At 43.2% G+C, this 71812-nt stretch overlaps 2 protein-coding genes across 6 annotated transcripts in view; both read left to right on the top strand.

Annotated features, from left to right (window-relative positions):
• Positions 1-23950, top strand: part of PDE10A (phosphodiesterase 10A) — a 508454-nt gene extending 484504 nt beyond the window's left edge. For all 4 annotated transcript variants that reach the window (XM_073219874.1, XM_073219872.1, XM_073219871.1 and 1 more), the window contains 4 exons: positions 13784-13895; positions 16826-16906; positions 19268-19356; positions 21652-23950. In XM_073219874.1, the coding sequence (XP_073075975.1) occupies positions 13784-13895; positions 16826-16906; positions 19268-19356; positions 21652-21769 (400 nt within the window). In that variant the 3' untranslated portion in view covers positions 21770-23950. The remainder of the gene's footprint in view (positions 1-13783; positions 13896-16825; positions 16907-19267; positions 19357-21651) is intronic.
• Positions 23951-39567: 15617 nt separating this feature from the next.
• C13H6orf118 (chromosome 13 C6orf118 homolog) lies at positions 39568-60288 on the top strand. Of its 2 annotated transcripts, XM_017680591.3 has the most exons (10): positions 39568-39656; positions 44872-45488; positions 46303-46425; positions 47240-47299; positions 49619-49743; positions 52205-52263; positions 55645-55826; positions 58063-58116; positions 58664-58725; positions 60061-60288. In XM_017680591.3, exons 1-10 carry the CDS (start codon positions 39632-39634, stop codon positions 60110-60112), a joined length of 1359 nt encoding a protein of 452 aa, XP_017536080.3. In that variant the 5' UTR covers positions 39568-39631; the 3' UTR covers positions 60113-60288. The 2 variants fall into 2 exon arrangements, with proteins under 2 accessions (XP_017536080.3, XP_017536081.3); XM_017680592.3 differs by lacking the exon at positions 58664-58725.
• Positions 60289-71812: the final 11524 nt, after the last annotated feature.

Here is a 71812-nt window from a genome sequence, read left to right as displayed (position 1 = left end):
TTCTTTCTTCCTTTGTTGCTTAATCAGACCTTTTAACTATTCCTGTTCTGTAATCTTCCTTTTGTAAAATTTATCATTTCTTTCTTGTATAGTTGCTGTTTCTCTCCTTTTAACTTTTCTTTATACTTTTCCTTTTCTTCTCAAATTGTACTACAAAAAATATATATGTATGTATTGTCATCTGAGTACCAGTTGAACTGTACCCTGCAAGTTTTTGATGAAATGCTCTTCTTTTCCTTAGTTTTTAGATTATCTGTCACTTCTGCTTCTACTTTCTTGTTGATGTAGAGGTTATTTAAAAAGAATTTCTCAATTTCTAAATACCTTGGGTATTTTTGTTTTTTGTTTTCTGAAGACGCTACTTTGGATTATTGTTAAGAGATTATGACTTTTGAATGGTCACATATTCTTTCTAATTTCACTATAAGATAAATGAGTGATTAAAACAAAAATATAGTTAGATGAGGTTTATATTATATAAAGTTTAAATATATGAAAGCAATAGCACAAAGAATTGAGTTACAATGAATATAGAATTACTGTTACAAGGTTCTTACATCTACAAACACTGAAGAGTAAGGTGTTAAGAGGACCAGTACAAATTTTACATTTGTTTTAAATATGAATATTATAGTTCATAGAGAAACTATAAAAAATACAGTAAGTATAGCTTTTTTAAAAAAGGAGAAAAAATTGAATAGTAAAAAGTAAATTTGACTAGCCCACAAGGAGACAGGGCAAGAGGAACAAGAACAGATAAAACAAATGGAAACAAATATGAGGAAGGGAGACTTGAACATAATAAAACTAACAGTTAAATGTAAATGGACTAAACTACTTTAATTGAAAGCTAGAAATGGTCAGACTTGATAAAATAGCAAGATCTACTTCTATGTGTGTATGAAATATACACTTTGAATAGAAAGACTCAGGTTGAAAGTAAAGTGATGGAAGAAATATATACCATGAAAACAGCATAAAAAAGCCGTGTGACTATATTAAAATCAAAATGGTTTTAAAGACATAATATTGTGAGATGTAAAGAGGGATAATTTACCATGATTAAAGGATCAATGCATAGGAAGACATAACACTTCAAAATGTGCATGTACCTAATAACAAAGCTTCAGAACACATGAAGAAAAAAAGATCTAAAAAGGAAAAGAGACAAATCTAAAACCATAGTGGGAGAATTTTACATTCTTCCTCAAGTAATGTATAGAACAGGTACATTAAAAGTTAGTAAGGTTGAGGAAAATAAAAGACACTATCAATGTAACCTAATTTACATTTACAGAATACTACAAAAACTGTAGATACATATTCTTCCCAGCTGCACATGGAACATTTATGAGATAGACTGTGTGCTGGTGCATTAAATAAATCTCAATAAATTACAAAAGGTTGAAATTATAAAGTATTTTTGACTGCAATGGAAATAAAAACAATAAACTATGTAGAAAATCCCCAAGTATTTAAACAGCACACTTATAAATAACTCATGAATCAAAGGAGAAATTACAAAGGGAAAGAGAGAATGTATCAAACTAAATGATAATGAAAAAAATGTATCAGAATTTGTAAGATGTAGATAAAAGAGTGCTAAGAGGAGGAAAATCTGTAACTTTAAATGCCTGTGTTAGTCTTTTAAGATAACACATTAAGCAGCTACAAAAAGAAGAGTAAATTAAAGCCCATCTTGAAGCAGGAAATCAAGAGAGTAGCAGTTTGGTGAGACAGAAAGCAGCAAACAGGAAACTAATGATGCCAAGAGTTGGTGCCTTGTAAAATTATTAAAATGTATAAACCTCTAGCAAGACTAAATAAGAAAAGGCTAATCACCAATATTAACAGTAAAGTAGAGGTTATCAGTACAGGTTACAGACATTAAAGGGGTAATGAGATTATTATCAATAATTTTATACAAATGTACTTGAAACTTACATGAAATGGACTAATTCCTTGAAAATTACAATGTAACGATACACAAACCAAAAAGAATCAGAGAATCTTGAGTATCCCACTAAAGAAATTTTATTCTTAAACCAAAAAGATTTACAGGACCTCGTGGTTCCACTTGTGAACTCTGTTAAACATTTGTGGAAGAAAAAATATCAATAACACAAATCTTTCTGAAAGTTGGAGTAGGAACCACTTACCACCATATCTTATGAAGCCTGCATAATCCTGACAGCAAAATCCGACACACACATTACAAAACCAGTAAATTAAAGATCAATGTTCCTCATGGACATGGATGCAAAATTCATAAAAAAGTATGCTATCAATTTTCTGCAAATACTTCTCTAAAAAATGGAGTCCTAATCAAAATCCCAGCAGGGTTTTTTTGTACACGTTGAGAAGCTGACCTCAGATTTATATAGAATACAGAATACTTAGGACAGTCAAAACAATTTTGACAAAACAGAAGCCATATTGAAGGATTACCAAGCTGATCTCAGGGCTTATTATGAAGTAACAATCAAAACAGTGTGTGTTGGTGTTAGGGTAGACAAATCGTGATAGGTCACAGAGGACTCACACTATGTAGCCTGCTGATTTTCAACCAAAATGTCAGGATAATTCAATGGGGAATGGATAGTCTGTTCAACAAATGGCTCTTCAATTATTGCTGTTTCAGTTGTATGAAAGACCAAATGCAAAAACCAAAATATTATTAAATTTCTAGAACAAAATATAGGAGAGAGTCTTCATGCCCTTGTATAGGCAAAGATTCCTTATATAAAAAGCACCAGTCTTCATAGATGTTGGTCAAAGGATACCAACTTCCAGTTTTAAAATGAACTAACTTCTGGGGATCTAGTGTACAGATTGGTAATTATAGCTGATAATACTGTACTGTGTACTTGAAAATTGCTAAGAGTAGATCTTCAGTGTTCTCTTCACAGGATAAAAGATAACTATGTGAGGTGATGGAATGCTAATTAACTTGACTGTGGTAATCATTTCACAGTGCACACGTATATCAAATTATCACATTGTACAACCTAAATATATACAACTTTGATTTGTCGATCATATCAAATAGTGAGAGAGGACATCTTTGCCTTGTACCTGATCTTAGTGGGAAAGCTTTAGTCTCTCACCATTAAGTATGATGTTAGCTAGGGGATTTTTATGAGGAAATTCTTCCCAGGCCTAGTTTACTGAAAACTTTTATTGTGAATGAGTGTTAGATTTTGTCAAGTGCTTTTTCTGCATCTATCCTACAGTAATGTGATTTTGTTCTTTAGCCAGTTGGAGCTAAATGATATGAATGGAGTACTCTGATTTTTGAATGTTGAACTAGCTTTGCATATCTGAGACAAAACACACTTGATCATGGTATATAATTCTTTTTATATAGGGTTAGATTAAATCTTTTAATAATTTTTGAGGATTTTTACATCTGTGCTCAGGAAAGCTGTTAAGTCTATAGCTTCCTTTTCTTGTAGCATCTTTGTCCAGATTGGGTATTAATTCTAGCTTCATGGAATGAGTTAGGAAGAGTTTCCTCTACTTCTGTTCTCTGAAAGGGATTATAACAGAGAATTGGTGTACTTTCTTCCTTAAATGTTTGGTAGGATTCACCAGCTGAACCCACTGGAACCTGGTGCTTCCTGTTTGAAAGTCATTAATTATTGATTCAATTTCCTAAATAGACATAAACCTATTTGGATTACCCATTTCTTGTGTGAGTTTTGGCAGATTGTATTCCTCCAGAAATTGGCCCATTTCCTCTAGGTTATCAAATTTGTGAGCATGAAGTTGTTCATTGTATTCCTTGATTGTCCTTTTAATGTCCATGGCTCTGTAGTGATGTCCCTTTTTTCATTTCTGATACTAGTAATTTGTATCCTTTTTTTTTCTTAATTAGACTGGCTAAAGGCATATTATATTGGTTTTATTCTTTCTAAAGAACCAGCTTTTGGTTTGGTTGATTTTCTCTATTATTTCCTGTTTTCATTTTCATTCATTTCTACTCTAATTCTTATTATTTCTTTTCTTCTGCCTACTTTGGATTTTATTTGCTTTTCTTTTTCTAGTTGCCTGAAGTGGAAGCTCAGATTTTTGTGTTTATGTCTTTCTTCTTACCTAGTATATACATTTAATCCTGTAAATGTCCCCTTAAACACTGCTTTCACTACATCCCACAAATTTTGTTGTGTTTTCATTTTCACTTAGTTATAAATATTTTTAAATTTCTTTTGATTCCTTATATGACTTATGTGTTATTTAGAAGTGCATTGATTAATATCCACAGTGATTAATGTGTTTGGGGATTTTCTAGCTGTTTTGCTGCTATTGCTATCCAGTTAATTCCATTGTTGTCTGAGAGCATACATTGTATGATTCATCTTCTTTTAATTTGTCAAGGTGTATTTTATAGCCCGGAACAGCCTGTTTTGGTGAATATTCCATGTGAGTTTGAAAAAATGTGTTTTCTACTATTGTTGGATGAACTATTCTATAGATGTCAGTTATATCCAGTTGTTTGATGAAGTCAGTGAATGTAAGTATGTCCTTACTGCCTTTCTTCCTGTTGGACTTGTCCATTTCTGATAGACGGGTGTTGAGGGCTCCAGCTGTAACTGTGGATTCATCTATTTCTCCTTGAAGTTTTATCAGTTTTTATCTAACATATTTTGATGCTCTGTTGTTAGGCACATAAAGTTGAGGACTGTTATATCTTTATAAGAGAGTTGATCCTTCATTATTATGAAATGTTCCTCTTCATTGTTCATAACTTTCCTTGCTGTGAAGTCCACTCTGTCTGATATTAATGTAGCTACTCCCATTGTCTTGTGAATAATGTTAGCATGGTATTTCTTTCCTTATCCATTTACTTTTAATCTGTATATGTCTATATTTAATGTGGGTTTCTTGTAGACAGCATGTAGTTGGGTCTTGTTTTTTTATTCACTCTGATGATCTTGGTCTTTTAATTGATATATTTATACTATTGACATTTAAGTGATTATTGATGCATTAGTACATGCCATACTTGACTGTTTTCTATTGTTTGCACTTGTTCTGTGTTCCTATTTTTGTCTTCTACTCTTTTTCTACCTTTTGTGTTTTTAATTGATGATTTTATATGATTCTGTTTTCTCTTCTTTCTTGGCACTAGCTATACTTTTTTTGTTTTAATGTTTTTTAGTAGTTGCCTTGGAATGAAGGAGTTTTTTCAGAACTTAAAAAGCAAATAAGAACATGAAATTTTGCTCCTCTTTAGCCATAAGGAAAAAAACAAGTTAAAACAGCAGTGATATACTACTATATATTTACTAGAATGGCCAAAACTAAAAAGACCTACAATACCAAATGTTTGCAAGAATGTGGAGTTACAGAAATGCTATTATATCCCTGGTAGGGGTATGGAATACAAAACTGCTTCAGAAAATACTTAAGAATTTTCTTATAAATCTAAACATATGCTTTCTGTGCAATTCCACTCTTACGTTACTCAAGAGAATTGAAAGCATATGTTCACACAAAGACTTGGACACAGTGTTCAAAGCATCATTGTTCATAATATGTCCAAAATAGAAGTGACGTGAATGTCCAACAGTAGGTGAATGGACAGTTTCTGACATTCATGCAGTGGAATGCTGTACTCTTCAGCGATACAAACAGTGGGAACTGCCCGTTCATGCAGTCACGTGGATGAATCACACAGACGTTATGTTGAGCAAAACTGTCTGTGACTTATGGAAACATTTTTATGAATAGGCCAAATGAATCAGTAGTGTTAATGACTGTGACAGAACTCAAACCGGCCATTGTTGGGACTGACGAGGGACATAGAACTGGAAAGGGCAGAGCAGTTTCTGGGTGATGAGGATGCTCTGGTCTTCATTGGCGTGATGGTTTTGGACTGTACACATTTTCATACTCACTGAACTACCTCCTTCAAATGTATTCATTTCATACCTAAATTAAAGCATGAGAAACAAAAGTATACCACCTAGAAATGTGATCATATGATAAAATGTGAAACATTTTTCAAGTGTTCTTAAACAAGTAGAGTGTGTCGATTACATCAGTATGTCTCTAAGTGAAATCAGTAACAAACCGAGTGGTCCTTAATTCACCAAGTGAGAACGAGTCTCAGTGAGGTGACAGGAGGTAAGCTCATAGAAGCAGTCCGTGGAATTCTGCACAGTAGTGAGTAAGCTCTTCATCCAAGTTAAAATTACGAGTGAGTGCAGTGTTCACACAGTTAATATGACTGGTAGCCTGGCATGGGTTTCTGTATGGAGCTTCTGTCACGATGTATGTAAGGAACTGCCTGATTCCAGCCATTCTTTGTTGTCCCGGGAGAGCTGAGGCGCAGAGGTCAGCCACAGGAAGCTTCCCCCTCAGCCTCAGAACGGCCCTCGTGGCTGTTGGAAGCCCTTCTTTTCTTCTCCGCTCTGTCCTGGAGCCCCTTATGACACCTGAGTTAACATGGATGTCCTTTTCCCTGTGACTAGGATGTATATTCTGCCACCTGTCCTTGTCATAGACGTGGGTTTGCCCCACACGCTCCACACATGGCATCACCTGTCTGGACGGCCATTTCTCCAGCAGGGGCTGCAGTTTGTGGACATATTTTATGACGATGGTAGAAATAGCTCACGTGGGCACAGATTGGACCGGTAGCATCCCCACATCATGCTATTTTGACACCTTCCTCTTTATATTCTTGTCTGAGCAATTCCTGTTCCAGAGAAACGTGAACATGGGCTGCCCCCGCCAAGCCCGCTGACCTTGAGTATTGATGTCATTCACTGGCAGGTGCCTCACGTTCTGGTCCATAGTCAGGGTGGCCAGGGCTTCTCTGCTCTCCATTTAAAAAGGATGCTTCTCCAATGCTGTTGTTTCTTTATTAGTTTATGTGAAGTCTGTAAGCTACAAATAGATTTTTAAATAAAATTTGTTCTGTTTCTATCATTTTACTGTTTACCTTTGCCTGTCAACGTGGTATCTTTCTTTGATGACAAATTCTTGTTCCCTTTGGAGACTTGGTTTCACCTGCTGTTTCTGGTGGGCATTTACTTCAGCCCAGTAATTTTTTCTCTAATGTAAACACCCCATTTGCTTTGGCTTGTTTTGTGCTTTTAAGAAGTTAACCTGTCTGACATTGTTGGAGTGTTTGTAGTTAAATAATTGACAATATTTCTTAGATGATAATTTTTGGAGACACTACTTACTCCATTAGATAGTTGATAAGTGACAGACAGCAGCCTCTCCCTTTATACTTAGATTTAATACTAAAATACCAAAAGATGATAGAATTTGTCTGAGGAAATCAATGGCATACTGGTCAACAATGAAGTTACCTAATATGTAGAGAAATGCACCCCTTATTTAAACTGAAAACCACTGTATCTAAACCACGAGGCAAGAGAGATGAAAGTAGTGCTTATAAAATCACTTTATTAGTTATATGTACATATCTATTTTAAGTCTAAAAATGTTTAAATAGATATCTTTTCTTCACTATCAATTAGTTGGTGAGAAATCAACACTTAAGGATAATATTTTTAGAAAAATTCTCAAACTATTGATATTCTCTTTATTTTGTGAATATTTTGTGTTAAAAGCAGGGTGACCACACACGCTCCTGGCCAGAATTATCTCAGTGAATACTTTTTGCCCAGATGTAATTAATTAACATTAGTGCCTCCTTTCACTGCCAAAGCTCTGTTGGCTTGGACGTAAATTTTATGGTTCCGTATCTCTGTGCTGTGTAATCAGAGAACAGGACATCATATGGTGGGAGTAATAACATTCTAGACTTTAGTCCACTTTGGGGCCCAGGGTTATAACAGAAAATACCTTGCACATAGGAGCTGTTCTGTAAGTATTTGTCAAGTAAACAAATAATCCAGAATGACAATAATAGCAGGTGTGGCTTTTACAATGGGATTTTATACTCAGTAAATCCTTGATTATTGGTATATTTTGTGTCCTGGAAATCAACAGTGTTTTGCATGCGCTGATGCAGCTGGAATCTGCCTCTGTGGTACCCAGTCTGTCTAGAAATGGACGTTATCATCTCAGATGTATCAACTGTTAAAGCCCAGGGTTCTTTTTTTTCACAAGTGTTCTCTAGGCAAGACAGGTAATTATTTTATATTGGAAGATCTTAGGCATCCTAGATGAAGGCTGATGGCCTCAGTACTTTAGGCGTTCATCAGTTAGGAAAGCATTTAGTCCATGAAAGATAAATCCTAACAACCGTGGCCTAAAACACAGGGTTTTCTTTTTTATCATATTGGAAAGTTGGAAGACAGGTCGTTTCTGGCTAAATAAAAGTTCAGCCGCCCAGTGGTGCTGTCAAGAAACCAGACTTCCTTTGTTTCTACCCCATCACCCTGAGCATGTTGCCCTTGAATTGGTCTCTTATTCTTGGGTCAGTGGACTTCACCCAGGGCATTCTCTCATCTTATAGTTCTCTCATTGTTCCACTCATTCTGGAGCTGAAAGTCATTTATATTGACCTAATCATTGCTGGAAGTCCCAGGATTCTGACTCTCCCTCCCTTTTGTCCTTACCAATGGTCCTTGCCACCTACCATTGACTTTTACTATTGGAACTTGCATGAACTTGACATTGTGGCCATAACCCTGCTTAATGATACAAGGTAATTTTATTTTTTTTTATTTTGCAACTGAAACAACCAGAGACCAATTATGTATGAAAGTCATGTTCATGTGTTTTTCACATGCAGATGAATAATTCACTTTTATATTGGACATACGTACAGTTTCATTTTTATCAAGATTACACATTTCATAATAAGTTCTTTAAACTTTATAAATAGTAGAACCTGACAAATGATCTAATTGCCCTAGAAATGAATCATCGGGGCAATTTGAATCTACCTTATAATGGTATAAAAGATGGACAGGAGGAAGCCCAGGGTGCCAGGGAAACAAATGGCAGTTTGAATGACTGAGTTCTTCACTGACGTTTTCCTTCAGGTCTCCTTCCTTAACCACAGTTCACCATGACTAAAATGATTCACCTTGGAAACCAGCTCTGTACTCAGACCAAGGGTTGGCAGTGACAGCTTGATTAAGTTTTCCACTGAAACTAGTGCTCATTGTCCCCTTTTGACTGAAACTAACCAGAACATCCACAGAAATCAGAACATGATTCCTGAATCACAGCATCTTTCTGAATGGAGAGGAACATGCATAGCCCTCTAAGGACCATTCAGCAAACAGCAAAAAGACCGAATGTGTTTTCAGCTCTGAAATCAAGTTAATATATCCTTTAAATATTAAAATGGCAAATATATGAGTTGTTAGGTTTTATAACTTTTATTTTTATGCACTTTTTGTTGGAACTGCCTTCCTCAAACATGTTTTAAAAATAATTGCAAAATTTTATCTCTGAAATTAGCATTAGGAAATACATAAATGAAAATGTTTATTCTCATCTTAATCCCAGATAATATTTATATCCTTCAAAGACATTCCTTTGCCACCCTTCTTCTGAAATCTTTCCTCGATTTAGATTTAAGGACACTTAAAGTGTAGGATGTCAAACGCTTGAACAATTCTTTAAACGATTCAGAGGCAGAACAGGAAGGTGTGTGCTCTTGCACAGCAACTGCTTCAGCACACGTCTCACCGATGTGTTTCGTCCTTGGACCATGTGCAGAGTTCTCCAGCATTTTCTTGACATGACAACATCGATCGGTCTTCACTTGTGTAGCACAAGGATTTTACTAGGCAAATGGGTTTTAGGTTAGAGTATATTTTAATAACAGTAAATCCCTCTGTGATACACATTTGTTCAAGACTGATTCTTCACCGACCCTTTTCTCTCTTCTTAATGATATTTTTAAAAGAAGCAACACAGTTAAGGTTCTATAAAATTAAGAATTGAGAAACTAATTTATTTCAATGAGATCACCACCGAGGCATGCTAATGCTTATATTAAAGAGTTATTATTTGTGTCACTGGAAACATTCTTCTTTTGGTTCTGCAGCATCTTTAGTCTCGTTTAATGTTTAATAAATCAGCTGCAATAGGTCATGTTATGCCAGAAGTACAGTAGTTGTTGTAGATGTGCATTAAGTGCTCAGTACGGTAATTTAAAATTCCTCCAAAATAAGCTTAAAAATAAGAAAAAAAATCATTAAAATGATCATTTGAATTATTTCAAACATTAGGTATGACCTGATTTTAAAATAAAACAAAGGAATTAAAAATGAGGGTAGCTGGCAGTTTCTAAACAAAATGTCCACGTATACATCCCCCACATGCTTGACTTTCCTGTAACCACAGACGCCACGTCAGTCACGGCCACAGCAGTCAGGGTGCCGACAGCCTCGGAACAGCAGGCTGGCCTTTGCCCGGAGCCTGTGCGCATGTGCCCTCAGACAGGCAGGACACCTTTGCTTTCTTCTCTCTCTTGTTTCTCTGTTTTCTTATGACAGTTTCCTTCTGGCCTATCCAGACACTTTACCCTGGGGCCCCAAATAGATTTTTTTCAACTGGTAGAAATTTTGACTAAAAGCCACTCTGCTATTTCTGTGCCATAATGGTACGTGAATAAAGAGGTGCAATTCAGTATTTAATGGTTCAAGTTTCAAATGTGTTTCTCAGTGTGAACAGCTTCTTAGGTCTCCCTCCAGGGTGAGATAGGGCTCTGTGTGCACGATAGCCTCTTTTTGGCCTCCAGATCCACTGACTGTGTCTTTGACCTTGGCCTCTCAGTGCCGAGACACGAGCTTGCTCTCTCTCCAGCTCCATGTGGATTCTGCCTCTGGGGGCACTCACAGATCGGGGTGGGAGGAGGAGAGCTGTGTGTCTGTCCCCTGACTTCATCCCCTTGTGCCCTGTCTAACGGGGTTCCTGGGGGAGGCTGCCCAACAAAGCCAGCCCAGGCTGTGCGCCCTTGCCTGTCAGCCCTGGCCACCTGCCCCATCGCCTGTCCAGGGCCTCGCTTCCCCTCGGTTTCCCTGGGTCTGCCTTCCCCACTCTGGTGAGGAGTCTCTTCAGTCGCTCCCCCAAGCCTCCTGGCCGTGTCACCTGCCTCATGGTAGGACCCTAGCTGATACACCTTGTATTAAAGTAGGTGAAGTTAGTGTGTTTTACGGGGCTCCATTTCTTCATTTTTCTCTCACTTTAAAGAGTTTGTAGGTATGTGAGAGGCTGGAATGAGGTGAACAGCAGGGTAGAGATTTCAGGGACTGAATCTTACATTCCTGGCTCCTTGTAGAAATTGAGCTGGCCATTCAGGCTCTTGAATTCTAGATATTCACACAAACAGGAATTGTAATACTACATGAGAATTCATTCTTTGCATTAATCTTCATGGTCTGCCTGAAAGCTTCTATAAGGGGTCCCTTCAGTTCTTCCTCCATCTGCTGCTGCTTTTCTTCCAAGAGGACATCGTACCCTGGGCAAGTTGCCCTTACAGAGCACGTGGAACAGGGTGGGAACGGCGGGCAGGCAGTGTGCAGAGCTGGGGCTGCCTCTGCCCATCTCTTACCCCGCCTGAAACCCTGCAAGGGGTGTCATGTCTCTTCCCTCTGTGATGTTTGGTGGCTCTGTGATCTTGTGATGTGGGAGAACTGTAAAATGGGGTGGCCCTGGGCAGCACACATGCACTCTGAAGAGAGGTGCTCACTTTGAGGTCATTCTGGGTACACACTAGTGATGTGGGGGAGCATGGTGGGTGGTGTCAGGGAGAATGGAGAGGGAAGGGGGAGGAGGCAGGGAGGGAGAGAGCTGCCTTGTCATAAAGCCCCTGTAGATGTTAGCAGTTTCACCCTGACATCTGTAACCTCCTACTTCCCCTGTCCCCACCACAGTCACCTGCCACCTGCTGCAGGTACTGCCGTGATGTTCTCCAGACAGCCTCTCCAGAACCTTCCTTGCCCCCACAATTCCACACTTCATCCTCCACGAGCAGGCCTGAGCATCTCTAAAAAGTATACCATGTCACTGCCCTGCTTACAGCTGCCAGTGGCTTACCGCCTGACCTGTGGTTCAGGCTCAGCTCGGCTCGGCTCCGGACGCAGCGCACGCTCTGGCCCACCTCGCCCCTGCATTTCAGCCAGGCCGGCTCCCTGCCCCTCCTCAGACGCACCGCACTGTTTATACATGTCTATGAACCATCTCAATCGTCATGCTTTTTCCTCTTGATCTACTTTTTGGACAAACAAGTAATATGCTCATTTCTTTAGAAGCCCAATTCCAGAAATAAATATTCTTCCTTTAAACTGCAAGGTGTTAGGAAAAGTACCTCATCAAGAACAGGGAATTTCTGGTCACTTTAAGGGTTCTTCACATAGCATCTGTTTTGGGTCACAGGGAAGGTACTAAGTCTCATCAATGGTTTTAAAGTTACCAAGTCTGCCCTGTTAGACATGATGTTCTTTAGACGTGAGTCTTTAGGAAAAGTAAGGTTGTTGAAAAGATCATTGAGGCACATGGGCTAAAGGAATTAGGCTGATGGAAAATAGAGGAAGGAGCCTTGTGAGGGATGAGCATCAAAGACTCGGACCACAGACAAAGTGGGGCGTCCCAGGGAGCACCAATGAACCAGATCCCCGGCCAAAGCGACGGGTAGGTGCTCCTCATGGGCTGCCTGCCCCGGTGGCAACGGGCTGTGGACCCAGGGCAGGGCTGCCACAGAGGGGGTGTCTATGGACCACAAGAGGTAAGGCAGCCTGTAGCAGCCTGTAGCAGCTGTGGACTCCTGCGGCTCACTGGGGTTTAGATCTGAGCTGGAAAAGATAACGTCTTCTCACCCATTACATGGCTTTGTATCTTTCTGGATGATTTGCCCCTTAAAGTTCTTAAATTCACTTCAGAAAAGTTAAAGTACATACATTAAAATTCCTTAAAAACCAGTGTTTAGTGCTGTCATCAAGTGTAGACTTCATGTAGGGTCATTACATGTTTGTAGATAAATCCATTAAAATCACAGGGGATATGTCTGAATTCTTTAAGCAATTTTTATTTTACTTTAAGAGGAAAGATTAAACCAAACCATATTTAGAAAACAAAGTCATACGTGGAACACACAGTTATAAGTGGAAAACCACACAAAGGAAAACTCATTTAAGCGTGGAGGGTGGGGTCTGCGAGGCAAGTGGAAGCTAGGCCTGTCGCTCTCCTGCGCCTGTCCCTCCCCTTCGCCTGTCTCTCCCCTTGGCCTGTCCTCCCCTGTGCCTGTTCTTCCCCTTGGCCCTTGCTTCCCTTGGCTGGTCTCTCCCCTTGGCCTGTCGTTCCCCTTTGCTGCTCAGTGAGGGAGGTGAGCACAGGACGCCTACCTCTGTTCAGCTTGTCTTCTGTCCTTCTACCTTGGAAGTCATTCTGTTTCTTTGTACTTCAGATTTTCCTTACACAAAATGAAAAGATTGGGGTAGAATTTTATTCTTTGATATTTCTTCCCACTCTAAAAATGTCCAAAATTCCATGTAAGTGAAAATTGGGTCCATGGTTGCAAACATATTCCACGGGACTGAGATGGCTACAGATCCATGCCCACATCATACTTGATTTCAGTGGTGACGCTGAGGCGAGAGGAGGGTATGGTGTCCTGTTCATGGGGCCACTGGGCAAGGGGGCTGGTCCTACAGTCAAAGCAACACTGCTCATTAATCCCACTAGTTTTCCTGTCTGCTAGTTTCATCTGCTCTTTAATGCTCTCTTTTCCATCACAAAGTAATGTCTACTGTAAGCTTCACTTCTGAAAATGCAGAAGTCTTTCTAGTCCTTATTATAAATGTACAAATACCTCATTGACCAGTTTCATATTGTGTTCCAGAGACCGTGTCATTGGTTTGATGATGACTGCCTGTGATCTTTGTTCTGTGACAAAACTGTGGCCAGTTACAAAATTGACGGCAAATGATATATATGCAGAATTCTGGGCTGAGGTATGTTCTTGGTTTTTATATGAACAAAGATAATATCAAGAGATGAGAAAAAAATTAGGGGACAAATTAAATATATTGATAATTTAGTAACAATATCTTAGTTGCTCATGTTGCTAGTTACTTCAGAAAACTTGTTGATCGCATAAAATGAAGAACTTAGCATTTATTTATTCAGCTATAAAGTGAAAGCAATCATTCTGTTACATCCTACTTGAGTTCTGATCTCAGCTGAAATAGTTCAGAAACTTTCCCTTAGTTAATAGCCAATCTTTTGTCATCCATTCAATAAATTTACTGGTCATTACTTCATAGTAATCATTGGAAGGAGTATTAAGAGGGGCCACAGTATCATGGGCCGTATATGCTAGAAATTTGAGGGAATAATCATTTTGTATGATAGACATATGAGCTTATGTAAATATACAAAATAGTCAAATCAAGTGCAAATGATAAGTTCTGTAGAACATATGGGGTGTTAATTCATGATATCCCTGACATGTGAAGCAACCATATAACTTAACTTTCATTATACCTTTTCTCAACTGAATTATCTAACTTATCAGAAATTAGTATTTTACTCCTCAATTTGCTATCTCAATTGTCCACGAGTAAGGAGAATGTAATTTTCTTATTTAAATGAATTCACAAATACCTAGGTCTCTGCATATTCAAAGATTACTTTATGAAAAAATATAAAACCTTTGTGTGCCACCTCATTTGAAGAAGTAAAAATAAATTTGGAGGACAAAGAGTTCAGTAGATTCAAACCATAAACACAAAAAATAAAAACCAGCAAATCATTCAGTTAAAGATTTAGTAGAAACGGTTTAAATCTTGAACTGTCTCATAATGGTAAAGCCAGAGAATGTTGCATGAGGAGCCCAGGCCTGAGCCGATCACACTCACGGGGTCACTTCCTCATGCACTGTGTGCACACCCTCTTGTGTGGGTTTTTTTCCTCGTGTTGTGGGTGTGTCAGAATCTAGTGCTTCAGCGTCGATTAGGAGGGCTGTTTAAATGCAAATGCCCAACTTTGTTATAACAGTCAACGTCCCTACACGTGTGTGTCTGAAAGTACATTCTCTAAATATCACCTTGATTACATTCTCTAAATACCACATGAAAAGACGAGACTGAAATTAGCTCTTTGTTTTGCAGTTTTATTTAACTGATGTATTTCCTACTTTAACAACTATATTTGTATTCTAAAATACAAACCAAAATGACAGAAATGTTAGGTAGTGTGTTTTTAGTCCACAAAGATGGGTAAGCTCCCAATATGCTCATAGATGCTGTCTTCAAGGACCACGTGGTCCATGGGAGGAAACAAGTATAGTCACCAAGTGTTGCCATTTGATCTCCAGGTATTCATAAAGTCCACTCTGCTCCCCATCTGCTCTCTCCCTCCTGCCCAGGCCGCCACCAGTTCATGCCTCAGTTTGTGCTGCTTTCTGCCTGAATTCTTGTCTTTACATTGAGAATCAGAGTGACAGTAATTAAGAGTGTGGTCTCTGTGCTCTCTGGTATCGTGTTGCTTGAGCTTAAAATCATGTGTTAGCATTTAGGGTGAAACCTCAGGCTGCTTTTCTGACATGTCTCTGAGCTTCCATTGCCACATTTGCAAGTTAGGAGTGACTTCAATCCTGATGACATTAGTTCCCTGCTTCCAGTCCTGTCTCTCCACTGTCGTGATACCAAAATAGTGAACTTGAACTACAGAGCCCGCTACCTCTCAGCGTCCGTGTCTCAGCCCCTCCGGACTCTCCATTGGGGCTTTCTCGTCGCCATCCAGGTCTTCGTCCCACACGGTGGCATCTGCCCCAGGCACACTCCTTCTCCTCTGCAACCCCGGCCTCTTCCAGCCTCCCTGCTGCACACCTGCCATAGGACCCAGCTGGTGCCCTTTTTAGCATTTATCGTTATTCATGAGTACATACTCAAAGCACTGTTAATTCAAACTTTTTTTTACGTACTGCACTTACGAAATCCTCAAGCAAGGGGCCTGGTGGTTAGTTCCATTCCGGACAAAAAGAAAAAGTTTGAGAACCACTGATTTACATATTTAAAGTGATGATACTAGAGCAAAAGGCATGCATGCTTCAAGGGCTTTATGTAGTTGGGCAAGTGCCTTTGTTCTTCACATACATCTAAATGAGGGTTCTAGCAATTTTTATCTAGACCCTCTCTTAGCAAATCTAGGATGTTTTTAGGCCTGTACTTCTGATTTCTGAAAACAAGCATAATCAAAATAATAGAATAATTAAGAAATGTGAGGGAAGAGAGAGTATCAGGGACCAAACAGGCAACGTTAAGGAAGAAGATTTTAACATTTTTTAACAAATGAATAAAAAGTAAGGTAACTTTGAAAAATCTGTGAAATTGGGATAATAATATCTAATGCATCTCATGAAGATGAAATGAAATAATAATTACTAGTTACTTAGGCAGAGCCTGTAACATGGTAAATCTTTAATAAACGTCTGTGACTATCCCCAGTATGGTGATGGAGGCCTTGCTAACGTGTGTTAGCCGACCGCTGCTCGTCCGTGGTCTACAGTATCCCCCCTCCCCAAGCCCAGCTGCACCCAGCCCAACACGTGAAAAATCACTTAAGAAAGAAACAAGCTTCGTCTGGTCGCTTCTGTCCCTGTTACTGCATCTCCTCCTGTTCTGACTTTTATTAACTCCTGCACCCTGAACCAGGATTGATGGTGGGGTTTCTGGTAATTCCATACAGGAGAACATCAGGATAAAAACCAAACTATGATATATTAAATTGTTCACTCTTTTGACATTTATTTGGGTCAATAGCCAGAAACATTATTGATTTGGGATAAAATTGGTGAATATAGGGAACAACTCATTAATACCAAATTGTTATAGCTGTTTAAAAGTTGGCAAGCCATGATTTTTTTCTCCTTGTACTTTAGGGGGATGAGATGAAGAAACTGGGGTTACAGCCCATCCCTATGATGGACAGAGACAAGCGGGATGAAGTCCCCCAGGGTCAGGTATGAGCCGTGTTGTCAAGTCAAATGATTCAAGGTGGTTATAGGGCTGTGAAGGAAGGAAAAGCACACGCCCTCTCGTAGAACCAGGAACTACTTGAGATCGTCTTCATTTAGATACAGTTTGGAGATGGGAAGACCAGGATTATTCAGAAACCCCAGTGGATTTAAGGAATTCACAGCTACCCTTGTCCTCACTTTTTTATAAGGATGTAATTGCAGAAAACCAGCTTTTCTGACTTGAAATAGAGGGGATAGGTGAATTTGAATTGTTAATATTTGTAACAAGCAGAAAATATTTTGTTATTGAATGTACAAAGATTTTTTTGAAGAGTAGCATAGATTTTGATTAAGTCCACTTTTTCTCACAATAATGCATAGTATTTTAGTACATTTTGACTTTTGTCTTACCATAAAATGACATTAATTACCCTCTTTCCAGGTCTTATTACACAATTTATGTTAATTCTTTGATGTCTCCGGTGCTATTGTGTCTTGTTAGTTTTATATGTGGTGTGATGTATTTCTCAGATTATGGCCTTTTAGAACAATGGTCTTTAAATGTCATAAGGAAGTTAGTTATGGACAAATAATTATAATGCAGAATTTAGTTTAGGAAACATTTCAGAAAATTCATAGGATGATGGTTTGGGATAAGTTCTCAAATTTTCCTACTTTAATTTATTAACTATTAATATGAAGGTGTAGGCAAGTCCCTGTTCTTGACGGGCATAGCAGCACAGGGATCTTCAAGTTTTTCTCACCATGGCGCCTTCCACGGACCCTGCCTGGTGTTCTGAAGGGGTTCCTGTCGCTCCTTGCTCCCTGAGTGTGCCCCTGGCATGGCTGGCATGCTCGTGGCCTGTGCATTTTTCAGTTTAGTTTCTTAACCCCATTTAGGCAATGTCACCATATATGCAGTCACGGTGACCAGTCTTTACTGTCTGGCGTCTGCTCTTCATGCTGAACTGCACAAGTCCCGTACCCCCTTGAGATGATACAAAGATTTTCCTATATTTATTTACTTTTTTTATTTCATCACTTCATATTTGACTTGCTAATTTATTTGGGGCTTGTTCTATAGTTTAAGATGGGGATCTAGTGATATTTTTTCCTTCTAGATAGATACACTGTCATCCCAACAGAATGCCCAAGACAGCTGCAGAGATCCTCAGAGAATGGGCTCTGCCCTAGTGTTATTTAATTAAAAGAATAGTTTTTTGCCAAAATTCCAGATCCATTTGCAGAATGAGAGCTATGAATAAAATATTTCTAAGCAGCATATCTTTTCATAACAATATTGCTTCTGAATTGTGATCACTATGAAATTTTTATTTGCCATAATGGAAAAATACTCTACTTTCCAATAATTAATCCTTTTTCTTGAGATCTTCTGCTCTATGATATCTGCTACATATTAAAATAAGGAAGTCTCTGCATGGGCTGTGAAGTTGCAGGTGGAAGTGCCTAGGCATTATTCTGATAGCAGCACCATGATGGTAGACTTTGCAGCAGAGAAAGCAGAAGGGAACCAAGTTGATTTGATTCTCCCACATCCTTTGTGCATTCTCCTTGAAGTTCAGTTTTTTAAAGAAATTGGTGAGCCGTGGTTTGGGGGACACCTCATCCACGGAGCCAACTTTGTCTCGCCCATGCTTTCACCCGCTCGGCAGTTGCTTACAGCTAGACGGTGCTCCCTGGCTAATCGCCTAGCAGGCCTCTGACAGCCGGCCTCCAGCTGGCCAGTCTGAGCTGGTGCCATTTACTTGCACAGTGGTCCAGAATTCCTAATAAAAAGTTCTTTCTTATATTTTTTAAAGTACCAAGATTAATAACTGTGAAATCTGATGTATTGAGAAAACTGTAACTTGAGGGAACTAAGATAAAGTTGGTAAGATTTCTGGGGCAAAAAGAGAAAATCTCAGGAGAGGAGGGTGGTCCCCAAAGCACAGGGAAACAGACCATCAGAACTTCCGCAGGGACCCTGAAGATCAAGCTGGAGAAGAGTCGCCCCGTAGGAGAAGAGCAGGTTCCGCTATGATGTGTCTACAGCAGGATGTCAAACTCAACCAGAGATAGGAACAGGACTTGAATTATAACTTGACTGACTTATAAGTAGAATCTTACTGAATATTATACTTGGATTTTAGATTAACTTTTTATGTTTTAAATTTTATGTGTTTTATTTCAAGAATGTATTTTAATTCATTTTTTAAAAGCACTCTACAGTAGTATCCAGTAAGCCCAAGTATCACAGAGCAAAACTAGAACATTGAATTTTACACCTATGCTTGAGAAATGGAGTTCTCCTTGCATGCTAACGTGCAGTTCTATTTCCTGTCCGCGGTTTTTGCGCTGAGGCAGCTCGGATTCTACAATGCCGTGGCCATCCCCTGCTACACCACCCTCACCCAGATCTTCCCGCCCACAGAGCCTCTCCTCAAAGCGTGCCGGTACGTACAGCGGGCAGCTGTGAAAAAAAGCTGTGTGTGGTGGTGTGAAAGAAAGGGCTGAGAGTCTGCATGGGGTGTCTCTCCATCGTGTGTTTATGTGTCTTATTCTCTGTTTACAATAAATATAATTTTATGGGCTGTGTGTTTGCCTAGGTAACAAGTATATGTCAAGAGTATTTATTCATAAATTGATTCGGTCACTAAAAAGGAATAAGAAGGCTCGTTTGTTTGTTTTTGTGATACACAGATCCCCGCCCAGGGCTGTTTTTGACAAGACAGGACCATAATGTCTGTTCAGGGCAGCTTGTTTGGAAGGGCGCTTGGGTTAAACCACATGATTTATTGTTTAAATGGAAGGGGAGAAGCTCAAGTGGGATCTTCTTTTCTCTTTAAGTTTTCTTTTCTTCCCAAAAGAAATGGAAGCCTCTTCTGGTTTCAAGCTTCTGGGGCCTTTCTAGCATCTTGTGTGAGGGCTGTGCTCAGCTAAGAACATTGGAATTTTTTTCAGATTTTCATTGTACTCTGAAAGGAAGTTCTTTCTGGGGAAAGCAAAGGGTGATGAGCAGAGCAGCCGTGTGTGTTGATTTCTGCAGGTGATTTGGTGTCAAGGCAATTCTTCTAAGTATGTAACCGGAACCACAGTTGAGGGGTAGAGTGGGTGCCCTGGTAGGGAGGGTGGATGCTTTATTAGTTTTAAGCATTATCAAAAGCCTTTAATGTATTCCCATCCTCTACTATTGAAACTTACTTTATGAACTAATTTTTAAAGAAAAACAAATGAACAAACAAAACCAACAAGAAAGAAGATAAAAATAAATGAGCTGGTTTTTCTTGTTTAATGATGGCTTCTCTTTCCTTTCTGCTCCCGTGGAGGTGAGCCTGATACCAACCATTTTGTTGAGCCCATCACGGCTGCAATCAGTTCCCTAAGATAACAGTTTATACAGAAAAAATAAATACATAATATTCATGTACATATTATAAATAACTTACATAAGGACTGAGCCATGTGGACAGTGTGGAGTGCGAGCTGGGACCCCTGGATGGAGTTGGCACCCCTCCAAAGAGAAATGGGACTGTGAACGGAAACCCAGCGTGTCACGAGGGCTCCTCGGAACAGCCAGGCACCCTTCCCTGTCCAGAGAGCCTCTGCGCCTCCTGCAGAGGGAGGCCTGCTGGGGCCGCGCCGGGACAGTTCAGCCGCCTGCTTCAGAGCACTTGCGTGATCTTGTAAAGGCCTTGTTGATCCTGCTGACACCGAGGAAGTTCATCCCGTGTCATTGGTATCCAAAGAAACACAGCGGCAGTGTTGGTGTATGTCTTTTTTCCAAAGCCAAAAAATCTCTTTAGGTTCCAGGAAGATGACACCTGAGGATGCAGTACATGAGTTACAAGTGTTATTTTTCAGGTTGTATTTTAGGGATTTTTTTTGCTCAAAGGAGCCGTAGGATGCAGGTGCTCTGCATGCATTTTGCTTGCCAGTGCCAGGGTTCCTTTCTGATTTTATCTTTCTACCTATGAATGCGAGATGCAAGGTGGGAAATGTTGGTGTCTGGTTAGCCATGTAGGGCAAGTTGGTGGACATGGGAGGCGTTATTCATGCCACTGAAGAAGGTGAGATGGTGGCAACTCTTATCCACAGATTTTGAGAGAGAAAGGCCAGAAGAGTTGGGCAGAAACAAGGCTGTCCGAGACCAGAGGTCACCAGAACGCAACACAGACCAGGACATTTTTCTGTAGAAAGGACATCTCAAAAGTTTGCACCACGTGTAACTTATGGTGACTTTTTATATAGGACACTGTTCAGCGTGAGGCGACTTCCCATTTTCAAACGGGATGTGATAAGGGTGTAAGGCCCCTGGGAGGTTCGCCGTTTCCACACCCCTGTGTGAAGCCCTGGGCTTAGGTCTGTGCCCATGTCCCCAGGCTCAGGGCCTGCATGTCCCTGCGTGTTCTTCGACAGCACACCCGACGGCTCGTTCCCCTTTTCAAGTCAGCCCTTCTCACCAGAAAAGAAGTGCTGTGTCCCGAGCCTAGCATCCCCTTTGCTTTTGCCTTCTGGAGCTGGTGGGGCCATGTGCCCTCTGGGCCTGGGCGGCTTGAGCCTCCTGAGGTCACCGGACCACAGGGCCGTGCCGGAGCTGCCCCGGGAGCCACCAGGCGCAGTGGGCATGGTGTTCCCAGAGTCAGCAGGGCCCGGAGCTGCGCAGCTCGCAGGCGCCCCGGGACAGTGTGCTCACTGCTGGGGGTCCCAGAGCCCCTCTCATGCTCTCCTGTCCCTGCGTCTCTCCCCAGGAATAACCTCAGCCAGTGGGAGAAGGTGATCCGCGGGGAGGAGAGCGCCCTGTGGATCTCAGCCCAGCCGGCGGCCCCGGGGGCCTCTGAGAAGCTGCCAGTGAAGATGGATGACTGACGCTGACGCAAGCTGCCCCCCGAAGATGCTCGTCTTGCTTTGACTGTTCGTCCTTTTATTTTTGTCGGGGGAGACCTACACCTGGTGCCTGGGATGCAGACCTCTTCAGGAAGGCAACGTCAAGTGAATGTGCTGAGCAGGGGCCTCCCTGCCAGCCTCATTGGTGGCTCAGTACACAGAGGACTACCCCAGGGCGAGAAGCCACCTGCCCAGCAACTCCATTCGACTTGCAAACTGGCCTTTTCTAACGGCTAACATTGCTGAGGCTTTAATTGGAATGGACACAAATTGTTCAGAAGGGGGTACTTTTCCATTGTCTTTCTAGTGAGGGTTTAAAATGGTACTACTATGATATTGTACTTTGACTTCAGCACCAATGTGGCTTTGATGTTACTGGTTATAAATAGGAACCCTTCCACATCCCTATTGTGAATGTCCATGTGTGACCTCTGTGGTTAGTATGAACTGTAGCAGACAGCCTCAGGAGAAACGCCGTCGGGGTCACAGAGTAACGAGCATGTTTCGGCAATCAGTGGCGGAAAACAGCTTCTTGTCTGAGAGCCTCATGAATAAGAAATTAGGTGGACTGATGTGTATTCTTGAAGTTTATACTAAAGGGCTTAGATAAATAAATTTACCACTAAAGGAAGTAGATTTTGTAGCCTTTTGAGAAGAGGTGCAAATATATATCAAAGTAAATCTCAGAACTCCCAAGTATCAATTCAAAAGATGTCAAAGAATATTAAAAAAAATTTTTCTTCATTATAGTCTTGGCAAATTCTCTCAACTCTTTGCGTGAAGAACAAAATAAAAACAAAGCATGTCAACATTTTTTTTTTTTTGCAAATGAGACTTATGGATATAAAAATGTAAATTTTTAATAATGGTTTATGTTTTCCCTGGGTGTCATTTAGACTCACATTCACAATTAAAGATTTGGTCTATGAGTTATTTAATTAATATACCATATATTTATTTCTCTGAATATCAAATTAAACCATAAGTTTAGGTCTTCTTTAGTTCTTGCTTTGACCTGCTGCGTCATCTTCCATTACCCCTTTCTTTGTGTTACTCAGTCATGTCTCAGAAGTTTTCATCCCATGACGGAAAAGAATACAGTTCAGCTGCATTGTAGCTGATTTCTGCTCTCTCTGCTCTGCTTAAGGTCAAATATTTACCTGGAAACCTGGCTTGAAGAGTTTCTTCTGTATAATTTTTGGTATTGTAGACTAATGCTCTGCAATGTAAATGTTTTGAAAAAATATAAATCTGAACCTAAAGTAATAGTCTGAACCCCTTCCTACATGGATGATAAGCCAGTCACCTCTGGTGCCTGTCAATGCTTTAAAGATTTTTGGCACCAGGACACAGTGACTTCTGAAGATGGGGTTGGTGTTGACCTGAACGAAGAAGGAAAGTTCACAAGGCAATAGGCCAGTCCACAGCAACAGTCCGTCCACTGCTCATCTGGCCTGACAGGAGACCAGGCTGTTATGTTTAATAAAATAAGTCTGCGAAATAGGTTTTGTATTCGGTACTGTACACGCTGTTGCTCACATGAGCTTGGTTTTCACAAAACAGAAAATGAAATTGGATGTTTCTACAACATGGTTTATTTCGTAACTCATGTTGTAACAGAGTTAGCTATACATAAACATGGTTCTTATTTTAAAATTAACACTATGTGTTCAATTTCCTTATGGGCTTCTGAGAATTGCCATCTTCCCTCCATGGACCCTCGTTTACTATTGTAATTATACGATACGAAGTAAATGAAATAACTAGAGAGAGAGAAATACCACTGTGGCTAGACACACACACACACACACACACACACACCTGCCTATGTGTACATACATACGTATGTATGTAGATATAAACACATCTACAAAAGATAAAAATCAGCCCTATTCTTCAAAGACACTGATTTTTCATGTTGGAAAACACATTGTATGGTAAAGAATTGACTAGAAAATGTCGCTTTTCATGTTAGTGTTTTCATAGAATTGAATTCTAACAGTTGTGTATTTTCTGCACCCAAATTTATGAAAATGGATGCACCAAATTCACCTTTAATCACACAAGTTAATTTAGCCATCTAGTTTAACTTGGAGACTGAATTGTAAGGGTGGAAGAAATACTATTTAAGGTTGTTGTTTAATTAAAAGGATTTTGAAAGAATGTGTGAATTCTGCTTCTGGATACAGCGAATAGTCGGTGGGAGGAGGGAATCCTATGGCTATTCTTGCGTCTTAAGGTTGCTATTCAAATAAGATTATTACAGGAAATTTTCTTTTGATATAGCCAGTTGTATTATAGTATGTGACCTGTACTTTGAACAGTTTCTGAAAGAAATCTATATGGATTTAATCGTTGATTGATTTCTTGTGAAATAATGTCATAATAGAAGCCAAGTTTGAACAAAGGACTGTATTCTCATTTAAACTGCTAATACTGCTTTTACCATGTGTAAGGTTTACTTAGGATTCATAGATTTACCTAAAAACAAAAGGGCCTAGGATGAAGTGATATTCAGTAATCTGTTTTGGAAAAAATACAGTTAAGAGTATTTTGTATTTTGGCATATATTTAGCAGACAAACTTCTGGGTTCTGTTCACATCTTTTTCCCAGATCTTTTCTTAAAAGGGCAGATGGTTTTTATCACCAAAACTTTTGATGAGTTTCTCATTAGGGTGGTATTTTATATTGGGCCAATTTTTCTCTATTCAGTATAAGTTTGGTAGCCAGCTGTGAGTGTATGTAGAATGTTCAGTTTGCAGACATTTTTATCACTTGTTCTGATTTCTAATAGACACAGTTTTGATCAAATGCAATTATTCCATTATCTTTCCCATGATAGTGAATATATTTTTAATGAGAAATTTTCTTGGAAATGCATGCCAACTTGAAATACTGAACTTGGGCAGTGGAATAAAATTCCAAAAATGCAAGAATATTAGTAATTAATAGTGACTGATTTAATTAGAAAAACTTAAATACAGTGAATGTGGCAAGTAATTCTCCAAATTGGCCCTTTGATTAGGGCAGGAATTGTGATCCTTTTCCCAGGTTGGTTATTTTGATGAAGAACATGAGAAGCCAGTCTCGGAAGAGAGACTGACCTCGGTGAGACAGTTTTCCTCGCTCTCTGCTTCCCTCTCAGTGGAAAACTTCTGTGCAGATGGTCGCCATTCTGCTTGAAATGACTTGTTCTCACAGCAACAAACAGAGCTAATTTGACACTAGATATTGTTCAGCGTAGGTTTCCCCTTTTTAGCATGCAATTTAGATAGGTTTGCTTTCTTTTGTTACTTTGTGCAATCAGTCTCCGAACTTTGCTTTACCAAGTGTGTTCACACTAAATATGTTTGCACATGATGCTTGTGGCTGCATAAATCCTTTGCTCCCTGAATTTTTAGCTTTTAGTTTTGAGCAGTATGTTCTTGTCTTTTAACTCAAAATTAAGGTTTGAGCTTTAATAGGAGTAAATTATTCCCCATGCCTTGGCCTGTGCCTTTATTTTAGATACTGTAATTTTCTTCTTCATATATTCATGATTTTTCTTCTCTTGCTTAACTATAATTAAAAATATTTAAAGGGTCACATCCATAGTTAATTATGTCAAGTTGAGTTAGTTGAGGACCATTCTCTCCATCAGATTTCCATCCCTTGATGTCATGCACATATACCCTCATGACTGTGACCAGTAAACTGTTCAGATTCAGTCTTTTTCTGCAAGAAATTTCAGGAACTGTGGCACTGACTATCACGTGATTTTTGTTGGGTTTCAGATACATATGCATGATTTAGATTTTGAAAAACACGTCTATATATTTCAGACATGTTTGTGTTCTACACTTTGCTGATTTTATTTAGGGTTTAATACTTTAAAAACGTATTTAGTCACATTAGCAGATCCCTTCTCTTGCAAGTAGTCTGATTTTAAAATCACTATAAAATGTCAGTCAGCCAAGTGTACTGTCAGGTTCCGTTTTCCCACGCCTGTCAGTGGCTCACAGCAGTTCCGTTTACCTCTACGTAAGTGTTCATCTGGATGCACATGCTGCCGATTTCTTTAAACACTTAAGTTTAGTGGTACCCAATGAAGTACGTGTGTTTTTTGGTTTTGTCTTATTATTTTTTTACTGGATAATTTGGTTGTCTGAAGCACTAGATCCATGTATGTGTTGATGAAAATAGCAAAAAAGAAAGAAAGTTTCAGTGGTGTTCTGGTTCTAAGTTAAAAAGTTGGGACAAAGAGAAAGACGTTAATGTTTCCCAACAAACATGTCCATTCTCTTTATTCAAACTCTAAGCTTTCCCTTCTCGCCCCCGATGGACAGCGGTGCTGTTCACCTTCCACAGGGTTGGAAGCTCTTTAAGGCAGTGTGAGGAATGCTAACGAAGCACGCCGCTGCTGGGCCACAGATCAGCGTCCCCCGAAGACCCGAAGGACACTTACAGCCCGATCAAGTTTGCCAAGTAGGGGAGTTTGCTTTACACATGTCAGGTGTCAGCTTATATTTTTGAGGTACAGTTATCCTTGCAGAAGTTTAAATGGAAAGTGTTTGTTGCTGTTGTAAGTCAAGTTTTCAAGTGCGTGACCTGCTTCCCTAGTGCTCCCGAAGAGTCACCAGATGGTGTGCATTGCAGCCTTTGTTTTTTCTTTAGTCACCTTAACTCCCAGTCCTACACCGTATCTCACATTGCCTATGTATATGACATATGGGAATATTATTTTGCATACGATCTGCTGTATGATATATATTCTGTGTATTCATTTCATGTGCACATCGAAAGGACAATAGGTTTAACCTGTAGAAGGTATTTCCATACAATGCCCCTACCGAGTCACCAGACCCAGCCCACTGTCTCATTTGAAATAATGTGCTTGCCCAAGACACTGTGAAACAGTTCCTAAATTTGTAGGAAGGTAGCGTCTTGAATCTTTTTGAAAAGAAGGTGACTTTCTTTACAAGTCTGTATGAGCAAAGATTCTGTATCCCTACCTAGCTTAGGTATCTAGAGTGAGCTGTTGATCATTTCCTTGGTGGCCAAAAACAGCTGGAGAACAATACAGGTTATAAGCTATCAAAAACACTGTTCTTAATAACCTGACTCATAGAGTCACTGGATCTCTACCCAAAATTTTAATAGGCTCTCTTTTGGAAGGACAAAGAATTTCAAGTTAACAATATCCAGCTTCATTATAGTTGATGAGTTCGTAAATTTTAAAAACTTATTTTATATGTGTGACATAAAAATCTTTGTAAAATGCACAAGTGCAATAATTTAAAGAGATCTTAACTTTGCATTTATGACTTATAAATATTGTACATGTGTGTAATTTTTTTCATGTATTCATTTGCAGTCTTTGTATTTAAAAGAAAACTTTACTGTTATGTTTGTATAATAGAACAGTAATCATTAAAACCTAGGCAAGTTGTAAATAAATTCATAATTCAAACAGCCAGTATATATGCATATATGGGTATTACATTGCAAAATCTATCTTTGTTTTACTTACATGCTTGGAGCAGCAAGAGACCTTTTGTTGATATGTAATTATACATATAAAGTATATATATGTATGATACATGAAATATATTTAGAGATGTTCATAATTTTGATGGATATCCTTTGGTGTGAATAACTGAATACAGAGTTTTTAAAATACCATTTTTGATGTTTATCATTTGCTGTCTTTTGTGGGGAAGGTAAGAGACATTCTATATGTTGAGTTTGAGCCACGGCATCATAAAAGGTCAATTAGCAAACACCCCAGGCTTGTTTGCGTAGAAGACACCAAGTTCATGAGGAAATGACGGTGGTGTGGTTCTTTCAGCCATTTTTCTAGCAGAAAGCATGAGACAACATAAATTTTAGGAGATGATGTATTAGCCCCACTGTAATTTTAAAAGTGTAAAGACTATTTGGGCAAATTGGTTTTTCAGAACAAGTGCTTCGGATTACAAAGCTAAACTCTGGATGCCGACCTAAGACTCCTGAGTAGCTTTCATGGCTGCCAGGGCCCCAGTAACTAGACTCAGGTGGCTGAGTGCAGGGAGGACTCCGTGGCGCATGCATGGTCAATGTATGCACTGGGGTTCTTCCTGCTGTAGTAAAGAAAGTATTCCGGGCTAACCCTTCCGTAATCTGTATACGTGATAAGTATACTCATGGCTTTATCTTTACAATTCTGCTTAAAGAAACTGTTTACTTGGCTATCTCTGCTTGCCATCTGGTGGGCAGGCAAACTATAAGTATTTAAGACCAAAAAGTTGAAAGTTCAGCTGTATCCCCAGACCCTCCTTAACCATAAACAGAGCTGAACTTGGGGAGTAAACAAAATAAATGTTTACTGGAATAAAGACCTGTGACACTGTTAATTCCCAGTATCCACAGCCTTGTTCATTACATTAGACCACCGTGTAGAAAGCCCTTCACGTGGACTTCTGCACCATGGAACCCTTGCTAATGGAATGCCCTCTGCCTGCATAGCACTGTATGGCTGTAGACAGGACTTATGTTAAATAATTCATTTCCTATGAAACTGAATGAAATGTTTACTGTGTTAAATTTAATGAGCTAATATATCCATAAACTTATTCTGTAATTCTACTTCCAGACTGGTACTCCATAAGGCTAATGTGCATTTGAATCCTTACAAATTATGCCCATGTCTGATTTTCCCACCAGCTTTTCTGTGGCTCAAGAACTTTGAGGAGAGAAACGTTTCTCCATCCCATCTATGTCCTAAAACAAAGGAACCCTAAAGGGCAACACTTACCGAACTGACATTTATTCCACAAATACTGATTGGGCACCGAATCTGTGGAGGGGTGTAGAGAAGAGAGGTGAGGAGCAAAGGGAAGGACGCAGCATCTCCACAGGCTCCGCGTGGCCTCTTCACGTGGCCAAGGCTGTGGGCAGAGGCAGAGTGCCGGAAGAGACGGAGGGGGGGCACACATGCCCAGGCCCCAAACTCATACTGAACAAGACAATCAACGTGTTTTCCCAAATAATGCACAATGATCAACCGATGCTTTTCTACGAGCAAACTAAGGTGGAGGAAACAGAGGCCAAACCAAAGCGCGTTCCTGGGTCTCTTTCCCTCTGCTTCCTGAGCCCTTTCCTGCCATCAGAAATGAGAAGAGGCCTTCTAGCCACCGTGCAGGACACAGACATTTCCTGATGAGAGGAGCGTGACTGGAAAAAATAACAGGAATTTATTTGAAACATGAACTTCCAAATTTTGTCTTGATAATTGATATTTGTCTTGATATTCATGCTGGATTCCTGGATAACACAGTCAGAAATGTCTAGCCTTTCTGATGTTTGTGTCACTCATCGGGTAGATGAGCACTCGTGGCGCGTGGTAAATGCCCAGTCATCAGGAAGAAAGGAGACCCAAGCATCTCGGCATACAGAATGACCACACATGAGTACATCAATGTACACTAAGAAAATCACATTTCCCTTCTTAACCTTGCATTGGCTAAAATAGCCACTGGTTCAACCTCCCCGCAGCCCTGGAAGGTCTCTTCCCAGCCACTTTGATGGACGCCCATCTGGCTCCGCCCTCCAGGGCGGAGGTTGCATCTGGTGCGAACCCGACTGTGGCTGGCTGCTCCAGTCGCCAGGAAGGTCTGTGGACAGTCATCCTGAATGTGCAGTGTTACGGTTTCCGTCCAAAACGCTGGTTCTGTGCTTGCAGCTGCAAGTGCACTTCCTCTTTTATCTGACAACTTTTCAATTATTTAAAGAAAGCTGTTTTGCCTATGTGTGCTCAACCTAGTCTTTTTTTAATTTTTGAAAAAGATAGCTTGGCTTAGGAACCTCACAATTCTTGACATTCTCCCCTTCGAAACTTGCCAGTGACCTTCTGCCAGGCCCTTACTTAGCACAGAATAAATTACTGAGGTCCATCAGCAGGCACTCCCGGAGCATCTCCTGTGCCCCTGTCCCCGCGGTCAGTCACCTGGAGTCCTCTGCTCTGTGAACATCCCGCATCTTTTCATGAATATGACACAATATTCTTTCTGCCAGAATAACCTCACGCTGTCAGCTCATCCTTGAAGCTCAAACGTCACCTCCTCTGCTTGAGAAGCCCTGCTCCTTCCAGTCAGTGACAGGCTCTGTCCTGAACTGCTCCCTCTGATCCCCCATGTCATGGGCATAGGGCTATAATGCCATACCACGTGCACACACACATGAATTACAAAACATCTTGTGAGTTAGCACATCATCTGAGTGTTAATGTATATGGAGCACTGTTTGCCGGACACTCTACTTGTCTCGACTCAATCCTCCCTACTGTTCTGTGAACTCTGCATGTTATTCCCACACTTTAAGATGAGGACACTGAAACTCAAAGAAGCTCCGTAGCTGGTAAATAAGGAAGAGGGCCAGCTCAGCACTGGAGACCCATGCTTACGCATCATGCTGCCCTGACACGAGCCTGCTTTGGTACCTGCTTGTGAAGGATGCATCTTGACCAGTGCAGGCATGTCCAGCGTGCAGACATCAGCCAGGATCTCGACCCAAAGTGTCTGTCCTTATAAGTGATCCTCCTTGGCAATCCTTGCCTCGACGTAAATGAGGACCATCGTAGTAGGAGCCCAAAGGGAAGAAGCAGACACAATCTTATATTAGTTTCCAAATAAGATTCAGAAATTCACACATGAGATTTTGAGGGAAAAGCTTGTTTGGGTATTTATAAGCTGATAATCTGGCTGAAACAAGGTGTTTTCCGAATTTTTCGCCCTAGTTCTCAGAGGGCCTGGACTGGGGAAGGAAGGAACGTGGAAAGGAAAGCACTGGAGGGGGTCAATCTGCGGTCTGCCCAGAGGGCCCAGCCGTGCTCTCCTTAGCTGAGGACCGTCGGGGCCCAGTGGGCGGGCACTAACCCCACGCTCAGCTTTGGGGATCTGGCCAGGAGGATCCTTGTGCCTGTTTTTTCCAGAGCGTGGAGACAGTGGCGGTCGTAAATCCCATCGGACTTGGCAGCGGTTACAAAATGAACCACAGCCACCTGAGGTCACTCACAGTGAGTGGGTGAGTGGACCCCTCACCTGTGGGGTGCTAGCCCCCAGCAGGGGTCAGCAGACAGCATCCCAAAGGGAACTTCAGTTGTGACATGGGGCTGCGACTTTGGATGGCAACGTGTGCTGTGCTGGGGACAAAGGAGGTCCTGCCACCTCTGTGAACACCAGGCCCCAGCAGCACAGCCTGGCTCAGGGGATGCCCTGGAAGACAGGCTGCCAGGGCAGGAACCAGAGGGGACATTGCCTTGGGAGCCCACCTGGGTGGTGCAGCCCACACAGGCCCGCCCTCCTCAGCCCGTGCCCTGGTGCCTGCCCCGTTACCCCGCCGGCCCCCAGCACACCCAGAGCCTGGGAGAAAGGCTTCTGCCTGGATCCCCTTGGAGGCCCAGGGAGTTCAGGACGCAGGAAATTTAGCAGAATTTACCTAAACATGACGGAATTAAATTTTCTACATTGGCTGAATTAGGAATTCAAGGCAAATTAAATACAGTTCTAGAAACACCATCACATTTTTTCAAGATTTCAGGGCCAGTGAATGTGTATTTGCTATAGTGATGTAGCATATTCCATCTCACACTATTGGTTCCCATAGTTTGATTTCTGTATCTTGCACTTTGCACAGCATGGGAGTGACACGGAATTTACCGACGTTGATACGTGGACCCGCTGATATTTATCACATTGCTAATGAAGTGAGGTGCTCTTATCAATGGCCAAGTTTCCTGACTAAGGGAATTGTTGAAGTTCTTTCACAATAAAGATAGCACTCCCACTCAATGCTCTGATAGCATTCACAGTTCATGTGTGTGTGTGTGTGTGTGTGTGTGTGTGTATAATCTCCCACTGGTTGTTTTCTGGATAACTCTGACTAATACACACACATGTATGCATGCATACCTATATATAAAGGCATTTATTATAAGGGATTGGCTCACACAACTAAAGAAGCCGAAAGTCTGGTGATCTGCCTTCTTTAAGCTGGAGACCCAAGAAAACTGCTGGTAAGTTCCAGGCCAAGTGTGAAGGCCTGAGGACGAGGGAGCCAGTGGTGCACTTTCTAGCTGGGGTCCTGTGGCCTCAGACAATGAGCAGCGACAGTGTGAGACCCAGTTCAAGGGCAGAAGACCCGTGTCCCGGTTGCGCCGTCCAGGCAGAGAGAGCATTCTCCCTGGCTTTGGTGCTCTTCAGGCTTCCAGGGGGCTGACGGGATCTGGGACCCACCCGGCCCTGGGAGGGCACCTACCTCGCTCGGTCCGCTGGTTCACATGCTCACCTCACCCAGAAAAACCCTCACAGACACACCCAGACTAGTGTTTAACCAACTACCTGGACCCCGTGTCTCAGTCCAGTTGTCACATAAATTAACCAGCACACCAGCATGTCCCCTCCCCCTGTCAGGGTAGTTCCTGTTATCTGTAAATCACTCTCCAACTCACAAGTCCTCCCTGGACACCTGCTCCTTCACCTTTGTGCTGCCTCTGGCTTGGGTTTGGTTCTTTGGTGTTCGTCTGGGGCATGTCGCAAAAGCCCGGCAGCCAGGGCCCTGCTGCATGAGTCTGTCCTGCGCACTGCAGCTCTGCTGCAGGGCCAGCCACCAGGTCACCGTTCCCTCAGCTGTGCTGGATCCCATGTGAGCCTGGCTCTGTTCCAGACACTGGGCATCCAGCCATAGATAAAAGCCAGAGAAACACTGCTTTCAAGGAGTTTACATCTAGTGTGGAAAGATGGATGGTGTAAAGCAAGCCAAAAAATACATAATGTGTCAGGTGGGGAAGCAGCAGTGAAGAAAAACAGGGCAGGTGAGGGACACGGGGGTGAGCATCTGGAGTGAGATGGCCATTTAGCAGACACCTGGCCAAAGGGACCTTGGGGTAGGCAGCAGGTTCTTATATATGTCACCAAAAACACAAGTGACAAAAGAAAAAAACAGAAAAATCTCAGTTCCCTAAGATGAAAAATCTTTGTGCTTCAAGGACCGTCAAAGAGTGACAAGACAGCCCACAAAATGGAAGCAAATATTTGCTAATCATGTATGTGCTAAGGAACTTGTATTCAGAACACATAAAGAACTCTTAAAACTCCAGAATAATAAGACAACCCTGTTTAAAAATGGACAAGGAAGTTGAACAGACATTTCCCCAAAAATGATATACAAATGGCCAATAAGCACATGAGAAGGTATTCAACGTCATTAGTTATGAATGAAATGCAAATAAAACTCAGTGGCATAACCACTTTACACCCGCTGCAATGGCTAAAAAAAAAAAGACAATAGCAAGTGTTGATGAGGATGTGGAGTAATTGGAACCATCACACATTTCTGGTGAGATTGTAAATTGGTGCATGGGATCCACCCTTTGGAAAAGTTTGGCAGTTCCTCAAAATGTGAAACAAAGTTTCCATATAGCCCAGTGATTCTAACCCTAGTTATATATCCAAGAGAAATGAAAACAAACGTTCATCCAAAAACGTGTGCACACATGTTCAGAGCAGCATTATTCACAATACCTAAAATGTAGAAACAACCCAAACGTCCATCAACTGATGAACAAATGCTCAAAGGTGGTCCTTTGTCCAGTGGAATATTATTCAGTCATAGCAAGGAATGAAGTCCTCATACATACAACAGCATGGATAAAACTTTGAAAACATTACTGCAAGTGAAAGCAGCCAGTCACAAAACACCACATATTGTACGAATCCATTTATATGAAATGTTCAGAATAGTCAAATTTGTAAGGGTAGCAAAGTAGGTTAATTAGTGCTGCCAGAGGCTGGTGAAGAGGAAGTGAAGAGGCAGCAGAGTCCCCGCTGAGAGAGGAGTGTCTTTCTGGGATGATGAGAATGTTCTCGAATATAAACCACTGAATATATCACTTTAAAAGAGTGAATTTTATGGTATGTAAAATATGTTTCAGTAAAAGTTATGAAGAAGAATGAGCGTCACTGATCCGTAATCCATAATGACACTCAAAGTACAAGTCAGTTCATTTGGCAGTTTTGGGGTGACTGCCAACACCAACTCGTTCCTTAAAAGAGTGGAATTAGGAAAAGAATGAAGTGTTTCCCTCTTTGGGAGACTGGGTCCCACGCTGGTGAGGGAAGCTGTTCTCTACAGAGCACCATGGCATTAATGTGGAAGGCACGGTAATGCAAATAACCATTTGCAGCCCCCAAATCTAATCGGTTCAGCAAGGAGTATCAGCAGAGGAAAGGGGTCCTTGGGGCCTGGACAGCTCAAGACATCAAAGTGACACCCGCAGGGTACCTGCTACTCACAAAGGGAAAACCCTGTCGTCACAGGAACAAGGTGTGTGGTCACTACCTTAATGAAATGATGAAGTTTACATCACTGACAGTGGGACACACGGATCACCAGCAGTGATCTTACCAAATGCTGTTCAGTCTAAATATGATCAAGCTCTGGACCCACCCTCTGCCTTGTAGATGATTCAGGCAAGTTAACCACATCACAGAGGGAAACAGCCAGAGGAATTCCCAAAGTGGACCATCTAAGACACAACTGGCCTGGTCTCCAAATGTAGATGTCTTTAAAAAAATGAAAACATGGGCCAAAAAGAGCATGACTCTGTGACGACACTAAAAACCTCTGGAGTGGGACTACAACCGGGCGAATCGTGTACTGTGTGAATTAAGTCAATGAAACTGTTTTGAAAAAGGGGTGTCTGGATTTTTGTTTGAAAATACAGCCATAGTGATATTTTAGGGATGATTAGGGAAACCTGAATGCTGGGCTCGTTGTCAGCAGACATTAAGGATGGGCAAGTCTTACTCCCAGTGAAACAGAAGTGCTGCAAAGTGGGAGGAGGACCTGGAGGTGGTCAGCGAGGCTATTTTCCATCGTGGCCCTGGAAGTGGTGCCCCAGTCATGGGCTCGAGGGCAGTGGTGGCTGGCTCGGTGCCACCCCACAGGTGCAATGACAGGGTCTCTGGTCTCTGGGAAAGGTTCTGTCCCTTAAAACCTGGCCCCAGGAGGGTTCACCTTCATGTGTACTTGACCAAGAGCTGCATTAACGTGACTGAGAAACACCTGGCAGTCATTTCGAGCAGGCATCTGGCTAGGCTTTGTTTTCTGTGGCAACAGGGCATTTACTCACCCCCATCCCCACCCCACCCACTGGCCCAGCTTCCCTTTGGCAGGTTACCTGTGCCTTTAGACATGTAGCAGATCATGGAACTGAATGCCCCCCATTTCCCAGATTTTCAACTTTTCCTACAGTACTGATCCCATCCTTCAATGCTGAGATTTCTCCAGTCATAGAAAACCAAGCCAGCAACATCTTCGGTCCCCTCCCCGGCGGTCGCCTGGCTGTCGTGGCAGAGCCCAGGTTTGGAGAAGGGCGCCTGTTCGGGTCCAGGGCCCCAGCCTTCCCTTCCCGCCCCCATGCCCAGGCTTCTTCCAGCCCTGTGCACTCGTGTGGAGCACAGCCTAAGTGTCACCCACCCTGGGGGCCTGGCTGGCAGATAATGGTCCTCAAGGATGTCATGACGCAACGCCTGGAGCAGAGATTGTATCAGCTTGTGTGACGAGGACCTCAGGCAGCAGGAGGAAGGAGGTCTGCTCACCAGCTGACCCTAAGGTAGCGGGAGGTGTCCAGGTGGGCTCAGGGCGGTCCCTGGGGTCCTATGAGTGGCAGAGGGAGGCAGCCAAGTGTCTGTGGTGTGGGATGGACTCACCAGCCCTGTTCACGGCTCGCCTTGAACGTGGAAGGGAGGCTGAGGCCCAGGAAGCCTCTGGAAGCTAGGAAGCCCAGGACTGGATTCTCCCCTGAGCCTGCAAAGGAGCACAGCCCTGCCCACTCTCCGTCTCTCCAGTTTCGGACTTCCGGATGGCGGGACTCCAGGATAACAAGTCTGCATTGTTTTAAGCTGCGACATTTATGATATTGTTTCAGCAGCAACAGGAAATGCAGAGGCCTTCCTGCTGGCCTCGCCTCAGACAGGAGGTTGAAAATTGTGATTACACCTTATTTATTTCCTTCACAGTTTAATTATAGATTTTCTCCATCACCTGCTAATTGGCAGCCTCTGTGGGCAAAGACCAGACGCGTGGTGACACAGGACGGGTGATGCGGGTCTGGTGGCAAGGGTGTGGGGTCGGCCCCCTCCCTGCTGCCCCGGCTGACGTGGCATAGCCCCCCCGGGACACCTGGTGAGGCAGAGCTCCTTCGACGGCCGGACACTCTCGGCTCTTCCTATTCACCTGCATATTCTCTTGAACCTGTGGAATGACCCAAAGGCAGGTGGCGGCATTTAGTAGCAAGAGCGTGAAAACAGCTTCAGGGTCTGTCGGAGGCCTGCGGGTGTAGGCACGGCCACATCGCCATGAGACTGCAGGCAGCCGGCTCCCAGGCGCCGCAGGGAATGGCCTCCAGGATGGTTTTCTTAAGAGAAAACATGCAGGTGGTGGAACAGGTGAGCAGGGCACCGTCATCTGGGTGGGGGAGGGATGGGCGGGTCCCGTGTGGGGCCACCTGTCGGGGTGGCTTGCTCCTTGGAGGCCACGGGGAGACCAGTGTGCATCGTCCCTGAGGAGGGTGACCAGAGCTCTGGGGGCATCGGCAGGGGGGCTTTCATTACCAGCTTCCTACTTCATGGCTTAACTTCTGGGAAACCAAGCTGTTGGGTGAAAGGCCCCCACATCAAGGTCATGTTCCTTAGTGTGAATCACAACATCCACCGTCCTGACCCATGACTTTCACAGCTGAAGGAAACCTTTCCGTGGGATACTGGAAGCAAAATTTTAGATAAGGGTAAGCAACAATTTGAAAGTACCGGAATGGCGTTTCTATGCACAAATGTAATGAAGGTTTATTTCACTGCAGAGGCAGTCGGAGCACATGGGAGTCCCAGGAAAAGTGTGCTCATCCTGTGCCATCTTCTTCATCCCTTTCTCAACCTTTTTTGGGTCATGTAGCTATTTTTCCCTCAAACAGCACTGAAAAATATAGTTATATTGCAGGAAAGCGCCTTTAGGAAAAAATCAAGACCACACAGGCAAAGGTTTGAGACAAGCAGATAGAGCCCCTGGTGGGCAGACACCTGTAGCAGGAGCGCCCTCCCCACAGCCCCCTGGAGCCAGGTGGAGCAGCGCCGGCACCCACCTGGGCACCCGGGCCACCTGGCCGCCCTGTGACGGGCCCTAGCGAGAATCCATTGTGCCAGGTAACTGTGAGTGTGCCGTGCCTTCCAGAGACGAGAGTTAAAGCAAAGGTTTTGGTTTATCTATTTTTAAAATTAGAAAATCCAGAGTGCACTTGTTTCCATGGAAATATTCTATCAGATGGAGAGAGGGAGAGAAGGGGGTGGAAGGGGCTGCCCAGGAGGTTGGCAGGCAGAGGGCACTGGGGAAGGGGCGGGGGTGTGGCCGGGAGTGGCAGCCGCCCGCGTGGCAGCATGGAGGCCCTCCTTGGCCCTTACACTGCCCTCACCGCCGATGGCCTGCAGACAGTACAGAGCCACAGCCGTCTCTCTCCGCGGGAACCGGTGCCTGCTCGCTCCTCCATCTGGTCTGCAGGACCAGCCGAACCCCCCATTCTGCCCGCGCCCGTCGCAGCTCCCGCCTTCCCCGCACCTCCCGTGTCCCCCTGTCAGGCCGGGGTGTGTGTATAGTTTGTCTGCCTGAAGTTACTTAAACACATCACTGGTTCCCACCTCCAGAGCCTAGAAAGCAGAAAGATGTTTAAAGCGTCATTCCCACTTTGCCTATTTTTGCACAAAAATTTTGAATAGCCAAAAGAGCAGTCATGGAAAATGTTTATTTTTGGCCAATCAGCCTTCCACCCCTGCGACTGCACAGGAGGCTGTGGACCGGCTCTCCTGCCCTGGGTCCTCGGGCCTGGGCACCCCTCCCCTGGGCCGGAGGGCTGTCTCCAGGGCGTCACCGGGCGCTGCCAGAGCAGGAGCGCAAAGCGACGAAAGCGGGCAACTCTTTTTCACTCTTTCTGAATGAGGGGAAGGATGGGAGAGCGCGTGGGGGACGAATTACCTGGGATGGAGTAAGTCTCCTCCTCTGGCACGTGTTCCACCAGGATCTTCAGATGTGTCCCAGCGCCATGTAGAGCTGCAAACTGGACAACATGATGCGCGTGGAGGCAGTGCCCAGTCTGCGGGTGAGCGGTTCCTGGGGACGCCCACGGAGGCAAGGTCCCAAGTGGTTTCGGCCGAACGGTTCATTCCGCTTGTGATGTAATATTCACATCTGTTTCTGCCCCAAACACTTTGCTGGAATATTCAGCAATCAGAGAGCTGCGGGTGGTTTTAAGGTGCTTGACCATCGACCTCCTGACCTTGAGTGTATAGGGCGGCTTAGTCTGACTGTACACGCGTCCTCCCACAAGGGAGGCTTTGGGTGAACGTGGCCCTGGGGACAAACACATTGCTTTCTTTCTGATCTAAACCAAGACTCCTCAGTGCCATGCAGAGCGAGCCGAGTCCTTTCTTACCCCAATGGGCAGTGGGAGGGTGGCAGAGGGCACGCTGAGGGCTCACCTCCTGGGGCTGTCTCTGCCAAGGCCAGGGAGCACTGTCCCATTCGCCCGTCTGTGGAAGGAGAGGGGCAAAGCCACTTGCCACCTGTCACCTGCCAGGACAGGGAGGAAACCACGGGGTGTTCCAGCTGGTAGAATACTCAGCCGTTCGCTGAATCCCTGAGCAGTTCTGAGCAGAAAGGTTCATTGTTTCATCTCTGATCGTTGGGAATATAAAAACCAGTATTGCCATACGTTTGACCCTAATCTGTAATTAACTAAGGGTCAGAAACAAAACATTTTCTCTCCCACATCAATGCTTAAATATCCTTGTGTAATGTGGGCATATTAATGTTACGTTTCTGGCTATGGTCAGATGCATAATGCTGCGCACCTTGGGGAGAGAACATCGGGAGCCACGCTTGTTATCTTTTTCCAGGTTAAACATCAAGAACACCCGAATCCGAGCCATCTGAGCACGCTAGGGTAACGGCAACTTCATGGCTTCCAAACTATTCACATTTAAAGAGTCTGGTCGGCATAAGTGGAACTAAAAGAGACGTTTATGCGGCCCAAGTCTTTCTCGGGCACAAACTTCGTCCTCGCAGCTCTGAGGTGAATGTCGTCACCACTGTCGCCTTAGGCAGTGAAGGCGGCTCAGCACTGCGGCTCCTGGGAGCGGAGGACGCTCTAGACCCCGCCTGGAATTTTCTTGGGCGGGAAGAAATCTAGCTGGAATCACAGCTGTCAAAGGCCTGCAACTCAGAGGTTTCTGGCTTTTCCTCCCTGAGCACGCGGGCTGGCCTGGGGAGAGAGCAAAGGCTTGGCTGCTGCTCAGACGCGCATTTCCACCCTCCTACCTGCCAGCCGATCATGGGCGAGTTACTCCAACTCACATGCCCTCAGTTCCCTACTAGGAAAGGCGTGGATACTACCAGTAGAACGACTAGACGATGCTGTGGGGACTGGCACCCACCACGTGCTAGAATTCCAGGCACAGCTGGGTGGCTTGTGCACCGTAAACCTGCACCTCTCTCTAAAGATGCCCGACCACAGATTTTCTTCCTCCCTGGGCTCTGGAAAGGAATTAGAGACTGCAAGCGTAGTCTGATGTTTTTCTACACAGAAAGTGTTTTATTTTGAAGAGTAAAACAAGCAAGGGACGGTACTGCCTGTAGGCAGGGGCGAGAGGCCCGGGGGAGGGGTTCTGCGCAGAGGCGGAGCGTCCCGTTGCCAGGCAGCAGAGGGCCGCGGGGGGCGGGCCTGGAATGTTTCCGTCTCCTCGGTGACTCGCTGCCACCGCGCGGAGCTGCGGCGGGAGGCGATGGCTGCGGGCTCAGAGCCCGAGTGTAAGTGGACACGGACGGTTTTGTTTGCTGTTTGCTTGCTGTTTGCTTGCCGAGGAGCCCGGCTTCTCTGAAACTGGTGTAAAAAATGAAAACCTTTCTGGTGGCTGCAACTCAGCTCCCAGGTCACCAGGGTTTAGGATTGGATTTGGGGATGTGTTACCTCCTCAGAAAATCTAACAATAACATTCAAAGGACAGGGGTCGTGCGCGCGCGCGCGTGCGTGTGTGCGTGCGTGCATGTGTGTGTCCTCCGGGAGGAGGGCGGATGGGGGCAGACTTGTGGATGCTGTTCAGTGTTCTCTAAAAGCCGTACCCCGGGACCTGGCCCCTCGCCATTCTGCAGGCCCCGCTGAGCACCCACAAACCACGGACCGCCCCTACTACCGCGTACGAGGGCTTCATCGTCTTATTAGTGTCAGTTCAGTTTACTGTCCCTAATCATTGGGCAATTTGTCTGCCGAATCCTAAGCCGTGGCTTCCCCACTGCTCAGTGGGCAGGAAAATAAGGAAAACGGGACTGGTGATTCCGATGAATTTTGTGTTGGGTGAAAGCTTGTTGGATTAAGAAAACAGTCTGAATTATAAATTATTTTGGAAGAAATGTTATTATGTTATTTATTTATATTATTTTTATTGCTCTGTTCCATGTGCTTTGGTTGGTGGGTGGGTGAGAGCGTGCACCCTGGAGGAAGCCTGCCATCTGACCACACGCCCCCAAGCGCGACCCTCTGTGCCTCAGTTTCTTTGTCTGTAAAATGAGAGTAGTAACTGCCCCTGTCTCCTGTGAGTGCTTTGGCTATTTCTCCTTTCCTCATGTGGCTCTCATCATGCCAGTTGTGTTAATAAAAAGCTCTTCTTTATGGAGAAAGTAAATTGTAATGTCAGTCCCGTCCTCAGCCCTAGGAGCTGTTTTGGTGCCTTCAGAGTTCCTTGCTGCTTCCAGACAGGCTGGCTTCCCACGCGTGGCGAGGGCAAAGCTGTGTCCGTCACTCAGACCGGTTTGCCCAGAGCACGGGTTCCTTCAGGTTCTGTGGGGTGTTGGTGTCGTCCCTTTGGTTTGCGGCTTGCAAAGGTGGTGGGTGCCAAGAGGAATGGTCGTGATGTTTAGACAGAACATCTGGGTCAATTTTTGCCTTGTATTTGTTAATAGGGCTCAATTTTCAAGAACTGCCCTACAGGATTTAAATCATGAAGTGACTGCATTTTGTATGCAAAAGGTGCAACCTAGTGGTTGGAAATAGGAAAGGCTTCTCCTCTTATTCTGGTATCTTAAACTAAATACATACTCTGTGAATTTAAAAAGCAGGAGGCAAACTTTGCCAGAGATATCTCTGAAAATCTGTCTGAGTAAATGGGGTGACATGCAAAAGGCGGCGTTGTAAGTGACCAGGGCCAAGTTGCCCTGCACACCTGCCACCAGCCCTCAGCAGGCAGCCACAGCTATTTGAGTCTTTCAGCCTTTGGGGTTACTTTCTCTTCATATGCACGCAGAGAAACCAAAGCCTCTCTACCCTGTGATGTTGGGAAGTATCACTGCTTTCTTTGGGGTCCCTCAGGGAGAATGATGACACCCTCTGGGATCACCATCCTCACGTGTAGTGCTGGCTCTCCTTGAATCACCCCATGAGTGATCTTACTGCCCCTTCTCCGGGCCACTAGCTTCCCCCACCCCCTCAGCACCACCAGTGCCTCTGGTCATGCATGCAACTGAACTTAAATTCCACATACTGTCCCGGTGAATTAGCTTCTTCTGCTTTAGCACGTCACCACGGATTTAGTGATGTAAAGCAGCACAATCTGTTTCCTCAGTTCGGTAGGGCAGAGGCCTGGACAGCCCGGCCGGTCTTGCTGGGGTTTCGCTGGGCTGAATGAAACCAAGGTGCTGGCTGGCTGCCTTCCTTTCTGGAGACTCTGGGACAGATTCCCCTTCCAGGATCATTCAGGGTGTTGGCAGAACCCAGCTTCTTGGGGCTGTAGGGCTGAGCTCCCATTCTATCACTGGCTGTCGGCCAGGGCCTCCCTCAGCTCCCAGAGGCCTTTCTCCGGTCTCTGCCCAAGGGCCCCCATCCCAGAGACCCCAGTGGCCAGGGGATCCTTCTCCTGTTTAGAGTCTCTCACTTCCCTCGGCCACATCTCCCTTCTGACTCCAGCCAGAGAAAGTTGTCTGCTTTGAGGACCTCATGTGATCAGATTGGTCCCCCAGGTAATCCAGGAGGATTCCTTTAGGGGAGGTTGTGACTGTAATTAAATCAGGGAGGTCTCCTTGCCCAGAGGTGGAGTGAGGAGGCGTCGGCATCTGTGGGCTTCTCGCACGGCCTCTACAGTCTCCCAGACACAGACGCTCACACCTCCTTTCCTGCTGGACCCTGAGATTCCTGGGGGCCTCTGCTTTACCCCCTAAGGGAGAGAGCACACTGTGTGGTACAGTGTAAAATGTCACAGTATTACTTAAAATTCTAAAAAATGTTACTTCTTCTTCACATATATTCATTAAACAAAACATCACCCTTAGAAGATGCTACTATGAATAAAAGAGAGTTCTTTCCCTTGAGGAAAGTAAAAATCCACACATTAGAGTGTTACAGGTGAGGGCAATGTGTGACAGTACCAAAGCCATCTTGGGGTTCAGGACAGAAAGGCTGTGATACTGGGCTGGCACCCCACCTGGCCCGGTCTGGTCCTGGACGCTCTCAGGCTCGTCTCTGGCTGCAGCTGTCCCCGGGCCACGAGGCTGTGGGGACAAAGATCCGCCTGCTCTTTCCTCTTGACTTCTTCTCCCAGCATGTTTACCAGGATGTTCATGGACGTTAGTGTGGAAGTGGGGGGACACAGACCAAGATTTCTACAGGATTCCAGGTTTCCCGAAGAGCTGATAACCCAGGGCAGTGATTTGTGATAATTTTAACATTAAAGACCTGTTGTTTCTATCCTAAAATAGGTGAATTACTAAAGAACAATACCATGTGCTTAAAAATGTCAAATTCTAACAATATTTGAAATGTTTATTAATTCAAACCTAGTCCAAAACACCTACTACTGTGTCTTATCAATGTCTATTCAAAATTGGTTTGGTTTTACTTAAAGAAAATTGTTTCCTGATCACTTTATAAAGAACCACAATTTCTGATGAACTATTTCAATCATTTTTTTCTTTTCTGTCAGATTGAGGTGGCAGATTATGCAAATAACAATGTTTTCAATAAGGAAAATAATCAAAATATTCATTGTCAGGATGGGATCCCTGGTACATATTCTAAGGACTTGGCAGAGAGAAATGAAATCTGGATTCTCCAAGTCTAATGAAGCAAATCTTGTTGCAGTCTAAGCAAAAAGTATTCTATGCAGGAAAATGGTTTTGCTAATTTGCTGGTGGCTTAAAATCCTTTTTGGAAATAAGCAAAGGGTGTAATACAAATGGTTAAGTCACCTGGCAAGAGCCGGCATAGCATGGTGGTGGATTTCGTGTGTCATCTTAGCTGGGCCATGGTGCCTAGACAGTCAGTCAAATATCATTCTGGATGTTTCTGTTGATGCTGTTTGTTGGATGAGATTAACATTTACATCGGTGGACTTGGAGTAGAGCAAATATTCTTGCTCTCTGAAATGTGGGTGAGCCTCATCTAATCAGCCTTAAGGGAACAAAGACTGGTCTCCCCAAAGCAAGGGGGAGGCCTTCAGCAGCAGGTCTTTGGATGTGAACAGGACCTCCAGCCCGGAGGCCTACCCGGCAGATTTTGATACATACACACGCATCCTACTGGTTTGGTCATCTGGGGAAGTTCAACAAATAAATGTGTTCTTAGTACTTTAATTGTTATGCCTTTGGTGAGTTATGATAATTTATATCTTGAAAAATTGTCCTATTGCTATTTTAACATTTCAAAAGTGGTTTCTCTGAAGTAAGAAGCTAATCAACAGGGGGAAATTCTCCAGGACCCCACTGCTGGGAGAATTTTCTCCAGTGTGTGACCATGGGAGGGAAAGGATGATTCACTTCTGCACGGGCCGGTGGAAGGGGGGACTGGGCTGTGGGTGACATCCCTGAGGGGGCACAGCTCCGGGCAGGCCCCGATGCTCCCTTCTCTTTCCTGGGGTTCATACCTGGCAGAGTCCCCCAGACTGGAGGATGAGGAGAAAGTGCCCCGTGACTGTGCAGTGTCCTGTGGCACAGTGACCCAGACAGGGGGAGTGCCGGCTGGGCCTGAGACAAACATGAGGCTGGTCACAGGAGGAGTCAGAGGTCAGGGGCACAGGACATGTGTGAAGTGTGCTTGCTGACCCAGAGATGGAGGGGGCCATGTGTCCAGGAATGTGGGTGACTCTGTGGAGCTGAGAGTGACTCCCACCAACAGCTGACAAGGATGTGGGGACCTCAGTCCTGAACTGTAAGGAGCTGAATTCTGTCAGCAACAGGAAGGGGCCTGGGAGCAACTTCTCCCCCAGTGCGTCCAAGAACTCAGACAGGCCCACCTGTTGGTGTCTGCGTCAGGCCCCCTGAGTGGAGAACCAGCCCCTCCAGCCGTGCTCTGTCCCACAGGGCTATGAGCTGGCCCTGGGTCCAGAGGTGCTGCCCAGCAGCGGGAGCCACCCCACTTCACGTGAGCTCGGGCCTCCCTCCTTTCCTTCCATGGAAACGGTAAACAGTGTGCCCCTTTAGACCCGGGCTAGGCAGGGAAATGTCCTGGGCATGCCAGGAGGTCCTCCCTGCCTCCCTCTGCTCAGGAGGTCTACTGCAGGGATGGTGCAGAGTAGGGCCCTTCGTGGGAGGGGCTGGACGCCCTGTCATCACACCCACGGGCTTCACTCTGTGGCTCCTCCTTGTCCACAAGCAGGGACAGAAGGGGAAGAGGTGAATGACTCCCCTGTCCCTGGGTCTGGTCAGGGACCCCTGAGATATGTCAGTATTAAAGGGAAAAGAAAAACACCTTTAGTCACTCCCTAGCATAGATGTCTCTAAACATGATCATTAGGAATTATATTTACTAATATTGTGAGAAAACCTTGCTGAATCGAAGCTCCCTTTCCTTCTCCCGGCCTGGCGGGTCCCGGGTTCTGTTCATGCCCTCCCCTCAGGAGCGGCTGTGTTCCTCTCTGGCTGCTGCTGGCTCCTCCTTGGGAACAGGACACGCCAGCTCAGCAAATGCACACTGCGATCTTATTGTCTTATGGTGGCACTAAGAGTGATATTTAATAGTCTTACTATTTTTTTTGACCAGTTTACCTGAGGTGGAAACATTGTGAGGTGCCTGGTGTTAAGACTTTATGCAACTTAACAGAACTTCTGAACAAAGTTCAGGAAGAGCACAGAGGGGACATCTCTCTTTACACCTCTGGACACCTGAATCCCAACAAGCTCTACAGGCCTCCCAAGATGACCCTGTGTCACTGGCCCAATGCCACCAGGCCAAAGCAGGAGAAGATCTTTAGAGTGGAAAAGCCATCTGGGAGGGAGATGGCAAAGATGAAAGATACTTTGGCTTATTTCACCATCCCCACAGCTGTGGGTCCAAACAATGCCCAGGACACTCCACTCTTCAGGTATCTGAGCCCCCTGGGACACACCTCCCACATGTCAGAAGAGCCCCTCTTTGCAAGGAAGGCTCCAGGAGAAGAGGATTCTCCTGAATGGCGGAGGAGAGAAGAGTTGAGGCTGCCTGAGACAAAAGCGTTAAAGCATGAACCAGCAGCATCCTATTTGGGGGACATAACAAAGGCAGACAAGTACAGGAAGTTCCTGTGCTTCCAGAAGGAAGTCCTTGCAAAGCAAGATCTCCTGAAGAATGACTTCACCGGGAGCAAGTCAGCGAAACGCCACGAAGAGAAGTTGGAACAGGTACAGAGGGCAAGCCGCACCCCATCCCTCCGTGCTGTGGTTCCAGGGCCTGCACCGTGTGGGCCAGCTGCACCCTCTGCCACCTCATCTGCGTTTCCAGGTAGAATATAACAAAGCTACCAGGTGCTGAGAAAGGCCATCACAATGCAGGTGGTGATGGGAGGTTAGAGGCAGGCTGAGGTTGGTCATGGCCAGTTGGAGGTGATTTCACAGTGGGCAGCGTTAGATGCCACACGGCAGCTAGTGAATAAAATGTTCGAGGGAGAGCAGAGTATCTGAGAAAAGATTTGCCTAGCTCACCTTGAAAGCTTGAGGATGGAGTTCGGTGATGTAGGGCACGTGGCCTGGGTCACACGTAGGTGATGTCAGTGAGACAGGAAGGGCCGGGTGGGCTCCTGAGGGCGGGGAGTCTGCACAGGGCACAGGGAGGCCACGCGAGGCATGAGATGTGGGAAGAGAGGAAAATAGCAGCCTCTGGGGGACATAACCACAGCTTGGCGGGTTCTCGGGCTGAGAGGGCTGATGGCAAGAGAAGAAGCCTGAGGACTAGTGGAGGCAGAGAGCAAATTCACGGGCACAGGGTGCAAAGGGGCTGCTGAGGAAGGGCAGAAGTCACCGCGGGTGGCCAGGTGACCGGAGGCTCTTGGCAAGGGCTGGGGTATCGGGTGCCCTCAGCTCTACGAGGACCCAACTCTTGGGCATCAGGGGAGCCAGACCCTCGGGTAGAAAGTCCTGTGGGTCCCTCAAGCTGAGTGAGTCCTTGGGAAGGGAAACGAAGACATTCCAAAACGGGCTGCCTCTGTTTGTCCTTCAGGAGCTCCGGAAAGCATGCGAGTGCGACCCTCAGCACTTCAGCAGATTGCAGGTCTTCAGAGAAGTCTTTGAAGATATTTGCAATAGTTCTCTGACATTCGGTGATATACTAAAAGAAATTAAGGTAATAATGAGCTTGTATTTCCCACATAACAAATGAGAGCCATACGTAAGTTTCTTCACACGTGATCTCAGTTCTCAGAAGTTCGGCCCAGTGTCACAGCCCTCTTTCTACAAATGAGGAAAGTCACTCACAGAGATGCCAAGGAATGTGCCCGCCTGCAGCTACCTGAGTTGTAAACGGGCCCTGTGGCTCCACACGCAGCAAGCTCACTCCTTAAGCCCATATTTTCCCACTAACACTTCCCAATTATATGAATATTTTACATATACCTATATAACATATAAACTTATATCATCGTGCATATGGAATTTTACACAAATCCTTATGGAATTAGAAGTTTGCTATGATTTCATGATAAAAATGACCTCTTTGTTGAAGCTGAGCTGAAATTAGGCTGCTGGCAGACCCTGCTGCTGTCTGAGGCCCAAAGGGAAGGAGTGTCTGAAAGCAGCTTGGTGGCCTGCTCCCCAGAGGGCATCCTTGGGGAGCCCATCCCCGGCAGGGCAGCAGGAGCTTCTGTAGGGCAGGAGGGTGTGTGTGCCCAGGGCTTTTGTGATGCTTCTCTGAGGTGACTGATAGTTTACACTCGAGTTTGCTTCAAACATGGTGAGATTATATACATTTTATTGTGCACATTGTTCAGTAAATTGTAGGAACATTTTATGCTTTTTGAAATAATCTGACCTGATATCCTTGTTCCATATTTTTTATACACAAAAAACAACTTTCACTGTAGTGTTATCTCCTAACACATTTCCAGTGGGATTTTCTTTCTTTCTTTCTTTCTTTTTCCTTTTTTTTTTTATTTCTATAGGATGAATATGAACTCTACATGGCAATACTTCTGGAGTCCCAGCCCACAGAAGAATATAAGGTAACAATTGACTGCTGGTGCCTAAATAAAGCCTGTTTTTTCACTTCGTCATATTTTATGAGCAGAAGAAAACATTTCAAACCCAAGAGGTTCCGTTTTTGCCTCCATAATTTAGGGTAGCTGATGCTTTTATTAGAAATAGGCTTTCCACCAGCTGAAGAACACTTTGGGTAAAGAATTTACCTTCTGCTTCAGGTGAGGAGAGGCACAAACACTTCTTGTTTTGTACCAATGTCAGCCACCAGAGCTCTCTGTAACCCAGCCCGGCACCTTTGTTTTCCACAGAATTGGCCCCTGCATTTCCCACTCTTACCCTGGTTCATGAGATCTTTGCATTGATGACTCCCACTTTGAATACATCACCCAGATATTTCCTGTAAGTTCCAAATTACACTTGTATCCAGCTACCCACTGGATGTTGACACCTAGCTATCTGGGGTAGGCAGGTTACAAACTTTAAAATTAGGAGATACCCGGATTGAACCACATGAGCCCCTCAAAGCAAACAACTTCCTCTGGCTGGAGTCAGAGGGATACCTGGCAGAGGAAAGCCAGAGAGACTCCAAGCAGGAGAAGGATCCCCCGGTCACTGGGGTCTCTGGGGTTGGGGCCCCTGAGCAGGGACCGGAGAAGGACCTCTAGGAGTTGAGACAGGCCCTGGCTGGTGCCAGCAAGAGAACGGGAGCTCAGTCCTCCAACCCCAAGGAACTGGGTTCTGCCAGTCCAGCTGAAGAGGATTCTGTCTCAGAGCCTCCAAAAAGGAAGGCAGCTGGCCAGCACCTTGATTTCAGCCCCATGAGCCCCTAGCAGGGCCGCCAGGCTTCTGCCCTACAGAACTGAGATAACAAATTTGTGTTAAACCACTAAGTTTGTGGCAATTTGTAATGACAACAATATAAAAGTAAGAAAATGTCCCACAAGTATCTCAAAGCATTTCTGACAGTTTTTAAACTGCCCTTTATTGAACACTGGCTACTGTGGTATACGTGGTCCCACCTGACTGCCTCACAGGCCCTTTTGAATCACACATCTCTTCGTATTTTCTCAATGAGGCAACTGTTGTTGAATAGTGTCCTTCAGAACCCTGTGTCCAGCTGGAAGCTATGAGTGTGACCTTCCTGGGAAGGAGGTCTTTACAGACGCATCCAGTTAAGATGAGGTCACTGCAGTGGGTCCTGATCCAGTGACTCGTGTCCTTCTAAGACGAGGGAAGTTTGGACACAGAAATGGAAGTTGGAGGCAGAAACTGGGGCTGGGCTTTGACTGACATAACACTGTATTCCCAAACCATGGAAGTAACTGTATGTAAACAGTTGGGGAACCTGAGCGGCGTCATGTCAGTAATTGCCAGGAAGCATGTGCTGTCGTTACCCTCAGGGAAAATGTAGAGGATGCGTGGTCCCAGCCAGCTTGCCACATGCATCAACGTGAGGTCTCATGATCTAACTGGTGACAACCTCCAGGTATCCCTGTTCCAGCGAGGAAAATAGACCACTGTAGCCTGTGGGGATAGCTGTACCACTGACGAAAGCTAAGACATCACAACACGGTGGCTAAGATGGCTTTTGACATTTTGATTCAATACAGTTTAAAAATCCTCTACATAAACTGGGAAGTGTGGTTTCTTACTTTGTATATGAAAACAAATCGCAGCATTGCAAGGAGGTCAGGTCTAGCTTACTTCTTCATCTGAAATCACGTGTGCATCGGTTTCTTTGTTTTGGGCTATTCATACTGCAGAAAAATAAGCTTTTGTTTTGTGGGAATAAGCAAAGGCTCTGGGTGGAGAGCTCCTCTGTTCCTGACTGAGGTGGAGTCAGAAAGGAGCATCTGTGCTCACCTCACATGCTGGTGTGAAAAACCCCCAGGCCAAATGAGCCCTAATTTCGACCTTATTTCTGGAAAGTCGAGCCCGTCCTCGTGAAGTGGGGGTCTCCATGCCTGCACGTGTGGGTGGCGCCCTGCCTTATGTCCAGGTGCAGTAGTTGAATCAAACTGTTTCTTACTAACATGGGAGAAATAATTGTGCTGATGACAGAGTTCTTGAAGTGCTGTATTCAGCATGTCCTTTCCCCTGTGAGCCCACAAGGAATCCTCACAACTTTTTAGGTTTCTTAGGAAAATCTTAAAATTTTGAAAAAAGCATTTTACCCAGATCTCCACCTGAGTAGTCATTCCCACTCCAACACGCCCTCCTCCCCTCAGTCCCAGGATTCATGCTTCGGCTCAGGACATCCTGACATACCAGCGTAACACGGAGAGAAGGGCTCACCCCTCCTGTGTGTGCGCTTCAGCTGCTATGGCCCTTGTCCTTCCTAGGCCTTGCTGGCTCACATCAGGAGCCTGGAGAGGAGGCGGGTGAAGACAGCAGACATCAGCCAGGCCAAGGAGGAGCTGAGGGCGCTCGTGACGGCCACCAAAGCAGCCCTGGAACGTAACGACAGGTGAGGGTTAAGCTCTGATTGGTCCATGTTGGCATTAAATCTGTTTACAGTGTCGTAAAACCACATGACAAGCATTTATTTACATTTTTCTGCATCGCTGGGGGAGGCATGCTACCATGACCAGCATCACGCTTACCATCTGGCTTCTTCCACAAGTGGTTGTGTTGGTGACTAGGGTATTTTACCAAATCTGGTGTTTCTCGGGGGGGAGCAGGGGGAGCTTTCTGAAGGAATTCCATGACTTTGCTAGTCTCCCAGAACTTATTCACAGGTGAGTGTCAAGACATCTTTCCTGAATGCCCTTGTTGTATTTTTTTAACTTAAAAAACCTTTTAACCTCTTTATAGTCTTCTAGGAGGAAATCACAGCAGCAGGGCATACTTTTTGTAAAGGGTTAGAGAAAAAGGTTAAAATCGAACACACCCAAAATCTCAAGAAAATAAGAAATGAAAGTTGAAAAGTAAAACACCTTCAGTGTAACTAGAGAGGAATTCAAAATTCCTGAAAAGAGAGTAATGCACCTCAAGCGCCAGTGAGCCATTATCCACCCACTTCCTTACTGCAGACCTTCCCTAGGCTAAGTCAGCTGGACAAGAGAGAAGAATACAGGTACCAGAAGGCCTAAAATTGTTCTAAAACCACTGCCAGAGAGAGAGACAGACAGACAGACAGAGATGGAGAGAGAGACAGAGTTTATGCTAATTGGGAATACTGCATAGGTTCCTGGTGGATCTATCAGAACACTGACTTCAAAAGGCTTCAGAGTGAGTGTGAAGCAAGAAGCAGTTCTGAAATGGTAATGACATGATGAGAAGAGGTTAAAAAGGAAGTGATCAACATCCTTTGGAACTGCATTGAAGAAACAAAGAAGCTGAGAAGGGTAGTTTAGAATCCCCTAATTGAAGAAAATCAAAGGGTATGCAAGACGTCCACTACCGTTCGTCTTCCCTCCAAAACAAACAAAAAACAGTAAAAAATCAGCACAAAACAACAATGGCAAAAGCATTGTTTGCTCCTCTGCCAGAAAAGGATCCCCTTGAATTAAGCATCTCACACCTACCCACAGCCCCAAAGTACTTGCCCTGCCCTCAGACATGCACAAGTGTCCATGATTTTTGTGTATATATGCTACTATGTGAAGAAGACAGGAAATGAGAGTCCGAATGATTTGACTGTTGAAAATCCCTGCCATCCAACAGCAACAAAAATTGGGGAAGAAATCTGTGCCATAGGACTCCAAACTAAACTACACACCCTCTGAAGAGCATTTCAGGACATTAAAACAACCTTGAGTCAGAAATGTAAAGACTAAGTACAAAATCAACAACGTCAAAAAGGAAGACAGGAAACAAGATCTGACAGCCAAGGAAAGACGGCTGATGAAGTCACAATTGTGTTATAAATCAAGGTTCAATTATGACATGTCCAAAGAGGAATAGTTCTGAAAGATCACATAATAAGGGGCATTAGAGGGAAGCAGGAAACAATCAAGAGAATGAAAGCAAGATACGGAAAGAAATCAAAAGTCAGAGAAAAAGCAGTTAAAACAGAAGACGGGCAAAGAAGATCCAATTTCCATATAATTAAAGTCCCCAAAGAAGAAAAAACAATGAGATAGAAACATAATATTCAGAACTATAACACATTAAAAATTTCTGGACACTAAATGCTCTCCATCTACATATTGAGAAAGTTATCATTATTATTAATCCATTTAACCTCAATTACTCAAAATTGGAGGTCATAATATCTTTTAATCTGTCATCAAATGAGCTACTGTGTGTGAAAATCTTAACTATTAGGCCCCTTGTAGGCACGTGGCGTTAGGTCATTTGTAGTGTTGATATTCTTAAGCAAATCGGTTTCCCTCAGCATGTGAATATTAGACTCCTTTTTGTTTTTTCCTCTCTGAATCCATTAGAAATAAGACAGTGGATTTAGTTTATTTTGAATCAGGAAGAGGATACAAGGAGATTACAAAGGTGTTTTATTTCCTTTTTAAAAAATTCCTTGTGTTTGATTTTTAGCTTAAACATAGTATAATTTTTAAATTGTATCTGGGATGGAATCACAATGCACAGAGAAAATTAACGTGTATTTCAGCATCACCATTGCCCTTGATATGTTGTTTGCTTTGGAATGTAAAAAGGCTAATTCCTTTGCCTCTTTGCTTTTCAAAAATTCAGTGATAAAATAATATCAGTAAACACCATGAGAAATCATTTATTTTACATTAGCCAGCTTCTTTAACTAGTGATTTACGCGATCTGTGTAAGAAAGTACTTTTTTGCTTACTCAACCTGGACTACCTTAGGCTTTCATTTTATATGCATCTTCCCATTCCTTTTTTAGTTAGAAACTAAGGAGATCAGTTTTTATTTCTCAATTTATAAAAAAGAATTGTGACAAGAAAGTTACAAATGGAGTTCTAGTATTTCACTATTTTTTATTTTCAAACTAGGCTCAGAAGTGAGTTAGAGAGGGAGAAAATGCTGCTGCGATCTGCTAAGAAAAAATCAGGCAAGTGATCGTGTAATGTTCTTCTGATGTGGGTTTTGCCGTGGCCTTTGGGTGAGGAACCATTATCCCTGGCCCGCTGTCAATGGCCTCCTGCCATTAGACATAAAGAGGGTTTTTTTCAGAGGGGTCATTAAATTTTATTTATTTATTTTTCCTGTAAAGTTGCTTAGAAACATGTAATTTTTCATTTATTCTGAAGTGGCTTAAATGAAATACTTTGAAGGCTGAAAAGGAAGCAGTTGATCTGTTTAAGAGATTCCCTCGGGGTGAAGATTATTATCTGTTTAGGTTGCTTTCAACACCTTTGGTTATTTAGTTTTTTAGTAACCAGTTGTGACACATGCACTATTTCATTTTTCTCTAAGATCTTTGTGGTTTTTAGTGGAATACTGAATTAAGTCAGAACCATACGTAGAGAGAGCTATGTCAAGTATTGACCGAGACATTGGGAATAAATGCTAAGGAAATTGGCCAAATGATATAAATCTGGGACTGGGATTCCATGAGGAAGCGCTGGAGGGCAAAGCTGTTTACCTTAGAGAGAGCATCCCGAAGCCCGGGACGACTGCAGGGGGCACCATGGCTGTGGCCCATCGTGCCCCGTGAGCCGGTGCCGCTGGTGCTCCGGCCTCTCGTGCTCTCCAGGGGAACCGCAACCAAGACCGTGCTTTCCGGTGTTCAGAACCTTTGTACTGTTTTCCTGGCTCACACAAGCCAGCTTTCATGGACAACAGTGAGTTTCTAAGGCTGCGCACGTGTGCAAAGTCCTCTGTCACGCAGACCTGTTCTCAGCCTGCTCGTTTCAGCCCTGCTCACGCGGTGCCGTGAAGGGCTGTTCCAGGCCGGGCGGGACACTGGCTGCTGGTTCACCCAGACTCTGAGCTTCGTTATTTCAGCTTCTTCAGTCTCAGCCGCCTGTCCATCAAATTGGGATGATGGCAGTACCTCCTGTTAGGGGTGTCATGAGAACTACCTGTGAGAATCCAGGTGAGGCGCAGAGCCTGGCACACTGGGGTCTCTCTGCTCCTCCTTCTTATCATTATTACTGTGAGACAAATACATAGTTCATGGGGAATGAGTTATTTTATAAATGAATATTTATACATTAAGTAGATATTAAAATTCATTTCAAAATTAGACACTAATTCTAAAATTGGTTTAGAACATGATTAATAATCAAAATAAGTTCACTTACGCATCTTGCTCATTAATCTTTTACTGTTTACGCGACAGTTCAGTCGAATGCCATTTTCCCTCCAAGTTCATTAAATGCTAACTCATACGGTAATCACGTTTTTCTCTTTCTCAGCATCTTTTAGGATGTGTTCACAGATCTAACCTGTGTTAGCAGAACTTGGCCTTGAAGGTTCTGGCCCAAGGCCTTCCTTTTCCTGGTGGTTCTTTCCTTCCCACGAGTGACACCCATGCTGTTTGCCGGCTGGCCGTCCCCGGCCACGTCGAGTTCCTTCCCGGCTCAGAGCTGGTTTCCCGTGCCCGTCTGGTAGGGGTCCTCTCCGGGCAGGTGGCGGGCAGGACACCAGCCTGCGGGTTTCTGTTTCCTTGCTCCCTCTTGCATGAATATTTATACATTATTCATATACATATATTTCAATTTATAATATTAAAAATTTAATACTACATATAAAATTTATATATTAAATTAAGTTTATAAAATTAAAAATTTAGTGTATAATATATATATACATTATTTATACAATGTTTATACATATTTTTTATAATTTAAGGGCTTCACTGCTAACTGCTAAGAGGATAAAGTGGTGGAGATGAATAAAAATAATAACCAAGGGGAAGTTGCTCATTCTCTAGGCTATTATTTCTGACTAGACCAGCTGTTGCTGACTCAGCACTGCCAAGGAGCTCTGGTGTCCTTCCTACCATTTGCTCTTCTGTAAAGTCCCTCATTTGGGGGCTCAGCTATCATTGTGTCTGCCCTCTTGCTTCTTCAAGGATCTGCTGAGTTAATTTCCCCAAATTCCAAAACTTACCTTCAAAGTTTTCCTGTCTTCCAAATTTGGCAAGTTTGCAGTAATGACTCCTGTCCTACTCAATGGGTACAAATAAGTGTTATCACGCTGTCTTTTTTCCTGGCAAAAAGGAGGAGCTGGTTCAGCCACTCTAACGAGACTCTAACTCTGCTGTTTGACAACAAAGTGTCCTCAGCAGTGAGTTACTCTCAGTGTCTCCATCTCCTTTCTGTCTCCTTAAATATTGTTATCGTTGTAACCCAGCATGTCTTTGGTTCAATCCGTATATCCTTGATTCCAAATTTCTTTCTTGTTAAAATCTCTTTTTGAGGCTTGAAATCTGTATATCCAGCTGCTTACTGGGCGTGTCCACTAGCGTGTCCCGTAGTGACCTCAGCTCACCATGTCCAAGGTCAAACTCTGCATTTGCATGTCCCAGGCTATTTCAGTGAGTGGCGTCACCAGACACGCGGCGGCTCCGGTCAGAACCCCTGTCGTGGGCATTCTAACTCTCTGCCCCCTGGGCCCTTCGGCACGGGCTGCAGTAAGTGGCCTGGCTGGGAGGCAAGCCCAGCTCTTTTTTACCACTCTGCTGCACTGAGCTGGTGATTTCCCTCCTGCAAACCTGTTTCGAGCCATCACCAAGCTGAAACCCAGAGCAGGGCTAGCTGATACCTGCTCTGCATTCAAATCTAGACAATTAGCAAGCCCTGCTTTTTTCTATTGCCTCAGTTGTTTCTGCAGCTCCCACTTCTCTTAGGCCACAGGTATCATCCTGACGTGCTTCTGTTGGCATGACTGCAGTGGCTTTCTGTCCGGGCTTCCTCCTCCTAGCCGCCCCCTTCCCCAGTTCTGCCCAGGCTGTAGACAGAGGGGCCGTTGCCTGATCACGTGTCTCCCAACTCACACACCTTCAACAGCTTTGACTTGGGTGTTTAACATGTTACAGATCTGCCCCCTGCTTCCTTTCTAGAGCTATTTCTTGATGCCAGTCACCTGGCCCTTGATACCCCCACCCCACTGTAACTTCCTTTTTGCTGAATGTGCCAAACTCTGCTCTTCTGGCTCCTCCCCAGCCCCTCCCACCTGCCCAACTCTAATTCACCTTTGGGACTCAGCCTAGTCACTTCTCTAGCAGAGGCGTTCTTGCACTCTTCCCACATTATTTCAGGTGCTCAGATTAGGCGCTCAGTGAGTCCTTACTGATTATATGAGTGAACTAAAGAGAAATACACCACTCCCAGATCAGATAATTTTTACTGGTGAGCTTGAAGTTTAAGTTACATTATATTTTACAACTATATATAATATATGTAATATTGGTAATAATACATGATTATTAACAATGGCTGAGATATTAAACATGGCAATACTTTGCTTTAAAAAATATTTCCAGAATCATCTGAGAAAAATGCAATGGACGAGAAGCACCTTACTCTAATCGAAAAGGTTGAGAAGAAGAGGTGTGAAATACTTAATGAATGGGATAAACTTCAAGCTCTTGAAAGAGAAATTAAAACCACTCTCGTTCATACTGGAATTTTGCACATCACTGAGAATAGGATTAAAAGCATAGAGGTATGCAGTTTACTTACTTAAATGCTTACATTCTTCTTTTGTTTGAAGACCTTGGCAAACACATGAAGCAATTTGCTTTTGCAACAAGGTAAAAAAACTGCACAATGTGTTCCAAATATATTTTCATTTTAAAACATTTGTGGTAAGTGATTAGAATAATTAAGAGATCTTGGCTAAAACAATAACAATGCTGATAAAAATTCTCCAGAGCTCTGTTAAGGGCCAAATGGGATCTTTCAGCTCAATGGGTGTCTCTTAAAATCTAAATCTAATGATTTTGTATAGAAAACGCTTGCCGTAAACAGCATGGCTTCCATCAGTGTTGAATATGTACTAATTATTTTAAACTGAAACTCAGAGAGTTTATCCCGCCCAACGTGACCCACTTTGGAAGTGGCAAAGTGAGGCTGAAGCCTGATCCTTTTTGGGCTCCAAAGTCCTTATAATTTCAGCTGCGCCACCTAAAGTCCATAGTTAGATTTTCAGTTAGTTGCACAATTACTCTGGGAGATAGGAAGTAGTTACTGCCATTGAAAGGAAAGTCTACTGATCTACTCTATTAAAAGTAGTCTTTAACAATATTGTTAATTATCATTTTCTTGATGAGTGCTATAATGTAAATTATGACTATGTTTTAAAATGCTAAGGTGCCCCACTTTTTATATGATACAACCTAATTTTTGTGCAGGATCTGACTCAGTGCAAGTGCTACTTATGAGTTCATAAGTGATACGTGGTTATCTTTTTTTTCTCATGGCTACATAGTTACATGTATGTTCCCAGCACTACTTTTTTTTTTTAAAACAGAATTATAGAACATACAGGAAGGTGGTGGTGGTACAAACTTGTTTTGATTTCTTTCTCTTCCTTTTAAAATAATGCACTCAGATTTCCATCATGTTTTTTGTTGAGAGTCTGGACTTCTTTAAAACTAAATAATGTCCTGAGAATAAACACTAATTTGTAATTGAATTTTAAAGTGGTGAAAATAATGAGTTATGTATTAATATGTGGTGGGTATGCTGTGACACCAAAATCATGTAAACTTTTCTTTTATAATTATAACTTCTTTAAATGGATTGAATCTAGGAAATAAAAGTTTCCCTATAACTCCATACCACAAATTTATATTACTTTACTTATTATTTACATTTGACGCCTCAATTCGAATACCTGAAGGCACAGTGGAATTGAATTTATTATCCTAGTAAGTACTTGATTTCTGGTTGTGGATTGGAAACATTATTTCCAATCAGAAGAGAAAAATAATGACTGTCTTCAGGATCTGCAATGCACAAGATATGGCTGTGAACATTAAAACACTACTATTCATTTAATTCCCTACAACTCTAAGGGACACCTACTACTATTAACCCTCTTTTACAGGTAAGGAAACCACAGCACAAATATGCTAAGTAGCTTTATTGAAGTCACAGTGAAAAAGTAATAGAATTAGGATTGAAACTCAGCTACCTTCGTAATTATACACTCCCCAGCCTCACTGATAACATTGCTAACTCCTTTCAATATGTTGGAGACTGGGTAGAACAACTCCTGATTCCACCCTCAGCTCATCATTATTTCATTTACAATTGTTTCGGATATTCTCATTTACAGTATTAATTTTTAAAGTTTCAATAATAATACTCTTGCCATCTGATTGTTCTTGCAATGAATTTATAGATCCATTCAGAAGAAGAGACAGCTTTTACATTAACAATGCCATCAAGGATCATTATATATTTATTTAATTTATTTTTCTGCAGTGGTATTAAGTATTTTTTGTTATGTTTATTTTTGTGACTTCATGGCACTTATTACTATTATGAATGGAGACATAAAATTTTTATATTACAGTTTATAGTCAGTTATTCTGGCATATATGTGATATCGATATTTGTGTTTCTATACAGTATCCAGACACTGTCACCAATTCTACTATTAGTTCTGAAAAGTAAGGAACTCCTCTGTTTGGAAATTTCCCAAAAATTCTCTCATCTTTTGCAACATCAACCTCTACTTTCTATCATTTGACCCGGGAATCCAGGAAGCCTACATTCATGTCCTTGAAGTCATGATTTGTTTATTCATCTGTTTCTAAATGATGTGCTATTGGGCCCTTTTGAAAGTAGAGTAACAGCATTCACGTTAATAGTTTCTGTTCCACATATGGGGAAAGCATTTAAAAAATAGTTTTAAACTAGTATCTTTCTCTTAAAGCCATTTTTTTCTTCAGACTGAAGCCGTAAAGTTGGACACAGCAAATAGAATTTTAAAGCAGAAAATAAATGTAAGTTTTTGTGAATCAATGTTTCTCAGTAGAAATATTTCCTCCAATGCTTTCTCGTACTGTGTCATAAACCAAACAAGAGTATATGTAATATCTTTCTAAATGATAACTTTCTGAAATGCTAGGAATATCTGGATAGGAAGGCATTTGCTTAAAGCTGGACAGGGGTAAGCCAAAGTCTTAATGAGAAAAACATTTTTTTAAGTAGTTGAGTGTAGCAATCAGAATTGGCCATTTCTCTAACCCTTCCACACATAATAATTAATTGAAGTGAATTTATTTGGTGGTAAGGAATATAGTGAACTGGCCCCCCTAACATCTTTCAGGGCACCCCTCCAAAATACATGCTAACAATCTGGTGCTTAATAGATTATTATTCTGCTTCTATTACATAGGTGTATCTCTCTGTAGTAAACGTAGTATGAATTTGTATGTTGTGCCTGATTCCGAAAGCAGTAGTCTGTTTGGATTCAGTGTTACTACCAGTACACATGACGAGTAGCATGTCGCCAGTACACACGGCCAAATGACTTCTAATTCTTGCCAGATGATTGAAAACCGAGTGAAGCAGTGCATGAGGAAGAGCAGGATGAGCGAGGAGGAGCAGCGGTAGGTGCTGATGCCGCGGGCAAAGAACAGCCGCCATCTCTGGCTCTTCTCGAAACCATTCATTCACTACTAGATTCCATTAGACAGCTTGCTCAAGTGTTGACATTCATGAGTGGTAACTTTACGTGTCTATTTTACATCCTTTCTTGTGCTTAAGAAGCTTACACCAAGATTTAAACCTCATTCCAGATGTATTATTCAGAACTATAGAAACAAATTCTTTGGAAAGAGCTCCAGAGTTGAGAGCGAAATCTCACAGGAAGGGCTCAGGAATGTGGGGAGGCAGGTGGCTGTGGGTGGTTTTCTTTTCTCAAGGTATATGCTTCCAGTGATATTAAGTGTTTGAAATCAAAACCCTATATGTGCATTACTCTGAAAAGTTTAAAAAATGAAATGATTGATGTATATGGTCTTGTGCATGCATTTAGACTTTATATAGTTAATTTTCTTGAGTTGCTACCACAGTTGAAGTCACAGGATCTGGTGAGTATGGAGCAACAGAAAACCACTACCGGTTTAAATGTGGAAAAAGCTTATTTGTATCAACAGTAAAAAGACATTTAGTTGTAGGTGGCCTGGGCTCACTGATATCAAGAGACCAGGGGTCTTCCATCCTCCCCGTTTTCCTTGAGGGTCTCTTCCGTCCTCAGGGCCTCACCATGGCTGCCTTTGGGCACTGGGTCCATGACCCGTGGAGGAAGAACGGAGAAAGTGGAGGGAAGGACAAGGAGCTTCTCACCATTTTTCTGTGTTACTTAGGAAGGAGAGCCCTTCCCAGGGACTTCTCCCCATGTCTCATTCGCCAGCCATCCTTAGTTGCAAGAGTCCAGAAAATAGAACATTCCGCTTCCCAGTATATATGGTAAAGAAAAGTCACAGGCAAAGAGGTGTGAGAATGGGTGCTGAGTGAGCCATAGAGATGGATCCAGGTGTTGTGGGGCCATGTATAGTGTTGGGGATCCTCAAAGGAAAATAATATAGAATTAAAGAGTACAAAATTGGGAAGTCTCTTTCCATGGTCTTGGCAATGTGTGAATGGACCTGAGGTTTAAACATCATTATCGCCAGAGTAAATCAGCCTCTACAGCCACACTATGCTTGGTCTGGAAGATGCTGCAGGAGATTGTGCCCAAATACATACATGGAGAGAATCTCTGCTACATTAAATGCTAAAACTCTACTAATATCCTTTAAAATGAAAGTGGAGGATTGCAAAATCTCATTTTGGGTTTTTGAGGAAACGTATTCTAAAATAGGTGTTCATTTCAAAATTTTCTTTTATGCTTAATGTACTTCTTTTCTAATCCATTGTATTCATTTGTTATGTATTTTAAGGAACCTTTGGGAATTTATTAACAACTTTGTAAAACTAAAAGAAACAGAGTAACTCCAAAGTGACTGGAAAAATGACCTATGAGAATTCACAACCATCCTGTAGATGACATGGATGTTTGCAGATGCATAAATTAATGAAGACACATTTCATTTCGTCGGTCTTAATCTCTAATAAAATTCAAATGGTGTATGTATCCTGTTCAAGATACTGCAATAAATCCATGTATGCATGTGATCAGTTTTGGTTTTGTATATGTATTCATAGCAGTAGTAGTTCTTAGAGTATTTTCTGCTTTCTCTCATTAACTTTCTCCAGGGAAAAATACTTTCAATTATTTCATAGGAATAGGAAGTTCAGCATTACTGCAATACCAACCAAATTTATTTTTTCATTTGTCCATGCAAATTTATATATAGGCATTTAATAAAATGTAGTAGTTATCTAATTAATATCCACTTAATTAAATAATCTTTACTGGTTTTAAACGTTACAGGGCCCTACAAATGTCACACCACCAGCATGGTGCTCTGTGCTGCTCGCATCTCATCTGATCGTGATCTTCACGACTACATTGTGAGACGGAATTTTTTTATCACCACTTTGCCTGTAATCTGGTCTGAACACTTAAAGTAAATAAAAGCCCAGTTTTTTGCACAACCATGTATAGGGCTGTTGTGAAGAACAAATGTAAGTGCCGAAGTACAAATAAGAGAGATTAAATCCTGACTCGGAAGTGCAGGGTTTGAGGTCACGTGGGTGGCTGAGGCCCCAGACGTCCACGGCGATCCGTGCGTGAATCTGTCCCTCCTGCTGCTGGAAATCAAGTCCCGTGTGTCACCGTGATGGTCAGCGCCGTGCCTTTCAGGGCCAAGGATCTGAGTTTGGGCCAGGGACTCAAAAAGGACCTTTTTACTTGTCCTTCACCAGGGACCTTTGTTCCCAGTGGGCAGGAAGCACGCAGGTGTAAAGGCCACCTGACCGGGATCCTTATTCCTGCACTCTGGCCTTGAAATGCTCCTCATCCATACTCCTTCTTGCCTCCTGCCCGGCACTTCCCAGGTGTCTCAACAAGACCGAGAAGGAGCTGATCACGCTCCCCTGCCCTCAGGCCTCCCCTCGGCAGTGCCGTGTCGCCAGTATCGCCAGGTGCTGCTTTAGCATCAGTTCCTTCACACCAGGGGAAAAATGCCCGAGTCTTTCCTCTTGGCATGAACAGGGGCACCGACCTCCATGAGCCATATCACCCCTAGGGGCACATCTTTTCAGTGTGAAATTCAGAGGACGGCGTGCCTCACTTCGAGTCTGCAGCAGATGCCCGGCTGGGCGAGGGTCGGGGCTGTGGTAGGCGCTGCGCGTGCATGGTGGGCCCCGCGGGGGAGCTACTGCTTGGGCCCACAAAGCCTGAGGATCCGCGGCGTCAGGGCAGGGGGAGAAAAACAACACGCCTGCGCTGGGCGTCCTTTCCCACGCACAGAACGGCGTGTTGCTTCATTTCTAAATCAAATCACATTGGCTCCGAAACCCCTACCCATCTGGTGGGAGGAGAGCTCCTATCAGATATTATCACAATTTTCTTTCCAGCTCCTCTTTGGTGGGTACAAAATCTTGGGGGTAACTTTTTCTAGCCATTGACAGGGCAATTCTATAATGAATTTGGAAAGGCCGGGAATCCAGGGCTTACCATGCCTGACCTCAAAACTTCCTCTAAAGTTAATCAAGAGTGTGTGATATTGGCAAAATGATAGAAATAGCTACACCAGAAACTGATTTGCTCACACATAGTGACTTATTTTTGAAAAAGGTGCTAAGGCCTCTTTGGGAGAAAAGAACATCCGACACGTGGTGCCAGAAAAGCTGTGTGCACATAGGGCAGAAGTGGGGCCTGCCCCTCTCCGCGTTGTCCTGACTCAGAGATGGGCCGGTACTCAGCACCCACGCGAGCGCCGTCAGCCGCCAGAGGGGAGACAGGAGAACGTCCTCATGGGCTCAGGAGGCAAAGGATTGTTTTAGTGAGAGCGCAGAGAGCCTGAAATAAAAAGTAAAATAAGAGGCAATTGGGATCCTAGCGAAAAACTGCTGTGAGCCGATCAAAGCTGCTGCTTCATTCGGAGTAGAGTCCAGTGTTCATGGGGCTGTTTTCAAAGATGTGCCATAGTTATGTAAGAACGCCTGGGAAACCTGGGGGATGGTACAGAGGAACTCTGCACTATTTGTGTAACTTTTCAGTAAATATAAAGTTATTCCAAAATAAAAAGTTAATGCACACCAGAGACATATATTAAGTGTCAAGAAGCCCAGAGCAGGGGTTCTGGGTTGACCCTGTGGAGCATCCCCAGTGTTCTCTGGCATCCAACATCTTTCCATCCCAGTATCTGCCAGCCTAGGATTTTGGCTAAATAGTTTTATTCCCTCCTGGTAAACTGGCCAATAAGACAGACATTTTATACTACTCCTGACCTTTATCTGAGAGAAGAACATTTCCCAGGAGCTACTGACAGACTTCCCAGCAGTCCTCTTAGGGCAGAATCGGCTAGATGTCCAACTCCACCAGGTTAGAGCCTGGTGCAACAGTTGGGGGCCCTACAGAAAGGAGGCACTCAAAGTGGGGTAATCTGAAAACAGTTTGTTTACAGAGAACTGGGTGGGGAGCCCACACAGGAAAGGTGGTGACCCAGGCCTGGTACTTTTGAGTGTTTGCACACCTAGGCCAACGGGATGAAGGAAGAAGTCAGTTACTGACAAAGGAGGGCACCCTGTGAGGGGCCAGCTTGGGAGGAGCAGGTGCCCCAGCCCAGGGTGATCTCCAAGGAAGGGTCCCGTGCATGCTCCAGCCCGACAACTAGCATGGGGTCCTCTGCACGACTCACCCTCAGCAGGCCTGACCGGCAGAGTGCAGAGGGGCTAGGCCTTCCAGGGCAAGGTGGGCACAGAAAAACGTGGGCACCTGGCACAGTGGGGAAACAGAGTGGCATTTCCAGACTGGATGGTGGGAGCTGGAAGTGCCAGCAAGCAGTGGGTGCTCGTAGGCAGGCAGCGATGGCTGCCAGGGCTCCGGCCTGCACAAGTTGCTCTGGACCTATCTCTACCTGAGTTCCCCCATCTCTGAATGGGCTGTAATGATAAGCCTGCCTTCATGCAATTAGTTTGGGATTAGGTGCGAAGGTAAAGGGTAAGCACTAACATGCATCCTGGACTACCCAGTGTCAGCAAGTGGCCATTCTTGTAGATGTATAGTGGTTATCTCTTTGTTTTAATTTGTGTTTTCCTAATGATGCATGGTGTGGAGCATCTTTTCATATATTTGACAACTGTATGTTTTTGGTGAAGTGTCTGTTCAGATCTTTTGTCCTTTTTTAAATTGGATCAATCATTCTCTTACTGTTAAGTTTTAATAGTTCTTTGCATATTTTGGGCAGTAGTCCTGCATCAGATGTGCCTTTTGCAAATATTTTCTCTCAGTTGTGATTGGCCTTCTCATTCCCTTGATCATAATTCATTTTAAACATAAAATTAAACCATACTAAAAGTTTTTGAGAAATGGATTAAGCAACTAACACAAATTTTCACTTACCCTTATACTTCCCTAGTTTGGAAATTAGGAATGAATTTTTCTGGGTTGAGAAGGGTAAAACTAATATATATATATATACATATATATACACATATATATTATTTTGTAAGCATATGTGTGTTTTTTTTTTTTTATTTTTTTTTTATTTTTTATTTTTATTTTTATTTATTTTTTTTTTTTGAGAGGGCATCTCTCATATTTATTGATCAAATGGTTGTTAACAACAATAAAATTCAGTATAGGGGGGTCAATGCTCAATGTACAATCATTAATCCATCTCAAGCCTAATTCTCGTCAGTCTCCAATCTTCTGAAGCATAACGAACAAGTTCTTACATGGTGAACGAATTCTTACAGAGTGAATAAATTCTTACATGGTGAACAGTACAAGGGCATTCATCACAGAAACTTTCGGTTTTGATCATGCAATATGACCTATAAACCATCAGGTCAAATATGAATATTCATTTGATTTTTGTACTTGATTTATATGTTGATCCCACATTTCTCCTATTATTATTATTATTTTTATTTTTAATAAAATGCTGAAGTGGTAGGTAGATGCAAGATAAAGGTAGAAAACATAGTTTAGTGCTGTAAGAAGGCAAATGTAGATGATCAGATGATCAGGTGTGTGCCTATGGACTAAGTATTAATCCAGGCTAGACAAGGGCAGCAAGACATCCACGGATGCAGAAGATTTCTCTCAAAGCAGGGGGGGTGAGGTTCTGAGCCTCACCTCTGTTGATCCCCAAATTCTCACCTGATGGCCCCCCTGCGACTGTGCCTGTCTTAGGTTGTTCCTCCCTTGAGGAATCTTACCCGTCTCTGGCTAACCAGTCATCTTCCGGGGCCATACAGGGAAATGTAAAGTTGGTAAGTGAGAGAGAAGCCATATTGTTTGCAAAGGTTAGCTTTTTACTTCTTTGCAGATTTATGCCCTGTGGCTTCTATGCCCAGCACTTGTCTCGAGGTATCTTTACCACCTGGAGGAATTATGATACTCGGTAAATTCTATATGAGGCACGAATTCTATTTAAGGTTTGTAATTAGGAAGGAAGAAGAAAAGCTATAGATGTAGCATATGAAGGAAACTTGGGAGGATTGATTATTTCTTTGACATATCTTCTTGTATAGTACCTTAAGTATGTATAGGTTTTAAACTACTAACTAATTTGCACACACATATTAACATAATAGGAATACGGTGACATAAACAAAGCAAATCTATAATTACCAGCCATCTCCAGTGAAGCCAAGAAAACCATTTAGGCATCCTAGGCATTTGTGAAAATTTATCTATGATATGATGGATATTTTCCAACTGTACTTGAACCATCAGACAAATTAAAGCAGCCCATTTCTGGGATCTGTTCACATCCCATATGTTCTTTTAACCATAGATAGTCTATAGTCATGAGATTTTGGGGTGCTACAACTTGCACCCCTCCCAACTCCTGGTTGAGTTCCAACAGTACAGATCCAGTCAAATTCGTTGTCTCACTGTATGCACATGCCAGCCTAGACATCTCCCTCCTCCTTCTTATGGCAAGTCCAGGAGACAGTGGGCTGGATGCAGCCACAACCGCAGCATCGTCCGGATGGAGGCTGTGGAGGCTTTTTGATGATCATCCCCCGGCACAAGTCCTCCAGAGAGTGCTGATGCCGGAAGCTCCTCCTCATATCGTATCTTAGTTCATTTTCTGGGTATCCAAGCTAGGCCTTGATCTTCTGCGTAGAAACAAACAGACCCTTTGCCCACACTTTGACATGCCCTCTATACCACTGTGCAGAACTCATTAGAGGTCAGCACACAGTAACTGCTTTTTTTTTTTTTTTTTTTTTAATTAAGAGAAAGGAATATTATCAGAAAAGAGTACCTCCATAGCTGATCATCTGACACCCTTTAAGTGGTCAACATTAAGGATATTTAAAGCATGCGTTGATCTTTGATTTACCAATAGTTTTATCCTGTTAAGGAGTAATCCCCCTTTTCTTTCTTTCTTTCTTTTTTTTTTTTTTTAAATTTTTAATCTACACTTACCTGAAGAATACTATGTTTACTATGCTCTCCCCTATATCAGGTCCCCCCTAACAACCACATTACGGTTACTGTCCCTCAGCTTAGCAAAATGTGGTAGAGTCACTACTTGTCCTCTCTGTGTTGTGCAGCCCACCCTCCCCTTTCTCCCTCCCCCCATACATGGTAATCTTAATACCCCCCTTCTTCCCCCCCCTATCCCTCCCTGCCCACCCATCCTCCCCAGTTCCTTTCCCTTTGGTACCTGTTAGTCCATTTTTGGGTTCTGTAATTCTGCTGCTGTTTTGTTCCGTTAGTTTTTCTTTGTTCCTATACTCCTCAGATGAGTGAAATCATTTGGTATTTCTCTTTCTCCGCTTGGCTTATTTCACTGAGCATAATACTCTCCAGCTCCATCCATGTTGCTGCAAATGGTTGGATTTTTCCACTTCTTATGGCTGAGTAGTATTCCATTGTGTATATGTACCACATCTTCTTTATCCATTCATCTACAGATGGACATTTAGGTTGCTTCCAATTCTTGGCTATTGTAAATAGTGCTGCGATAAACATAGGAGTGCATCTGTCTTTCTCAAACTTGATTGCTGCGTTCTTAGGGTAAATTCCTAGGAGTGGAATTCCTGGGTCAAATGGTAGGTCTGTTTTGAGCATTTTGATGCACCTCCATACTGCTTTCCACAATGGTTGAACTAATTTACATTCCCACCAGCAGTGTAGGAGGGTTCCCCTTTCTCCACAGCCTCGCCAACATTTGTTGTTGTTTGTCTTTTGGATGGCAGCTATCCTTACTGGTGTGAGGTGATACCTCATTGTAGTTTTAATTTGCATTTCTCTGATAATTAGCGATGTGGAGCATCTTTTCATGTGTCTCTTGGCCATCTGTATTTCTTTTTTGGAGAACTGTCTGTTCAGTTCCTCTGCCCATTTTTTAATTGGGTTATTTGTTTTTTGTTTGTTGAGGCGTGTGAGCTCGTTATATATTCTGGACGTCAAGCCTTTATCAGATCTGTCATTTTCAAATATATTCTCCCATACTGTAGGGTTCCTTTTTGTTCTATTGATGGTGTCTTTCGCTGTACAGAAGCTTTTCAGCTTAATGTAGTCCCACTTGCTCATTTTTGCTGTTGTTTTCCTTGCCCGGGGAGATATGTTCAAGAAGAGATCACTCATGTTTATGTCTAAGAGGTTTTTGCCTATGTTTTTTTCCAAGAGTTTAATGGTTTCGTGACTTACATTCAGGTCTTTGATCCATTTTGAGTTTACCTTTGTATATGGGGTTAGACAATGGTCCAGTTTCATTCTCCTACATGTAGCTGTCCAGTTTTGCCAGCACCATCTGTTGAAGAGACTGTCATTTTGCCATTGTATGTCCATGGCTCCTTTATCAAATATTAATTGACCATATATGTTTGGGTTAATTTCTGGGGTCTCTAATCTGTTCCACTGGTCTGTGGCTCTGTTCTTGTGCCAGTACCAAATTGTCTTGATTACTATGGCTTTGTAGTAGAGCTTGAAGTTGGGGAGTGAGATCCCCCCTACTTTATTCTTCTTTTTCAGGATTGCTTTGGCTATTCGGGGTCTTTGGTGTTTCCATATGAATTTTTGAATTATTTGTTCCAATTCATTGAAGAATGTTGCTGGTAATTTGAGAGGGATTGCATCAAATTTGTATATTGCTTTCGGCAGGATGGCCATTTTGACGATATTAATTCTTCCTAGCCATGAGCATGGGATGAGTTTCCATTTATTAGTGTCCCCTTTAATTTCTCTTAAGAGTGACTTGTAGTTTTCAGAGTATAAGTCTTTCACTTCCTTGGTTAGGTTTATTCCTAGGTATTTTATTCTTTTTGATGCAATGGTGAATGGAATTGTTTTCCTGATTTCTCTTTCTATTGATTCGTTGTTAGTGTATAGGAAAGCTACAGATTTCTGTGTGTTGATTTTGTATCCTGCAACTTTGCTGTATTCCGATATCAGTTCTAGTAGTTTTGGAGTGGAGTCTTTAGGGTTTTTTATGTACAGTATCATATCATCTGCAAATAGTGACAGTTTAACTTCTTCTTTACCAATCTGGATTCCTTGTATTTCTTTGTTTTGTCTGATTGCCGTGGCTAGGACCTCCAGTACTATGTTAAATAACAGTGGGGAGAGTGGGCATCCCTGTCTGGTTCCCGATCTCAGTGGAAATGCTTTCAGCTTCTCGCTGTTCAGTATAATGCTGGCTGTGGGTTTATCATATATGGCCTTTATTATGTTGAGGTACTTGCCCTCTATTCCCATTTTGCTGAGAGTTTTTATCATGAATGGATGTTGAATTTTGTCAAATGCTTTTTCAGCATCTATGGAGATGATCATGTGGTTTTTGTCTTTCTTTTTGTTGATGTGGTGGATGATGTTGATGGATTTTCGAATGTTGTACCATCCTTGCATCCCTGGGATGAACCCCACTTGGTCATGGTGTATGATCCTTTTGATATACTGTTGAATTCTGTTTGCTAATATTTTATTGAGTATTTTTGCATCTACATTCATCAGGGATATTGGTCTGTAATTTTCTTTTTTGGTGGGGTCTTTTCCTGGTTTTGGTATTAGGGTGATGTTGGCTTCATAGAATGAGTTTGGGAGTATTCCCTCTTCTTCTATTTTGTGGAACACTTTAAGGAGAATGGGTATTATGTCTTCTCTGTGTGTCTGATAAAATTCCGAGGTAAATCCGTCCGGCCCCGGGGTTTTGTTCTTGGGTAGTTTTTTGATTACTGTTTCAATTTCTTTGCCTGTAATTGGTTTGTTTAACTTTTGTGTTTCTTCCTTGGTCAGTCTTGGGAGGTTGTATTTTTCTAGGAAGTTGTCCATTTCTTCTAGGTTTTCCAGCTTGTTGGCATATAGGTTTTCATAGTAGTCTTTAATAATTCTTTGTATTTCTGTGGAGTCTGTCGTGATTTTTCCATTCTCATTTCTGATTATGTTGATTTGTGTTGACTCTCTTTTTCTCTTAATAAGTTGGGCTAGAGGCTTATCTATTTTGTTTATTTTCTCAAAGAACCAGCTCTTGGTTTCGTTGATTTTTGCTATTGTTTTATTCTTCTCAATTTTGTTTATTTCTTCTCTGATCTTTATTATGTCCCTCCTTCTGCTGACTTTAGGCCTCATTTGTTCTTCTTTTTCCAGTTTTAATAGTTGTGATGTTAGACTATTCATTTGGGATTGTTCTTCCTTCTTCAAGTGTGCCTGGATTGCTATATACTTTCCTCTTAAGACTGCTTTCGCTGCATCCCACAGAAGTTGGGGCTTAGTGTTGTTGTTGTCATTTGTTTCTATATATTCCTTGATCTCTATTTTGATTTGTTCATTGATCCATTGATTATTTAGTAGCATGTTGTTAAGCCTCCATGTGTTTGTGAGCCTTTTTGTTTTCTTTGTAGAATTTATTTCTACTTTCATACCTTTGTGGTCTGAAAAATTGGTTGGTAGAATTTCAATATTGTGGAATTTACTGAGGCTCTTTTTGTGAGCTAGTATGTGGTCTATTCTGGAGAATGTTCCATGTGCACTTGAGAAGAATGTATATCCTGTTGCTTTTGGATGTAAAGTTCTATAGATGTCTATTAGGTCCATCTGTTCTAGTGTGTTGTTCAGTGCCTGTGTGTCTTTACTTATTTTCTGCCCGGTGGATCTATCCTTTGGGGTGAGTGGTGTGTTGAAGTCTCCTACAATGAATGCATTGCAGTCTATTTCCCTCTTTAGTTCTGTTAGTATTTGCTTCACATATGCTGGTGCTCCTGTATTGGGTGCATATATATTTAGAATGGTTATATCCTCTTGTTGGACTAAGCCCTTTATCATTATGTAGTGGCCTTCTTTATCTCTTGTTACTTTCTTTGTTTTGAAGTCTATTTTGTCTGATATTAGTACTGCAACCCCTGCTTTCTTCTCACTGTTGTTTGCCTGAAATATGTTTTTCCATCCCTTGACTTTTAGTCTATGCTTATCTTTGGGTTTAAGGTGAGTTTCTTGTAAGCAGCATATAGATGGGTCTTGCTTTTTTATCCATTCTATTACTCTATGTCTTTTGATTGGTGCATTAAGTCCATTTACATTTAGGGTGACTATTGCAAGATATGTACTTATTGCCATTGCAGGCTTTAGATTCGTGGTTACCAAAGGTTCAAGGTTAGCTTCTTTAGTATCTTACTGCCTAACTTAGCTCGCTTATTGAGCTGTTATATACACTGTCTGGAGAGTCTTTTCTTCTCTCCCTTCTTATTCCTCCTCCTCCCTTCTTCATATGTTGTGTGTTTTGTTCTGTGCTCTTTTTAGGGGTGCTCCCATCTAGAGCAGTCCCTGTAGGATGCCCTGTAGAGGTGGTTTGTGGGAAGCAAATTCCCTCAGCTTTTGCTTGTCTGGGAATTGTTTGATCCCACCATCATATTTAAATGATAGTCGTGCTGGATACAGTATCCTTGGTTCAAGGCCCTTCTGTTTCATTGCATTAAGTATATCATGCCATTCTCTTCTGGCCTGTAGGGTTTCTGTTGAGAAGTCTGATGTTAGCCTGATTGGTTTTCCTTTATAGGTGACCTTTTTCTCTCTAGCTGCCTTTAAAACTCTTTCCTTGTCCTTGATCCTTGCCATTTTAATTATTATGTGTCTTGGTGTTGTCCTCCTTGGATCCTTTCTGTTGGGGGTTCTGTATAATTCCATGGTCTGTTCGATTATTTCCTCCCCCAGTTTGGGGAAGTTTTCAGCAATTATTTCTTCAAAGACACTTTCTATCCCTTTTCCTCTTTCTTCCTCTTCTGGTATCCCTATAATACGAATGTTTTTCCTTTTGTATTGGTCACATATTTCTCTTAGTGTTGTTTCATTCCTGGAGATCCTTTTATCTCTCTCTATGTCAGCTTCTATACGTTCCTGTTCTCTGGCTTCTATTCCTTCAATGGCCTCTTGCATCTTATCCATTCTGCTTATAAATCCTTCCAGGGATTGTTTCACTTCTGTGATCTCTTTCCTGACATCTGTGATCTCCTTCCGGACTTCATCCCACTGCTCTTGCATTTTTCTCTGCATCTCATCCCACTGCTCTTGCATTTTTCTCTGCATCTCATCCCATTGCTCTTGCATTTTTCTCTGCATCTCTGTCAGCATGTTCATGATTTTTATTTTGAATTCTTTTTCAGGAAGACTAGTTAGGTCTGTCTCCTTCTCAGGTGTTGTCTCTGTGATCTTTGTCTGCCTGTAGTTTTGCCTTTTCATGGTGATAGAGATAGTTTGCAGAGCTGGTACAAGTGACCGCTGGAAGAGCTTCCCTTCTTGTTGGTTTGTAGCCTTTTCCTGGGAGAATAGCGACCTCTAGTGGCTTGTGCTGGGCAGCTGTGCGCAGACAGGGCTTCTGCTTCCTGCCCAGTTGCTTTGGGGTTTATCTCCGCTGTTGCTGTGGGCTTGGCCTGGCTGGGGCTGTTCCTCCAAAATGGTGGAGCCCCGTTGGAGGGGGAGCAGCCAGGAGACTATTTATCTCCGTAAGGGGCCTCTGTGCTCCCTGCTGCCCAGGGGGTTAGAGTGCCCAGAGATCCCCAGATTCCCTGCTTCTGGTCTAAGTGACCTGTCCTGCCCCTTTAAGATTTCCAAAAAGCACTCTCCAAACCAAAACAACAGCAGGAACAATGAGAGAGGGAACAGAAAGAAAGAGAAAAAAAAAAAAGGAAAAAACAAGCGATTTTTTTTTTTTTTTTTGTCCTCAGGTGCCGGTCCCAGGCACCCGCTCACTGGTCCTGCTGCCCTGTCTCCCTAGCACCAGGGTCCCTGTCCTTTCAGGGCTTCCAAAAAGCACCCACCCACCGGTCCCGCAGGGAAGGAACGCTCAATATTCTTTGTCCTCAGGCACTGGTCCCACGCACCCGCTCACCAGTCCCGCCGCCCTGCCTCCCTAGCACCGGGGTCCCTGTCCCTTCAAGGCTTCCAAAAAGCACTCGCAGAAAAGAGAAAAAAAAAAGGGGAAAAACGCGCGATTTCCTCTGTCCTCAAGTGCCGGTCTCAGGCCCCCGCCCACCGGTCCCGCAGGGAAAAACGGGGGATATTCTTTGTCCTCAGGCGCCGGTCCCAGCCACCCGCTCACCAGTCCCGCCACCGTGCCTCCCTAGCAC

The sequence above is a fragment of the Manis javanica genome, chromosome 13 (genome assembly GCF_040802235.1).
Source record: "Manis javanica isolate MJ-LG chromosome 13, MJ_LKY, whole genome shotgun sequence".
In the NCBI taxonomy this organism is placed as follows: Eukaryota; Metazoa; Chordata; class Mammalia; order Pholidota; family Manidae; genus Manis; species Manis javanica.
The sequence above is the reverse complement of the archived record's forward strand: the minus strand, read 5'-3'. Positions and strand labels throughout refer to the sequence as shown.

Coding starts and splice junctions, on each gene's coding strand:
- C13H6orf118 (XM_017680591.3), top strand. CDS start 39,632: ATGGCTGCGGGCTCAGAGCCCGAGT. Junction 46,426..47,239: donor ATATACTAAAAGAAATTAAG/GTAATAATGAGC, acceptor TTATTTCTATAG/GATGAATATGAACTCTACAT. Junction 49,744..52,204: donor GCCCTGGAACGTAACGACAG/GTGAGGGTTAAG, acceptor TTTTCAAACTAG/GCTCAGAAGTGAGTTAGAGA.